This window comes from Mizuhopecten yessoensis, unplaced genomic scaffold, assembly GCF_002113885.1.
Source record: "Mizuhopecten yessoensis strain PY_sf001 unplaced genomic scaffold, ASM211388v2 scaffold11039, whole genome shotgun sequence".
NCBI classification, from domain to species: domain Eukaryota; kingdom Metazoa; phylum Mollusca; class Bivalvia; order Pectinida; family Pectinidae; genus Mizuhopecten; species Mizuhopecten yessoensis.
The window spans coordinates 239300-311388 of NW_018408848.1; the positions used below are offsets into that span (position 1 = coordinate 239300).

Genomic DNA, 72089 nt, shown 5'->3' on the forward strand with positions numbered 1-72089 from the left:
GTATATACTGTGTATACACAGATTGTTTTTTATAGGTTACATTTACCTTGTTTCCCGCAGATTTTGGCATGCAAAACCTATTGATTGTATAATGCACACATTAATGTATCATGTTTCTTTTCCATTCATTTTTCACTCCCATATTGTTAACATCACCAATAATTTTTTAAAAGATAATTTTTGTTGCAACTAAACTTCATACAATGTTTCTGGACCCATAAGTATTCGTTCGAGGCCATGTCAACACCATTGCCCAACAATAAACAATTATCACTTGGTCCATGCCAAGCATCTCAGACACCCAGATGTTTTCATAACATCCTGTCCCATTCTTTATGCACACGTACCGCTCCAAACATTCCTAAGACTAGGACGACGACATAAGCTTCTCATTAATTCGACTTTTCTCGTACAATTAGCATCAAGCGTAGGCAGAGCCGTAATGAGCTGAAAATTTATATACCGAACCAATCATCGGCCATTGTAAGCAAACAATCTCATTTTCCCATCGCGATAACTAATTATTTTTCGCGAATCATTCTGTGCCATCCAGCTCCGAGCTTTGGGGGTAATTGGCAATTATGGTAACGATAAGAGCTCCATGGAGACCTAAGAAATGAAAACTCTCATTATAACCTAGACAAAATTGGTTTCAAATAAATTATTTAGACTTCGTTTGAATAATAAATTTTGGACAATATATGAAATTTTAGTATGATAGGGAATGTAGCATGTTTTTAACAAAGACTGGATTCACGTGGAATAATACGCTGAAGACAAACAGCTTATTAATTAATCCGATACATGTAATTGATTTCCTTTACTCATTGACGTTCTTCGCCGACTAGCTCATTTTCTGTGTCGACTGGTTCGGTACCTGTCTGGTAGGAGCTGGTTCCTACATTCGTGCGATAAACTGCGTCATACGTAGAGCAGTAGTGGATTGATAGATTTAGATATATTTAATTGCTACACAGCATTTCATACAGCAAATAGCCATTTTTATATTTCATCTGGACTCAAAAAAATACAGTATGAACGGATTAGTGTTTCAAATGTTGTTTGCCGAGATTGCATATTTGTATGTGTGCGGTATGGTATGCTGTTAATAAGGGTACTTCTTGTCCTTTATTTTAGTTTTGCCATTTTTTGCTAAGTTGACATTTTTACGGTCATTTTGTATGCACGAGGTGAGGGGTTACTTCCGTTATCTGTGGAGTTAATATCAGTCCGGGCTGCTCCTCCTGGTACTAAGGTAAAAACTAGTAATATCATCTATAATGTACCACTGATCGTCACATAAAACGTAGGGTCATACCACGGACTTAGACAACCTAATCTAACTCCGTGGTTATACCGCATCAGGATAGTGTCACACGAAGTCATTAACATTTAAAACTTCAATTACTGACAAATTAGAAGTTAAAATCTTAATAGTTTATAGTAGAACTTATAGTTATCCCGACGGCCTGAGTACATACTGTCTGTATGATACATGTACTGTATGTTGTCCCAGATATACATGTTAATAATTTACCAACCCATTTACCAAACACTTAAGTTATATAATTCAGTTTTGGACCATTACAACATGATTAAATATTGAAAATCCCAAATGAGATTTAAAAATCTAATTTCCCTTCAACAGAATGCGTGTTTTCCTGACCTGAACTCGTACAGTGTGTGATACCTCTAGATATTGAAATGCTATAGTGCAGATTCTGTCATTGAGCATGTCCACCGGGATTGTCTGTTCTCGTCTATAAACTCACGACTGAAATCATTTGGTGTTAATTTCGTTCTCTCCCGCCTCTACGTATGCAAGATACACGTGTCTCATTTGGAACTCTCATGTGAACATTAATAGATTATCTTACCCTGGACAGGTACATTACCAATGTGCCCGATGCGAGATGTCAAGATAAGATAGAGTTATTATATACAAATGACAATCAAATATAAAAGCTCGACCTTGGATATTTAAACATTTACTAATTACCGACATATGGTGGTGAGCGTAATGTGCCGTTTTACTATGGTGACGTGTCTACATTAGTCAACAGCGGCTGAATAACTTTCACTTTTCCATTTACATACTCTGATATCTGATCCGCTTATTATAGTAGAATCTCTATTCAAAAATCAATGAAATGATATTAACATAATAATTACAATTTAGTATTTTTTAAAGTAACAATATAAATGTAAAATATGCATAGGGTATCGTGAATAAGTTCCAATTTGTATAAAAATCACACATAATATTTCGTCGTTGAATTACCCATGTCTAAAAACCTCATCGCCGATGTCAATTTATTTTATCACGACAAAATGTTTTTCTGCCAAAATGCAGGTAATTAGATTTATGTAAATTATTCTCTAAAATATTCATTCAATGTCTCATTAACATGTTTAAACCGGTATCTTTTCATGTACATTACCACCATTTTGAAATGTCCGTGTTTGATTAAAGTCCATACAATAACGCCGAGCATACAATTATTGGTTAAAAGCATTTAATATTATTATCTTGATCTAACGATATTAAATTTCGCATGGTTCATTTCCAATCGTTGGTCGGTTTTCATTAACGCATTAAATCTACAATCTCCCACTGAAAAGCTGTGCTCAAATTTATGGCAAGTGGGCGGAGCTAACGTTTTCTGCCCGAGTCACTTCATTTTGCAAGCGGCGTTCTGATTGGTCGAGAGGTAATAGTAGATGATCCATTCAAATGGCAGATGTGTCTCATTCACCGTAGATGCCAGATTTTGACGGTCTAATTTATTTAGCTGAGCGGTGTTAAAGTCGAAGACAGTGTTGTGTACATTATCACAATTTCTTCTCCGTCGTTCGTAACAAAGTGTTGTTTCCCGGACATATTCGCAGACGACAGTGAACGATCGCGCCATGTACATTGCAATGTCGAGGTGATTTGTGCTATGTTTATTTCGTGTGTATACAATCCCCAGTCAGCCACGTGAGAGACAACTGATCACAACAGTTATATATTGGCCTCGTGGACCGTGCTCGGTCTCCGAGTTGTACGCGTAACGAGGATTTCTCGTCTGAGCAATTGACAAATAAACTCAGACTTCCACTGTGGACATTTCCCATAAGGATCTAGCACAAGGTTTAGATGTCTAATGCTAAATCTCCACACATCGTGACCAAAATGACGAACGGTAAGTGAGCAGAGCTGTTGTAGGGATTTGGAGGGTTCGTATTATTGTGCCGAGAAGGTTTGAGAGATGGTATGGGGCTTTGGTGGGGAGGATCACGAATCAACCAGCAGATTATAAGGTATCGCGGGTCAGCTGGGAGTTGGGGGTCGTGGCTCGATATGAGAGTTCGAGGGAACGATGTGGGTGCGGGTTCTATGTGGTCCACACATCTACATTAAAGGGTTCGTGTGTGTGAGTCAGGAGATGTGGGATGGCCAGATCGTGGACCAGAGAAAGGAGTAGGCTAGCCCAGGGGTATTAGAACTATGGTAGGGGAGTCATGGTCTAAAGCCATGGTAGGGTCGATGATCCGCCGGGAACTGTAGTTAGGTGTTCGGAGGGAATCCCATCAGAGGCGGGAATTGATGAGTCGGGTACGTAGGGGGTATGATGTCATCGTTATAGAACGGTTCGCTAATGACCAATACTAATCCTCTGTCTCGGGTGTGTTTATCTTTCGGCGCTCTCTCCACACTAATGATTTAGGGTCACGTATTTTCGCCAACAACTGTGTGTGTGTACTATACTCACATGTACGTATGCTGTGTGTATCGTCAACTACGCGTGGGTACATGTGCTGCTTTGCCATTGTTTATACACTTATGTTCGTGAACACGTGTATTTACCCTCGCATATTTGTGCATAACCATTTGTTTGTCGTCGTCTGTACCCTGACGGGTCTTCAACCCTCGTGTACGCATTTCGACGTGTAACTCTCGCGGGGTCGCTCTATCTACCTGTACATTACGCATTGTGCGAGTTGTAGTAATTAGTAGGGACACTTGCCTCTCCGTAAAGTGCTTAAAATACAAGCGCAGCGACCAAGTGTTGTAACATGGCACATACATACATGTAAACAATAGTAAGGTTTGTTTTTGATACCTTTGTATTGACACCGTTGATCTGGATAAAAACGGACATTGTGACCGGGTGGGGACCATGGCTGGTTGGAGGGGGACTGCCGTCATTGACCAGAATTCCGTTGGATCCCCTGCAGTGTTGCATTTAATGAACCGTCCAGTAGGCGTCCATACATTTTAACTAACGTGCAGGCTGTAATAATCACATTAAAGTTTCATAAAGCGATATAAATTATCTAAATGTTATACCAGAAACGGTGTAAGCTGACCAAAGTCTCTCCAGTAATCTCGAGGCAATCTTTCCAATCTGACACACGAGACCCTGGGCTTCTTACCATCTGTTGCTCTCGGTACAAGCTGATCAATTAAACATGTCGGTCTGAGTCAATAACACCGTTCTATTGCCTACATTCAAGACAGATTTTATGTAATGCTCATGTTTTTCGTTTTCGCCGTTTTGTATAAAAAAGATAAATGTATAAAAAAAGCAAAAGCAATACACGGTGATCGATTTCTTGTGGATTTGTAACCTGTACCGGTTGAAATCAAACGTGCCCTACTAAATGGTCTGCACTTCACCGAGCACACACGTTACTCTCAGTCTAGGCTGAAATAGACGGAAGTTTATTAATAAATTTTAAGTTTGTCATATACTAAAGGTGCGATATTTCCTGGTTGAAGGTTTCGATACGACAAAATGTATACACGACGGTGTACATATGTATACGCTGGTCTGTCCTAACCACCTCGCGCGCTGAATGTGTTTTACTAAACATCGTTAACTATCCACATCACACTCCCATGTATATAAATATAAAATGTATAAATGTTTGCACATATACATAAAGTATATAACCTTAGTAAATAACATTGCATAGATCTGTTCAAAACGAAAAAAACTTGGGATATGGGCCGAACTTATTTCAGTTTATTCATTAACTCTATGATTAGGGTATTCTCGGAGTTCTTTCTAATTAACTTAGCTGTGCATGTTGTTGTAGTGTTAGTTGGGTAGAATTACGTCAAGTAGCCCAGGTGTATGGCATTCTGGCTCGATATTGTATTGACCTGTACGAGGTACGATTTAATTACTAACCAGCTTACCAAACTACCAGCTCGTCCCATCAGTTTACAATACCCCCACACCTTGTGGGGTTTTACCAGTACACAATCTCGTCCTGTTTTCACCAAAATGCAGACTCACCTGGTGCATGATTTTCTTTTTAAGTCTAGTCACAAATAGTCTTTTTGCAGTCTCATTGTACCAAATTTCCTCCTAAAAGAGAACTATTACCAAAGTACGTACTCGTCCCACCGGAGTACAAATCGACATAGCTTACCACATTAGAAACTCGTCTAGTGCGAACTATTACGCATTTACGAATTAAGTTCACTTTAGTATTTTCATTGACCTGAGATACATACGATATCGTTGTTTAACTGCTAATTTCTAGTTAGATAAACTAATCTAGTATATACCCCAGCTATATGTAGATCACGGTCGCACACATAATATATACCCACTGCAGTTGGTCCTAGATCAGATACTTCGTTCATTTGAATATCTGTTACCGTCATTTGAGAAAGTTAGTACCGCACCAAATGCTTAATGTGTTACTTATGTAAGTAGCTATACATATATATATACCTCTATATATACATATATATATATATATACAGGCCCATGTACTTGGGTGTTTGGCATGCCGATAGAACAGAAAATAACAATTGTAGAAATAGAAAGTCGTATAAATAGGTGTGATAAACGGACGGAATTCAGAGACTTGATGGGACACACATATTGATATCACTAACTGAGAATATGTTTGGACAATAAAAAGTTCTGAACATCGTCCAGAAACTGACAACACGGAGATTATGGCATCATGAGTAGAACCACGACTTGGTAAGGAAGGGACATCATTTATTTCAAGGTGAACTTGGGTCAAATGATGTAGGTCAGAGGTCAGTAAACGTTTCAGACATGTCATGGGTTGTGGCCGTAAATCAGGAGGTAAACCGTATGGCAGACCTTGTCAGCCTACCGTTAGTGCTAGATTCTAATCGTCCTCCCAACGGAAATGTCCAGGGAAGTATGGCACACACCAGATACTACATACCAACTAACGAGATTTTAAACCTTGTTACCGGGGATTTGTAAGATGGGGAGGCTGAGAAGAGCAGGGGGTGTAGGTTTTGAGAAAAGGAAAAAGGGGGTATCTAACGAGACTGACCCCACGGGGACTGAGGACACGGAGCGCGGCGGACGACTGGCCGGGGTGCTGTACCGTGTAACTGGTTCCAGCTGTTGGACAACGGTTGATGGATGGCGCTCTCGGGGGTCGTATGTCAAGTCTGGATTGTTTTCACTTGACTAAACAAACTGTCCTCTGTACTAAATTAACCCTTGAGACGGCCCCTGACGGGACGTTTCCTGTGACAACGGTTGTTACGGTTCTTTTCGGGTACAATAGGAATGTATCTATTTACATTGTGTTTATTAATTTGATTGCTTTTAGTGGCGAGAGCAGTTTTTGGAAAATTGAATTGCGATTGTACACACCAGGTGATCTTTAGGGAACATTTGTAGATTGCACGAACACTTTATTTATGATATAAAATCAGTCACTCGCCGAAACTGATCTCTAGCGTCATTTAATCATTTCTACAACGTGAGGCGCTTTAGTTTTAGAAGGACGCTGGCCGTACTCAATGTCACGTGACGTACAGGCAGATATTTTCCTAAGGTACGTCATGTTCCAATATGACCTGACGTCATACTCTAATTATACAATGGCGGCCATTTTACGTACAAATTAAATGCGTTGATAATGGGGAAGGTTTTGCGTCCGTCTGTACTACGTAATTGAGTGTTTTGTATGGCCGTTGAGAGATATTAAAGTGTTGGGTCCCACGGTCCGTCATATGCCACCTCGGATCAATAGACAACCTACACGTAAAGTAATTGCTGTGACAGAAACTCGCGGATGGCTTCATCATTGTGCATTAGGAATTAACACGTTTTCAAATGGAACTCCAATTATCCAAAAACGTCTCCACACATTTCTGTCCCTTTGATGTCTTGGTCAAACGCAAGATATTTCCGATTTGTGAATAATCATCAATTGTATCTAGAGGAATATAGGTGCTACATATACCAGTATAAAGATATGAGAAGATTTATTTTTATAACTGCATTGCTTTTAATTACCCGGTGTCACATTTAATAGTAATATTGGGATTCATATCAGCTTGTTAGATCCTTGAACAAATTGGATTAAACTTCCATACCTAAATCTCAGTTGTATGTACATGAAATTGTCTAGAAGCACTGGTTACATCTGGAAATTATCCATGTGATCGTAATGATTCCCCTTAATTTCTCACCACCGACAATTAAGTTAATCTCTTCCTACATCTTGCCATAACAAAATGTATTGTGTTTTTTGTTCCAGGTTCGGAGGAATGCTCGGCCGTCGTGAATGGAGTTACGATGCAGCAAACCGGAAATGACCAAACCGGAAATGGTGCCATGTTTGGTAATAATGTGAAGGCATGCGCAGGATGTGGCGGGCGGATACTTGACCGTTTCCTGCTTCACGCGATGGACAGATACTGGCACACGGGCTGTTTAAAATGCTCGTGTTGCCAGACAAAGCTAGAACACCTGGGCTCGTGTTTTTCTCGGTCGGGGATGATCCTGTGCAAGAACGATTATATTCGGTACGTAGTTACAAAACACAATTTTAAGTTTGAGATAAACTGTAACAGGTATGGTATGAATCTAATCTGAGCCTTTCTGCCCCTTCTTTTTTCCTTTATTTTTCACCGGGTTGTCTCCTATGCTGTTCCAGATAGCAGCACTACACCAAAAAAATCCAAATCACATAAATCTGCACTATTAGCTTTTCGTTTTATCCAAGGCAATCAGTTATATTAGAAAATGGCACTGCAATATTTTTAGTGGCGTTATATCATGCACAATGCTTTCATAGGTTTTAATAGATGTTTCAAATAAAAAAATAGTGTTTCATCAATTTTTCAAATCTCATTGGAAAGCTCAGCTACAGCACAGCGTAGTTTATATAAACAGATATCAAAGGCACAGGAAGTCATTTAAGGATGTAAATTTTAATCTTTAATTGAAAGTTCTCTTTTTTACTTGATAATGACGTAAACTGAAGTCATATAGCCTGGTAAGATGACAGACGGGTATGATAAACATCACACCTAGGTTTAGTCTACACAGGACATATGTCGGCTGGAGAAGGAGTGTTGTACCAATCAGATATCAGAGTCCAGTCAGTTGGAACAGTGAATTACACATAAATGTACCAGGAAGGCATCAAGCGTAAAATTAACATTATCTAAAATGACACCGATTTTCGTGGGAAAGATTTTGTCTTTAAGCTAAAACCAAAAGTAATATATTATTCATGTGTACTGTCTTTACAAACTCTTGTGATGCATGACATGCATATATACATAAAGTTCTCCTGTGATATATATAGTTCTCTTGTGGTATATATATATTTCTTTTGTGATATATATATATTTTATTACATTATTTCAACTGAGCATATTACATTGATAAACTACATTCCGAAATGAAGAGAGGAAATCGCCATGCGACACATAGCCTATGGCGTGGCGTTATCTTTGTTTATTATGCGGATGATTATAACCGAATGTCCATTAATCGGAAAACTGATTAATTTCTTGATCATCCAAACGTTCAATGTTATCTACCCTACCCGTATTTCAATCTACATTTCAAGAGTGGTTGACGATGACTCATTACAACTTTCTTCCACATTTTCAGTGCCGCATTCTTACTCTAGTTTTTCATTAATAAACCTCCGCGTGCACTTTGTTTGCTTCGTTCCGTGTCGCTGGATACTGTCTTGATTAATTTTGCAAAAGTAAAAGCTACGAAATCATGACCCAATCACAGTGATCCGGGTATTTGCGGCGCTTAACTTTACACAATGTACAATAATTCATCAATTAGCCTCTCCGACAACGGCCTGTGATAAAGATGGTTTGGCTGATAACTGTATGTTGGGGAACTATTTAATTAGTATAGCTATGAAATACAATTTTGTATAATCGTTTGACGAATACAATTAGTTAAATAATTAATTATCAGGATACGTTTTATATTGGTATGAAATCATTTATGACAAGATTGTACAGAGTACTTATCCAGGTAAGGAGTACTGTGTAGTATTGTAAGCGATTCGTTGATAAAGTCAATGGCTGATTAGCGTTATTTAATTTGAATTGCGTTTACTTTAAAATGTGAAGAATATTTTGCCATGGTATTGATTAGATATCAGTCAAGTTTTATGAAGTTGTTATTAGTTTATAATTTATATGATCTTTCAGACAAAAAAATCGGCTTTTAAGTACTGTACTTTTATTGTATCCGAGAGATTCTTGAATATGACAACTATTAGCAATAGCTTGAGACTTTGCACCTGGGCACATGTGTTTGTTCAAAGCATTGGTGGTGGAATAAATTACCACCTTTCTTTGAGATAACGTTAATTAAATGATCACATAGCTTTATGTATATTTAAGGGATATCCGTGTTCTTTTGGCGCTTGTATTTTCAATCCGCCAGCCCCCTTAAATTAATCAAAAGAAATATGTTCACTGGGTTTTCTATTACAAGTCGATGTGATTAGCCGCGTTATGTATACCCACTGATCGAGCCTCGTACGTCGTTAGTGGCTAGAGCTGGTTATTTTATTAATGTCCATCGGAATTAATTTTACATTACAATCCAAATCGTCACTGCAGACCAGACACCGGAGTTAATTCTGTGGATTGGCATGGGCTGGCGATATCAATAATACATATCCACCATTAATTGTGTCTTAATTAAAAGTTTTCGCCCTCATCCCCTCTGCTTGCCAATGCCAAGTCGGAGTAGATTACGCGCGGTCGGCGATCCCGGTAAGAACTAATCACGGGTATTGACAAGGAGGAGTTCTTGCTATCACGTGGAGAAGCTTTATATGAATTTGTACTATCTCCAAGTAAATGCCCTGGGTATCATCCGATTTCGTTCAGATTTTTTTCCGCGCACTCTTTTTCAACACGAGGAAGAAATTGTCTTGAACTTTCTACCGGCACTGATTTACTTATTTATCATCTTGTAAATTATGTATAGAACTATTTCCTTTATTCTTAACTAGAATATTTTACAGAAATTGATTTATATATCATCTTAAAATTATTACATCTATAGTTATGAATTTTTCTCTCTCATATTTTTACATTCACGATTGTGAAAAAGAGCATTCCCGTGTCACCTTTAGTATTTCACGTTTGATATAGATACAGTATTGATTCATATTTTCACATTAACAATTCGTTTAGAAATAAATTCACATATCTCCTTTTATTAGTGACATGCACTGAAAACAATTTCTGTAACGATTCTAAATGTTTATGGAATGCCTCTATTTAAAATCATTCTTGAAGGATGAAACGCAGACAGAAATAGTTAAAGATCATGTATCTTATTACTTATTTTGTTGTTATTTAAGAAATAATCGGGAATGGTTGTTGATGATTCGACGAAGTAACAAATTCGTCCCCATTAGTTAATTGCATTATGACACAGTTATCTCCTCTTTCCGTGTTATGTTATAGAGTTAATTTCTCTTTGTTAATTAATATTGGTACGTGGCATAACTGAGTTATTTTCGTAGTGTTAATTAATTACGTTACGTCACACACACAGAACGAAGAATCACAAGTAGACGTGAAATATCACTCTTATTAATTAATAAATCTCACATAATCAGGTCTGCTCGTTTTCATCCTATAGAGGACCGTCGCAAACATCTGCCAACTCGCCCCTCCAATTTGTTTGGTGAAAAACACAGAAGAGGGGAAGAAGCAGTTCTATTAGGTTAATAGTCAATAATTGCATACGCGGTAATTTTGTCGGCTTTATAGGCCCAATATCAATCTTAATTGTGACGTGGTAGTGCTGGGGAAAGGCAATGACTGTGTGCACAATTTCAGCTTAATTGAACATATGTTAGCCAATGTCAAATTTTAGCACGCGCTGATATTATTGTGGTACAAGTGCACCGCGCGAGCTGTACAACAAGGTATATACGACTTTATAAATCCTCACGGTCTTAATTAAACCACCAATTAATGAGAAAATTAAATCTTATGATCCTCTCTGCCCCTTTGCTAGTTCTTTATCAAGTAATACAATAAGCTATGGTTATTATATACACGTACAAATTGACTTGTGCGTTATCCACCGCTATTAATGTAAAACACCCTCCGACATGTTTAATATGTTTCAGAATTAACGGGAAAGGTTTTACCCATTTTTCTAATTATTTTTTAACAACGGGTTTAAAAACCTACGAGTCTCTGGCTATATTGTGTTCTATAGAACAACTATTACAGTATGCTAAATATAATTGCTTTCCATTTCAACACCTTTAAAAAGTACTAAACAAGAATGCTGCTATGAAAACATTCCTAATATAAACAGCTGAAAATGCTTAGTGGTGTAATTGACCAGTTACGTGTGTATTTTTACTTGCAACAAGAGGTCTTGTTATCCTGTTTATTATACTGTCAGACAACATATAATTTGTTTATGTATATGTCTGCATTGTAATGCATCACTGATTTGTAAGGCCTTTTAACAGAATAATTTGTTACTTGTAATGATGATAACTACTTTCGTTTTCCATTAACTTTGTGGAGTCTACAGCAACGAAACAAACTCGGTATAGGCTATATGGCGACTGCTTAGCGTTTATTGATATAAAATGTTTATTTTTATCGTACAACAGATAATAAAATTTCACGAAAGTATCTACCAGACGTGCTAAATTGAGAGATTCATGGCAGATAGCATAGGTTTACCTACGTTTTTGATAAATGATCCGACATACTCACAACACGAAATTTTCTTTTCAAATCGAATACGCTCTTAATATTTTCAACACACGTGCATCTCCCATTATTTGCTTAAAAAACACCAAATTTTAACGTATTTAAACTCTTTTTAGATTTATCTTTAAAAACCATATCTTCCCAACAGTTCCAGTATATTTATAATTATTTCAACTTCCTGTTTTTAATTTGTCCTATATTTACTACTTCCTGGTTAGTTGGCGCCATGCGGAAGGAATTATTTGATTGTGTACAAACCTAGGACCGTGCATCATTGTCATTATGAGCCAAATAATACGACACTGTCATCAAATTGGTTAACGTAAAATGAAAACATCAGTACAAAACACAGATGTAATGGTCACCGTTTAGAACAAAAAAATGGAATTAAAATGATTTTATTATCTGTGACATCAGTAGTTTGTATCAGTGACACGGTCGAACGGGAGGGATTGGTGTGCGAGATTTAATTCACCTCTGTAGACACAGGGTCCATATCAAATCAATTTATACAGCGGTAGGCCTGATTAATCGGACATTATCACAATCATCTCCTCATGTTAACACTAAATTGCTTTATTGGGGTTCAAGACAGGGAAATAACATCTAAATTGTTAAAACTTATCTAAATTTCTCTTTCATCCCAGTGCGATAATGAAATAAACTACGAAATGAAACTTGTGCTTGGTATAATTAAATTCTTGACAACTATCGAGTTCTAAATATTAAAACAAAAATCTGCGTTTGGATACAGCTGTGTCACTTATTGTTATTAAAACAAACAAGGCACATAGGGCGATGTTGGTGGTGGGGTTGAGATTCGGGATACAAATCCATACTTGGAAGAAATTTCTCGCAGACACTGGAATTAATTAGCCAATGGTCTGATCTAAATAATTGATGTTAGTAATCATGTACATGTAACGGTTTTATTCCTGGGAGTACGCTCCATTAATGGCGGCTCACAATTCATTATTGTACTTCCTCGATGTCAATATTTGTAGTACTGTCAGTTAGCCCAGACCCAAAAGGGCACGCCCCGTGTACCGGAGAGCTCTGTTGTCAGCACCGTGAAATTAATTATGTCAACCCAATTGACGGGTACTCGTGGACACGCGCTTCTCGTCCCTCCAGGGGCTGAGACATCTGTGTGCCGGTCGCTTGTGTCATTGTTAAATCGTGAACGATCTTGGTAATTATCAAAGTTATTCTTCTATATCTAGTGAATTAATCCTAGCATTAACACTAGCTGTATCTTGACCTACAGCTAGCCCGTGTCCGATGATACATGTATACTCCGTCGTAGCGTTGGTCAGTTGTCTATGTATTGGCGATGACCTTCAAACACAGTGATAATGTGCATCATTATAGTTGTGCCACATCTTGGCCTAAAACTCAAACTTATATACAGGTAATGCAGCCAGCCTTTGTAGAAACAATTTTTCACCAGAATTTGTAGGTTCGTTACTTGAAAGCTTTCGCTTGCCGTGCTGCGCAACGTTTGCCGTTCCACAAGGGAAGTAACTACGCCCGATTGTTATCGATTGAAAATGCCGGTCTCTGTTTGCGTGCCGGTCGGTGTACTTTTGCTTTTGTTTCAAATTAGGTTTTAAGATTAGCGCCAGCTCTAGATAAAAGAATTGAAATTTATGACATGTGTTGTGATATCCTGAAGCAAGACTTGCCTCCAGCATTTTATCTACAAATTCCGATATCACACATAAGGCCTATTGACAATCTTGCTTTGCAAATGTGCGGATGTTTTTCTTCCCTTAACGGCAGGCTTAATTGGTTTTGACAAGCGGGAACTTAATATTCGGTAGCTTGTCTGCCTGAAAATTAATTATACCCAGATCAATAGTCAGCATATAAACAGGCATTACTTATACCTTAATGATCATGACAATTATATCGAAGTGAGTAGGTTGGATACCAATTAAGACCGATTCAATTAAACGGCATGGAACGGAAATGACCACGAAAAGATCAATTTTGAATGTTTCAGAACAGTCGTTTGTCGTCTCCATTGTGGTATAGAAATTCCGGGTTGTTTTCGTGAGAACGGATACATCTGACGGTAAAGCTATTTTCAATATGGAGGTAACCTAAGGTTTATTAATGAACAGACGCCGCTATAGGGCTATTACATGTGACGTCACGGCTCGGCTCGCTTCGTTACTGACCTAAGATAACCTACCATTCAAGGACACTCCATTTATTAATATGGGATTATTAAAACATGTTATTAGCCTGCTTTATGTTGTCGTGATCACGGCTTTCTGTTGTAGTTGTACACAATTAAGTAGCTTTAATTAATTAAAATGCCCTTTAGTTTGTGTATTACAAAGCTGGTGTATGGGGATTGGTATTCTGTCACTCTGTGGGAGACGACGCTATACGGATTGTATAGGGTTCAATACCTATACGACCCGTGATTAAGAGCTCGGGTTTCGGGGACATGACGGGTTGTATGTTTGTTGACGGATATTAATGTAAACGAGGGAACTGTTTTCATGGTATCGTGACGGGGACGGATAGCTGTAATGCACGTGTAGTTTGTCAAGGTTGTCAGAGCGGTGACCACTTCCATGCACGTGGGAAGTACCCGGATGTCACAGCTGTAGCACTCAATGGCTATTCGGCTCAATGCGGATAGATGGCGAGCTACTAACAAGAAATATATAGTTCTTGGCATGCAAAAAAAGGTTGATGTCTCTTACTTTAATGTTCTTCGGTAACTTGGGAATAAGGAAAAAGTACAATAGATAATAGCCAGTAAATCAGGGCACTGGTCTAGTATCTAGTAATGAGTGTATGTGTTAGGGGTGGGGGTTGGGGGAGGGTCTTTGATCAGAAGATTGATGGAAGTACAATACTTTGGTTAAGATGGACGTCACAAGTGTAAAATTTTGGGGTGAATATCCCCATCGCGGACTTGCCTAGTCCCACAAACCGACACACAGTCGTTATTTATACTCAATATATGTACACCTTTCAATCCGAAAGTGTTAAATTATCTTTCTGTAATATCGCTTTTCATCTTGTTCAATTTGTGCTGGAACTCCGTTGATGTGGTGTAATCTGACACAACCCAGCAAGACCCACAAAGACGGTGGCCATTGTCAGTTCCTCATCATTATTCTTATCAAATCATTTATGGGTACGCCTACCTTTTCAACACGTTAACAATCATTTAAATGATTTACCCCGCTCAGTGGGCTACCGACTGTAGTCTTCACTATTATCAAAATCAGCAATCCGTAAAATTGAATGACCCTGTACATCATCCCAAAAGATTAACGACACACGTCGTTGTCATTTACTTATCTCCTTCTGAGACAAGGCGGAACGTGTAATTACGAAGGGGTTATTTAGGATGCTTAGAGATTATTTTTTAAAACTAATGGTCAACAACCTCACCATGCATACTCCTGACCTAGATTTTAGGAAGCTAACGTTTTGACGATAAAGAAAACGAACGCATTAATGGCGACGGTTTCTTTTATCGCCACTATGTGGTAAGGCTGTGGTATAAGGCGACAAGTTAGTGGAAGATCAGGCCGTTTCCGATCCTAATGGATACGAAAGCCAGGCAGCTAAGGTATATTTCCGCAGCAGACGTCTGTAATTCTATTGAAGGCGAGAATCCAGTCCTCGGATTATTTACATTTCACCACTGCATTACATTTACACTGCGCTACAGCTGTGTAGACTTAAGTAATTTTTCGGAGCGAAATCTATCCAGTTCAGCACCATACAAACCCCTAAACGGTAAATAACAGCGCCTACACATCATACATCCCGTGATTGATTCTCATGTCCCTGTGTCTCGAAGGACACGTGAGCTTATGTTGATCGTGGATGACACAGGACGGGTTTGGTTTGGTTTAGTGTTGTTTGACGTCCTATCAACAGCTATGGTCATTTAAGGACGGCCTCCCATGTGTACAAGATACATGCGTGTAGTGTACGCGTGTGTGTTTTAGGCGGCTGCGCTATGTTCGTGTTTTTCTTCTTGTGATAGCGCGGAACTGATGCCGACTTCATAGTGCTCCCTCACTGAAAAATACTGCCGAAGACTCCCACCAGGACCGGATCCTAATTGTGGAAGTAAAACACTAAAAGGCTATCGTAGGGTTTGAGGCTTAATATAATGAGGGTACATGTTTAAAGCACTTTTGATTACCTTTTTGTTGCCTGTTCTCAGTTTGCATTATTTTGACATACATGTACCATATTCGACCAAGTAAAGACAATACAAGTTATTCAGACTTTAGGGCCGCTCTTGTTGCGTTCATTCCCAAGTGAATATAAGAGAAAACAACAGGTACACGGCGGATTACCGGAGATTTAGTCTGCATATGTCATCAACAAGATGGCGTATATCGAGTTAGTCGTGCAACATCTGCTGCGGCGAATCTTCATTTTGGAGGAAATAAAGAGAATAAAAACAGAGGGGATATACACGACTTATTTGTTGGCAGCGATACCTCTTACTGATACTTAATCTAACCCGGCGCAAAGCACTGCACATATTGGCCAATGAGAACAAAGTGTCAACTAGCTTTGTTTTTTGACCATCACAATATCGGAAAACTGAAATCGGAAAAACAATAATAGCAGTTACTGGTGACGGCAGTAGACCTGAATTCTGTTACTTTCATACTAGTTATCCGTTATCGCCAGGAAGGTTATTTTCTTCTTCCTGATGGCCGATCACGTTGGTGTCTAGACCACATCCACTAGATATAGATATTTCTCTGTATCCTTTCCTTTAACTGTTAAACTGCAGCTATAGCTGTATCTAGTAATACCTCTGAAATGCGACCATTAATTTAAGATTATGTGCCGTGTATGTATATCAGTGTAGAAGCGGTAAGAATGGCTGAAAGTCAGTTTGTCAAGTTTTATATATATGTTAAGTTGTATATAGGTCTTATAAGTAATAACTACAGTATGATCCAGTATTGGCACTGGATCCGAACAAACAAATGTGTGGGCTTCATGGTGAATTGTGACCTGTGCTTTGATCGGGTTTATCCGGTACATGTGGTAACCTAGGATTATGAGATTGTTGCCTTATAATCTCCGTACTGGGGAAATGTGGTTCATCTAGGTCTCTTAATTACCATTATGTATATCATCATGGGGGTCATGGAAATAGATTTAATAAATCACTCCATAAGAGAAAGCCATACCTTTCATGAAAAACCGAATAAAAACAAACCACAACGATATGAGAGTAAAACTACAGGAAGCTAGGCCTGGATTCGAACCTTGCACCCCCATTACAATCGACCGCTTTAACCAAATGATCCACATAATCAGTGGTGGCCTAACTCCACTGCAGTTAATTTGCATGTCGAAACAAAATTAAGGGTAGGTTACCGTATGTATGGAAAACTAATGTGTTTTACACACAATGGGACAGGGATCCTTAATTTAGTTTAATTAAGACTGTCCGGTATTTCGCCTTCCATGGGGCAGGGATTTCAGGTATTTCGCCTGCTATGGGGCAGGGATTTCAGGTATTTCACCTGCTATGGGGCAGGGATTTCAGGTATTTCGCCTGCTATGGGGCAGGGATCCTTAAGTGCTAACAATGCTGATGAAATTTTTGGAAAGGAGACATCAATATCACAGTAAAGTAGCATATCGGTTATGTTCTTAAGACTTGTACGCACTAGCTTTTTGGTGTCTTCGTGAAATGACATTTCTGTGATGTTTAAATGCACTTACTCAGATTGAAGTTCGGAACCGAGCCGGCGGCACCGGATACGCTGTACCCCATAGAGACAGCCTGATATAAGCCAGGTCCGTGTCACTTAGCGTCCGAAACCTTATGTTGGGCACGTCAATGGACTTTTATAACGTACAGCCTTCTTCTCCACAGGACTCCATTAGTCCGCCCCTTGATAAAATTTGCCATAATTTCATGCTTTTCTACGCATACATATTATATTTCTAAATGCCTTTTGACAGTTACAGGTCTTGTTTTCCGTTCTGACATTATGCAGGAATTGGAAAAATCTCTTTAATTTTATATAAAAACACAGCAAAAAGTGGTTGTATTGTATCCTAGTTATATAGCACTCTAACGACCCTGCTTGTGGTTGAAATAAACGTGAAGCTTGCGTTCCCGTGTCTGGGATAGCAAAAACATACACTGCAATGCTGAATAATATATACATTTTGCAATTGATACTATTTTGAAATTTCCTGTGTTTCACAGACATATGAATAAAGAATTGTGACCTGGCTTAATAGATACATTTAGGGTAAAAGACAATTAGACAACCCATCTGCAAAATCGGACATCGCCATATTTGTTCACTGGATAATGAGAATACATGTACCATGACCAGTAATGCCACGCCCTGCGTGTTTTTTGCTTTGCGACAATTTGTATATTTGGTAACTTGGTCAGTTGTGTTTTAGTCCGTAGCCACATGTGAACATGTATATGTAGTTACAATTGCATTGCTGTTTGTGGTGCCATTTACTGTTTTAACAAACCACTTTAACGAACCCGAAGCACTTAACTCTATACCGAGCCCTACGGTTATTATGCTTTTAAACAATTCATGAAAAAAATAGAATATGTTTTAGTATTCATTTCCATTCTAAATTGTTTTCGAACACGCGTATGCAAAATTAAGAATATTTAATTAGGAAACTGTATGAGACAAAATAAAAGTCTGTTATTATACCGTAACTAAAATCGTTATAAACACAATTACCACTACTTGCAAAAGTTTGAACAGTTCTAAAAGGTTCTTATCCATTACGCGATGTCAATTTAAAATCCTATACCCAACCTGGAAAAATATATCAAAATGGTTGATCAATATTTTATACATTCTCATTATTAAATATTGATTTTCGTTAAAAGGGCGATGTTTTAAAACCATAATCGTAACATTTCCAGAATGGCTATGATGAGCATAGAACCGGAAAAAGACAGAAGTACCAAAAACACCTTATGAATATTCATAACATCACTTTGTTGTCGATTCCCTAGGTGTATAGATACTTACGCTGCAGAATAAATCGTTTGAAATTTCCGTAGAAATCAAGGGTCTCCGTTATTAGTTATTCTATTAGTGTAATGTAATATTTACTAACACAGCCTTTTTATAGATCACACCACTAGGTCCTATGTAATATATATAAGTTTAGACCATAAAAGTACCGCCCCCATTAGTTGTGTTCGCTGGGGAACAAATCGCACGATCTCGAAAGATAACTCAGCCACGACACGCCTAGGGAATAAGCGAAATTATGAATTTGAAAACTATCAAGAAATGTCAACATATATATAATTCATAAATCCATTCATTAAGTTCAAGAAAAGTGAAAAGTCACGAATAAACTGGCACATATATTTCCCTTCCCTTAACTTATTTAGATAGAGAGTTATTTCCCTTCCCTTAACTTATTTAGGTAGAGAGTTATTTCCCTTACCTTACAATATTTAGGTATTTTCCTTATCTTAACTTATTAAGGTAGAGAGTTATTTCCCTTACCTTACATTATTTAGGTATTTTCCTTACCTTACATTATTTAGGTTGAGAGTTATTTCCCTTACCTTACATTATTTAGATATTTTCCTTATCTTAACTTATTTAGATAGAGCGTTTTTACGGTGTCGATGCATATCAGAAAAAAATCGAACCTCTTGCTATTTTATTCAGATTCCAAAGACTTCGACTTCGATAGGGTCCGTGTTACTATTTACATATTTATGATAATGTTATTGATACGGAATGCTAAATTTGATGATATTTTCATTTTGAATTTCATTTTCTAATTTTTGCAGGTTATTCGGTTCCAGCGGATCGTGTTCGGCGTGTGGCCAAAGTATTCCGGCTAGTGAGTTTGTTATGAAGGCCCAAGGAAATGTGTACCATGTCAAGTGCTTCAAATGTGTCACGTGTCACAACCAGCTTTCCACCGGCGACCGGTTCAGTATTTTCAATGGCGGACTATTGTGTGAACAGGACTATCCCAAAGTTATGAAAGGTCACGTGATGGGATCCGCTAGGGGGAGCCACAAGGTACAGGGTAGTAGCACGCTAGAACTCCTCATAAGATCAACGCAATCCATTTAATTTCTTAGGAAACATTTTCATATCTCATTATATATTGAACTCGTTTCTGCATAATATTCTTTCTTTATTAGGAGGATGTGTAATGTCTTTCTCGTTATCCGTTCTTATTGGTTTACTTACCATCACTGTATTTTGTTTAAGTTAGAATACAAAATTAAATCTTGGTCTCGTGTAACCGGAAGTGTAAGCATAATTTACTTCCGGTTTATTGAGCATTGTATTTTCATCCTATTGGCTGTATAACACGTACATAATTGTATTGTTAGTTAAAATGTTGTTATTTATTACTTATTGATTCATAGAACATGGTCTAATTTCAAGTTTGTAAAACTAAAGATGCGATTTGGATAAAAAATATAATCAAAAGATTCGCGGAATGACACTGGTGGCCTGTTTACTCATTAATTGGAGACTGACGCCACATACGCGCTCAGTATCGGCGCATGTCACGTAATGCAGACTTAATTCGATAATTGGAAATAGAAAAAACGGTTTAGTTGTAAAACTAAAGGCACAATTGCCTCTTTTTAATCGATTTAAATCTGAATAATCTAGTCTTTTGTAAAGCAGGCTGTTACCTCCGAGAGCAGTGCTTTACGGTAATGGGAAATGATTATGTGAGGGCTAAAATTACGAATTGATTCATGATCAATTCATTAGTATTTTATAGAATATTCCATATACTATATTTTCTATGAAAAAGCGTTCAGTAATGTATAGTTCACATTTTCTGATATATTTGGAAATGAAAAGATATCGCAGTCCTTGTTTTGCACTGTTTTGGCAGTTTTTGTTTCCGCCCTGTTTTTGACAAGTGTCTTCATTATTTTGGTGGTAGGGTTGAGTCTCGACAAAATGGCGTACACTTTTTTTTCTGTTTGATAAACGATTATTTATTTGTAATGGAGAAATAATTTTGTTAAATGTTGATTGACCTGTTACCGATGGATTATTGAACACATGATTATACATGATCACGTGACACTGCGATACATACACTTACAATGTTACTCTATGGATTATGATATAAAATGCTCACCAATAAACTGTCCATGTATTTTGAACGCTGCCTCGGTTTTATCCTTCTGTGACTTAATTTCTTGGTCAGGAATCTGACAACCAATCGGAAGTGCATGTTGTGGAAACTAAGGTACCGGCTGTTTGTACGGTGGAAACCATACTTGCTTACATTGGTGATTGATTAAGTGATGATGAAACTGTGCCCTACCAGATTTCTTAATCACTGGTATGGACTAACGAAGCACCACAAGAAGAGGATTCTTCATATTTGTTTCGTATGTTGTGTTCTATTGCGTGTCGGAATGCAACATAGATCGAACGAATTCACGGCATAGACACGATGCAATGGCGTTCAGACGAGAAGGACATCTAATTCAATGCATAGACCATTACTCGCTCAAAAGGTTTACCGTTTGTGACTAAAGGTTAGAAAGTCTATATAACCTTGATTGCAGGCCATAAATTGGACCATTCCTCTCGTTTGTACATACGTCAATTAAATTAACTCATGCTTGCCGCTAAGGAAATAGTGTAAACATGTCGAACGCTGTACTGACGAGAACCAAATGCTACAGTAGAGAGCGAGCCATATGGCCCACAATAAAAGCTGAAAGTGCTATTAATTGGTGTTTATCTTGTGAGGGTTAAAGTCCACGTCTGCTCCCTCTGCCCGACCCAGGACATGTGTAAAGGGAGGTAGAAATTTAATGGGTTATTGGATCTAGAAACCATTAAATGCGCCCTGGCTCATCAAGGAAACCTCAGAACTCTTCATCGGTCCGGGGGTTACCTGGTTCATTTCAAAATATGTATAGTCAAACAGTTGCGGATATCGCTGAAGTAATCATAATATTGGAAGGACACTGGGCATAAAATGGCGGAAATGACGTCACAGTCCTAATAGGTTTTCATCAAACTCAATTATAATAATAGTCTTATGTTTTTTATCGATTCATTTAGCATTAAGTGGTTCAACCAATAATAGTTACTTCCCTTTAACAGAGCTCTTTGATACTGTAATGGACCATGGCATGATTCCATTTACATTTACAACGAATGGCGAAATTAGAAACCGAAAAATTAATGGAACGAATAAGACACAAATTGTAATAATGCGTACTATCTGTTGGAGTAGTGTCGCTATCGGTACGGGAACGGGCCTGCGTAATGGACAAGTAAATGTCTTGTGATGGACGAACGGACAGTATGGTGAACATTATTTCGTGTACCAAGTAATAATAACCGTATCTAGCCCAGACCCATAGTAACACAGGGGTCGAATTAATGGCGATATACATATATTTACTGCAGAAAATACGTGATGTTTCGAGTATAATAATAACAGTATCGATTTGGTTACCGGTGGTTAAATAATTAAATAAGTCATTTCATCTTCACAGAGCTTTGCATACTATTAACGGAGTAGCTTAATTATCATACCATGCTAAGCTTGTGGATACGGTACCCCACGGGGAGTCTCCCTCCTCAAACTGGTCAATTAATTACACTTAATCAAAGACCAATTCTTAATGAGGAAAGATGAAGAAATTAATGACAGAGTAACCCTATAGCAATCCAATACAGAGACTGGTAAATTCTCAAAATAATCACGAACCAGCAATATTTTATAAGGCTGGATGTCGCTACGTGGGTTACATGGTATAACGTATAATTATAAAACTTTGAATCAAAGTTTGTAACGATCGCTATAGGATAGTACACAACCACGCGCTTCACCAGCTAACGATAAACTAATGCTTCAAATGTATCGTTTGTTTAGATGTTATAATTCACGTTCCATGAAATGAGAATGGTATTTTTTTGTTAAATTGCAAAGATTCCTCCAGCTAGTGTAATTTAGTTGAGCGATCTTGTATATAACACAGGTACTGCCTGACAGCCAGCTCGTGTGTAGGTTCCTCCTCAGAAATGCCATCTTTATGTAGTGGTCTTCTCTCAAATACATCTTTATTATTTTTCTTCGTGGTTGTAATTTATGAGATCAGTAATTAGGAACTGAAGGTACACTTGTGGTTCGTGACACTAAGGTTGGGTATTAATTGTCTAGATCTCGCACTTTCTCGCTTTATTGTTATTCGTGAAGATGACGTTAGTTTATTATTCACGACACCAAAACTCTTAAACTACTTTTACAAAAATACGTTATCCTTTTAAACTCGCGCAAGGGTAATAGGTAATATAATTTGTTTCTTTCTTTCAAAGTTATAGATATACCTTTAAAATACCTACTTCAAGGTAAGTACGGTTGAACATGCTTTTTACACTATTTGTTTTTAAAACATAAAAGATTAAATATTAAACAGAAAGGGAAACGTTTTAGCTTTCACGGACAAAACAATTAACCCAGCCGCTTGTCTATATTAGACGGCTTGGCGTTGGCGTACATTAGTGACGCTACATTTGTACCATGTATTTGTCGGGCAGTAGGACGGTATACCGCTAGGCTGATTAGAGTACTGTAGACGTATCTAATAGACATTCTTATTCTGCAATGAAGAAATTACTTTCAGGGAAACCAAATACAAAAATTATGGAATAATGAAATAAAACGTCGAACACAGCCTGGAGTATTTTAGTGTGTTTAGATATCAACGTCCGAGCTATTCCTGTACAAAGTGCTTTCAACATGTCTGTTTTCACACCACGCGGGTCGGGCCCAGGACGAGTAAAACACACGCATTAGGCCTCTACTCGCGTGAACCCCCATTTACACGACCCTCCACTTACAACTCGCTCGTAATTACACACACATCTAATGAAGGCTGATCGCTGTTACTTAACGTAACACTTCGGAGATAAGGAAATAAAAGACCGTATACATCTACCATGAACGACGACTTACCAACCTCCGTAATTATCTCTTTGTAGACAGATCCGTTCATGTTGGAATAAGCCATTTTGAAAATTACCATTAAGAGTGTTATCTGCTATACAAACAGGAGAGTGAAGTTGACAAGCGACGTGGATTAAAATGGATAATTATGCAATTTCCTTCTCCATTTGATGTGGTGGTTTATTTACAAAACTAATGGAGTTCTTAATAGCTTGAACATGTGTCAGTCCTTGCTAACAGTTTCTCGTCGGGCACAGATTGTCTTCAAGGCATCGTCTCTCACTGTGGCTAAATACTGCCATAGGTTTACCGTACGGTACGTGGTTATTATAACCCCGCGATAGTGTGATCGCTGAAATGGCTGTCACATCGAAGGTTCGTAACACGTAAATGCCGAAGACTCGCACAATGACATTTTACCTGAAACAAATGCACCTGTTTAAAATGAAGATTTCAAAATAGCAAAAGGTTGAACATTTTTTGTTGTATATTAAACTTAAATATTGAATGATTTATCGTATGCATAATAGGTTCATATATTTAATTTTAGCTCCTCAAATTTAATATATTTCAAACAAGTTAATCTCCGAGGTCGTTTGATTGGCAGATCCTGCGATAACAGTAACAAATTGTGGTCGATTTAGATTAAACTTTGACATTGATTTGCTAATCTGTTTCATTGAGTTAATTTGTCTCTGCCAGTTGATACTTAATCAGTCGACACTGTGACGTCAGCTGATATCTAGTGGTTATGTGGTATTTAATGAGAAATAACCCGTAATTAATTAACTGTCTCGATTGAATTAAACATGAGGTTATCACTTATATATTCCACTTATTTCATACGCACATGACATTACATGCTGATCCATCGAATACCAGTAATATGTTTAAATTTCTTTGGAAACAATAGTTCAATTAAATTACTAAAAATAGACATAACTAATAAGATGGGACGGGAGGTTAGTATTGGGAGTAATTTACCTGTCAGTTATCGTATATGTTTAATTTTGGTGTCGGTGTTTAGCGCAAGATCCCTGGGGTCACACACAAACAGGATGTGACTAACGTTAAGTATTGTTAAGGTTCTAACTTAATACGTTATGTCAATATGTATGTCCTAAACCAATACCATTATAATCGGTTACCACGATATATTCTACAAACAACTATTTAGAACGTTTGACACGAGTGTATCGGGCTAAAACCCTCCAAGCCACTTTGGGCTCGAGGCTAACTCTTTAGTTGTAATCCATCAACGCCTGCCAATGTCGTCAGTTACTAGCGTGCCGATCTATGATAAGACTATTGACCCACATTTCACCAATCAATCAGTACATGGTGTAAATCAATAGATCGATAACTATCGATCATCTCTTCATCTAAGTACAACACATCTGACAGTGTTGACAGTCCTGATAAATCTTAATCATTTACCCAATATTTCATCAATATGCTCGTCACTAATAAAGAAAACCCTTGACCAGTGGTCACTTTTATGGTTCAAGGTTATTCATTTAAAAATGAGTCTTTTCTCCTCCTTATGACGTATGAAATATTTCCCCTATTTATTGCCTCTCTCTTCCTTAATTCCTCCATCATGCCGACACTGACCTGTTCTCCCTTCATTTCTCGTACTGACGATATGCTGTTGTCCTCACTTCCACCTGCCAACAAAGCAATTTGCTTCCCTCATATCGATGACGTAGCCTGACTCCCTCGTGCCAGTGATAGTGATGTCCATTTCTGGCCTTGTTCTTTTGAGGTCTATTTTTGCCCACGTGTCAGTGATGTCCATTTTTGCTCTCGTGCATTTGATGCCCATTTCTGCCATCGTGCCAGGGATGTATGTGTTAACAATGCACTTAATCTACGTCTAGATAAATTATGCATCTTGTCGTCTTCTTCAAAATAGGTATCGTCCCTCCTTCGCAACAATGGTGTTCATTCGTGCTAATGATGTAGCTTGCCTACCTCGTGCTAATGATGTAGTTTGCCTACCTCGTGCTAATGATGTAGCTTGCCTACCTCGTGCTAATGATGTAGCTTGCCTACCTCGTGCTAATTACAAACCTTGCCTCTCTCGTTGTAATTATATAACATGCCATCCTCGTGTTTATGATGTATCTTGCCTTCATCGTGCTTTTACATTACTTTCCCCACATGTGCTTATTANTTACATCTTGTATTCGTTCCCCTATGTCGTCGTGCCGTACAAGGTTACATCATGTGTCTGTTCCCCTATGCCGTCGTACCGTACAAGGTTACACCATGTGTCTGTTCCCCTGTGTCGTCGTACCGTACAAGGTTACATCATGTATTCGTTCCCCTATGCTGTCGTATCGTTCTAGGTTACACCATGTGAACCAGGTTACATCTTGTATTCGTTCCCCTGTGTCGTCGTACCGTACAAGGTTATATCATGTATTCGTTCCCCTGTGTCGTCGTACCGTTCTAGGTTACATCATGTGTCTGTTCCCCTATGTCGTCGTACCGTACAAGGTTACATCATGTATTCGTTACCCTACGCCATCGTACCGTAAAAGGTTACATCGTGTATTCGTTCCCCTACGCCGTCGTACCGTACAAGGTTACATCATGTATTCGTTCCCCTATATCGTCGTACCGTACAAGGTTACATCATGTATTCGTTCCCCAAATCGTCGTACCGTACAAGGTTACATCATGTATTCGTTCCCCTGTGTCGTCGTACCGTACAAGGTTACATCATGTATTCGTTCCCCTTGGCCGTCGTACCGTACAAAGTTACATCATGTATTCGTTCCCCTATATCGTCGTATCGTACAAGGTTACATCATGTATTCGTTCCCCTTGGCCGTCGTACCGTACAAAGTTACATCATGTATTCGTTCCCCTATATCGTCGTATCGTACAAGGTTACATCATGTATTCGTTCCCCTTGGCCGTCGTACCGTACAAAGTTACATCATGTATTCGTTCCCCTATGTCGTCGTACTGTACAAGGTTACATCATGTATTCGTTCCCTTACGCCGTCGTATCGTACAAGGTTACATCATGTATTCGTTCCCCTATGCCGTGGTACTGTACAAGGTTATATCATATATTCGTTCCCCTACGCCGTCGTACCCTACAAGGTTACATCATGTATTCGTTCCCCTATGCTGTCGTACCGTACAAGGTTACATCATGTATTCGTTCCCCTATGCCGTGGTACTGTACAAGGTTATATCATATATTCGTTCCCCTACGCCGTCGTACCCTACAAGGTTACATCATGTATTCGTTCCCCTATGCTGTCGTACCGTACAAGGTTACATCATGTATTCGTTCCCCTATGCCGTCGTACCGTACAAGGTTACATCATATGTCTGTTCCCCTATGCCGTCGTATCGTACAAGGTTACATCATGTATTCGTTCCCCTAGGCCGTCGTACCGTACAAGGTTACATCATGTATTTGTTCCCCTATGTCGTCGTACCGTTCAAGGTTATATCATGTGTCTTTTCCCCTATGTCGTCGTACCGTACAAGGGTACATCATGTATTCGTTCCCCTAGGCCGTCGTACCGTACAGGGTTACATCATGTATTCGTTCCCCTATGCCGTGGTACTGTACAAGGTTATATCATATATTCGTTCCCCTAGGCCGTCGTACCGTACAGGGTTACATCATGTATTCGTTCCCCTATGCCGTCGTACCGTACAAGGTTAAACATCATGTGTCTGTTCCCCTATGTCGTCGTACCGCACAAGGTTATATCATGTGTCTGTTCCCCTATGTCGTCGTACCGTACAAGGTTACATCATGTATTCGTTTCCCTATGCCGTCGTACCGTACAAGTATAACATCATGTGTCTGTTCCCCTATGTCGTCGTACCGTACAAGGTTACATCATGTATTCGTTCCCCTATGTCGTCGTACCGTACAAGGTTAAACATCATGTGTCTGTTCCCCTATGCCGTCGTACCGTACAAGGTTAAACATCATGTGTCTGTTCCCCTATGCCGTCGTACCGTACAAGGTTAAACATCGTGTGTCTGTTCCCCTATGTTCGTTCCCCTATGCAGGTTAAACATCATGTGTCTGTTCCCCTATGCCGTCGTACCGTACAAGGTTAAACATCGTGTGTCTGTTCCCCTATGTCGTCGTACCGTACAAGGTTACATCATGTATTCGTTCCCCTATGCCGTACTAGGTTATAATATCACTACAGAAGCATTGTCTCAATATCAAAGCAATATAACAAAGCACTCAATAATAATGGACGTGTGATGGCAGTCATGTCTATCGGTACGGTGAGACGTCGTATCGGGTTTGGTGTGAGTCTGACATTCAACTGGCCGCTGTTTTATGGGTATGACATATCACTGACTGAACAGACGATCGAACAGTGATACAGCAACGACACGCTTTGATGTGAACGTCAATGGACCGAACTACATCGGAGTCATATGGCCATAATACAATCCCAGTGTCACCGAATTTGTCTGTTCATTCATAAATAAATAAACCCGAAATTCGATAGCAAACAACAGTAATATACTAATTTGTTCCCATACATGTGATTTGTGCACGATCTTGATTATTCTACAGTCGACCATCTGCGTGTAATGTTATCTCGTTTTGGTGATGACACCTTTATGAAAACGTTGGAAACGAATACTTATATTATAATTACGTGAAGACAAAAGCCCAACGAGAACGATCTATAAATATATTATAGAAAGTCCTTTATTCAAAAGAATGAAATGACAACATATCCTGTCCTCATTGTGTCGATGATGAATAATTCTATCTATAATTCCATTCAACCGGAAATTGAACAATGGATTTGACCGTACACCGGAAGTAGTAATCAAATACGACAGTTCCAAAGTTTCAGGCCATGACATGCATGACCATATATGGGGGATAACCAGGACGGGGTTCATGTGTACTTTTGACCGGTGAATTGTTTCTTTGACATCTATGTGAAGAACTATTTAAAGTTACAATTACATATTTAGTCATTATCAGAAGAGTCACCATTCTACAGATGTGTTGAATATTAGTTTTGTTGGACAACCATTTTCGGACACGATCTGCAATATTTAACACGGTATTAGTAAATGGTGTGTAGAAATGGATAAGTGCTAGGCGGAGTTGAGAGATTAATTAAACTGATAACACATCCACTATTTGTATGTACCCAATACATTATTCAGTATGAAATGGGCCTAAGTCTCCTCTCCACAGTTAAATAGTTCCAATTAAAGCTGACACTCGTATTGCCTAATGGGCAACAACTAAAATAAATAACATTCTTTGTTGACCAAATTTGATTTGGAGTTGTAATAATGTCATTAAATTGTTAATTACGTTTAAATCTGTTTGCCTTATTTAGCGTATTTCCATTTTAATTACCAATTACGGTTGTGTATATATACACTAACGTATATGAAGGCGAGGCGACACTGTGACACCCAATCACAAACACCGTCAAGTGGCTCATTAAAAGCAGCAACAATACCCGGCGAGCGAGGCCTGTTGTGACGGGGCACGGATCGGGATAAAGTGAGCGGATTTTACAAGATCTCTGACACCTGTCGATAAAATTGGATGCCAATCTACATAGCTGCGAGGAAGATAGATTGTACAACTCTTTTCAACAACGTAATTTACTCCTGTTAATTGCCCAGATGTATAAAACATATCCCCACATATTTATTGTACATACAGGTTCTGCAATATAAGAATAATGAACTCTATAACTATGTAAAACTTCGTCAATACCCGTTAAACCTGAGTTGTTGAAATGCTGACTATATTATGGCAGAGACTATCTCTTTGAAGTGTAGATGTTTGAGGGTATTAATTTATCTTTACACTTAGAAACAATGTGATAGTCGACAGCCGTTCTCAGAAAGTGCTTGAACAACTAAGGCAACAGAATCAGATTCAATTGCCGTATGTTTGGACCAGAAGTAGATTGCTAACGAAACAGCCATTAACAGCGCACATCCTCGTTCCCAACCACACGTTTCACTCTCTACTGCTGTACTTAAACCTTTGAAACGGAGGACTCTTTAAGTATGTCTATCGATAACCAGCAGCTAGTCAAGGGCAAACAACTCTTCATATAGGATGTGAACATTACGTAGAATGGTAAATAAAAATATGATGTACACGTTATATGTTAATATACAGATTGTAAAGTTTGTTTGCTGTACGTCATTGATTTCATGGGAACATGTCTTATGTTCAAGACGGTCAGAATTATTTCTGTTGTCTTGTATGACCATCCCAAAGTTAAGACATATTCCTATTGTCTTGTCTGACCGTCATGAAGTTCGGACATAATCCAGCTGTCATGTCTGTCCGTCTTTAAGTTTTGGACTATTTCCGTTGTTCAGTTTGACGGTCTTGAAGTTTGGACCTATTTCCGTTGTCGTCAAGTCTGACCGTCTTGAACTTCAAAGCCTTTCTTGGAGTTCAAGTTCTTTCCTTTCAACTATTTTGAAAGTATGGCACCCTCAAAGGATAAGCCTCACAGGATAACCATATGTTGATTATATCTATTCTACCTCGTCAAAATGTATTGAAATTTAGAATCGCCCTATAATACAAGTATGCCATTAAAGCTGTTGTTTTACGCGTGACACTCACAGCTGATGTCATATTTCTTTGACGCTGCAGCTTATGCTCATGTTTTGTCTGTTTAACATAGATGTACGTATAAACGATTATAATTGTTATATGCACTGAGCAAAATGCCCGTACAAGACCAGCTATACGTCATCTGTTTACATTTGCAATACATGTAGGCTTTTTGAAGTCCGTTGCACGCGCTTGGTCTATCGGGAGCAAAGAACATGGCGACATTGACCATTGCCCAATACTACGTTATTAATAACAAATGAAAAGGGTTGTTACATCCCCGACGTGGTAGAATTAGGAATAGCATTGCCATGTTAATTGTCCGTCAACACACTCGACCACTGTTTGTCACGTATCCCTGTAACCACACTAGCGCAATTAAATATAAAATCTTCGCCTCATTCTGATGAGATCCCCGCATACTTATAATCTTAAATAATATAACAATAATCTCTATTACGATGTAGCTCTTCTTTGTTATATTGCGATGTGAGGGAATGGTTCCAGTGGTGTTTGAGGAACGTTTTTCCACAAAGAGGTGTACTTTATTTATATTCATCTCCATTCTTCCAGCTGTACTTTCGGCTATCATTTATCTGCGTCCAGCTCGATTGTGTCGTGAATGGCGTAGCTCTCATACTCCCGCTACACGTGCTGTTCATTCACCAGTTTTAACTCAATTTAACTACATAAAAAAACCTGAAATAGTAATTGACTGAAAAAAATGTGGCGCTTATTTTTCTTCTCGTCATTACTTGTTAATTGGCACATTAGTGGCGCTTTCTATTAAAGTAACTAGGAGTCACTAATTAGCGCGTGATGTATGAAAGCCGCCATTACGACGTCATTGACCTTGAGAGGGGTAATGACGCGAGAGCTTGTTAGCGCGAGATGTCAATAGATCACGTGACGGTGATGTGGTCCCCAGGGAGAGGAGGAGGGGGCCTGCTCCTGATGACAAACATCATAGCTTCAGATAATTGAATCCCGTCTGAAGAATTTAAGTAGACTAATTAGGGAAGGTGTGAATGTTATTAGCCCCGTTTAGATGATAGCCCCTCACTCTTGGAATGGAGGCAGTATGTAATTATTTGTTCAATTAAAGTTTAAAAGCCAATTAACGCGTAGATTCGACAAGGCTATTTTCATAACTCTCCCCAATAATTATTTCTATTTAGGAGTCCATTAGCTGTAGTGTTGTTAAGGCCTTAGCGTTTGTTTAACTAAGACCCTGTGTACATTTTCCTCCTATTATGCTCGCACGGATCGTTTCCAAGATCTATTTACACGGTACAGATTCATTTTCAAGCTACTTTTTCTGCTATGTAGACTAAACAGTGACACCGGGGTGTTTTACAGGGCTAACACAGGGTTACATTGAGCACATTAGCACTGACGGTGCGCATACGGCCGACCACAAATCCATTGTATACTCATTTCCTCTCATACCAAGCACCGATTGAATTTCGGTAAATATATCTCTGAACAAATATATACAGTCGATTAAAATCTTAATTATAAAACGTGAAATCTCATTTGGTAGATTCAATATTGCTTTTAGAACGGGTATGGTTTTACCGGGGATGGATTGTAAATTTCATAATGGACTCATTTTTATGTTGAAAGGGACATCTTTACTCAGGAGAGGTGATATGAATATGATATTATTGCGATATTATCGCGCACTTCCTGTCTGACAGCCACTATTGTATTCTTTGTACAGGCCCACACGGACATGTTTTGTACGTGCGCAGTGGGTACTTTAGGGATACATAGTATAGAAGTTTACAGACAGACCATATTTACAGACGGACGGACAGACACGTGACAGGTGCCACTATAGTACAGGTGTGTTGTGATTAATCAAGTGAAAGAAGTTTGATGTTTTCGGACGAGTTCGATTTGGAAGTAACCATTATTTGTCCCGTCAATTACTTGATGTTCACCACATCTCGTCCATGCTTTGTGATGTATATATACAAGCAGTTTTGTAATATCAATAGTGATTTTTTTTTTATAATAATGATAAAATGTAATTCAATAACTTTGATAATTTAAAACAATAGTATTGGCAAAAGTAAATTCAGTATCTTGTTTTCCACTTAAAGTGTATGTTATTTACATATACACACACACATAATTGAAAAAGAAATACAGAAATAAAAGTTTAGTAAATCTGCTCAAATTCAGTAGTCTCGAGGTGTTTGAAGTTTCGAGACGTGTTTCGTGGTCCTTTTCACAGTCCCGGGTGCCAAATCAGTATTGGTTGTGTAGTTTCGAGACGTGTTTCGTGGTCCTTTTCACAGTCCCGGGTGTGCTAAGCTGCACAAACTCATTAGTTTAACGTTTTATACCGGGAGAATATAAATTTAATCATATAACATTTCCTTGTGTGATCTTTTACAGCTGTCTTTTAAATGCCGTCCGCCGACAAAAAGTCATGGATAATATGTCTCAGAAATCGGGATCTACGTGATTTTCAATTTCAGACAGAACGTATTTTAGACTAATTTGATGTTTTCTTGAAAACAAATATCCTACTTGAAGCTGGGTTGAGTGATAATTGCTGTAGTAAAAACGAAAATTAATTTGGTGTTGTGGGTAGATTTAATTTAATTTTTGCTCTTGAATCATAAAACGACCGACTGCATGTCTCAAATGTTGGCATGTTTTCCTCGAATGACTTTATAATTACGTGTACTTGTCCATGTGATCCTTGGATGCAAACTGCCTTGCTGGTCGTGTTGGAAATGACCTGATGGGTTTTCGAATAAAGTCGGTTATTGGAAGTTTTTCTTTTCCATTTATGGATAAACACGCATAAACTGGGCAGCAACACGTGGTACCCTGAATATGAAACTTCAGTGATGGAGTTAATTTTTTGAAAGTCTTCGATCACGTGTGTTTCGGATAATATTTATTATCACATGTCTTCAAGTCAATGTTTATGACCACCTTAAGACAATACCTTAACAGGCAGTATCTGTGATGATAATTAGGATTGTACAAGGTGATGATTGATCACAAATGGTGTCAAAGATCATCAGCTTCTTACCTGTCTTGTTTTAGATTTCCGACCTTGTATAGAATTACTACATTAGTGCCGGGATTACCAGTGTCAAATATTACTTATTTACCAAGTTTACCATTGTTGAGATTGAAATTACCCGTGGTTGTAGTCACGTATCTACCTAACAGTGTGTCGTTATCCCCTCTATCCAGTAGATCTCTCCGGGTTGCAAACCTGCATATAAACATTTAGGCATGTTGAACAATTTTCAAATGGGTCAAATTGGGTACACGTATGTAAAAACCATACGTCTGGGGTGTGGAATTATGTTTACTGTACGTAGCTTAGGCACCAGGGTCTGTCTCATTACCGACGGCGCACAGATAAAAATGATAAGATTTTCAAATCAAAATAGAATTTTCCTCATTAAGACCTAATTGGACTAACTAGAGGAGGCAGGCAACTCGTAGGAAGCAATTTGTCGGGGTGCCTTCATTATTTGTGGCAACCCCTCATGAAAGAGAGGAGTTAAGCAACTGATATTTTCTTTCTTATTTTTCACAGGATTTTCATCCAAATTGGATGTTTAATGAATGCCCGTTATGTACCGGCATTGTGTTGACTACTATATCGGTAACATCCCTTACAGATAAAGTTTGGGATGTGAAGGACTGCTCAGTCCCCCGAGATATTCGTTATATGGCGGCTTGGATCCTTGTCATTAGGTTGTAATTGGTCATTAGTCCCCCCCATTCCTCGCTCCCACTCCTCTTCGCCAGTGCTGAGATAACGATCACATGGAACCTCAAACCACACCGTCCTGATATAAAAAAAATAGCCACTCATTTTCAAAAGACGCACCATTTTATGTTGATGGTGCGAGAATTCTTTGTGAACGAATGCTTTAATTATCCTGATGTGTAATTCTTTACTGTGCCCGCTAGTATTTTGCTTTCATTTTAAATAACCCACTAGTTAACGCCGATTTAGAATTTCGGGTGAAATAAGTTTCAAATAATCCCAGATGGCGCGAGTGACAGCCATGAAGGGCCTTAATTAAACTTCCTGGCTGGAGAGTTCCAATGAAGCACAAATTGGGTCCTAATCATTGCCATTAGGAGAAAGAGCCTTTTCAGATGCCTTAAATTTGTTTAGCAGTGTATTTAGTTTGCTAGCCTTAGTCCTATTAGAAACTTCCTTTCTAACTGACTTTGAATGATGAATACACAGAGAGAGAGAGACTGGAAACGTTTACATTAGTCGTCTAGCGCAAGCTCCGCGAGGTAATTCAGCGTGTTCGAGGTGTCAAATTAACCCTTTAAAGTTAAATATGTAAACCAATACCCAAATCACTCTAACTAACATCAGCTGTCAAAATAAGCTGCACATGTTCAAAAGAAGTTGGCGGTAATTGTTGGTTTATCAGCCGCGTTATCTTGGCAACAACCATATTTAACATAATACACAATTTTTTTTGCTAATTATATCGGATAATTTGTCGTTCTACGTGAATGCCATGTACTATTGAATGTCAACGTTATCGTCGGACAGTTCGACATTTACGATATCACACACCAACTTATACTTCACGTATTGATTATAGACTTGCTAAAGTTTCTAATAATTGGAAACTTATCGTAAATTGATTAAATAATTACTCATGTTTATATATGAAAAGGTAGTTTACTTTTAAAAGTACTCAAATGAGACTTATTAAGGCATACTATATTACAAACGTCCTGAAGTTTCTCTCCATTTAAGAAGATTGTGTAATTAGTTGGCCGACAGAAATACAAAATATACAAATACCGCTTCAGAAAGCTGATGATAGACGTTTTGATATATATTTCTTCCGATCAGCTTATAAATTACCGAAACTTACGAAAAATGAAAATAGCACAGAAGATCTTGATAGACTCCATCTTCCCCTTGTAATAGAGAAAAGTTCGCCCAATTTTAAGGAAATCAAGGGATAATTGTTTGTAGACTCTCTGAAGTGATCCTTTGTAAACATCAGAATTAAAAACAACTTCATGATAGTCTGTTGAAATTCTCTTCCGATAAGAAAATACTGATTACACAACATTAGGAAATAACAAACAGATGTGACTTGCTCAGGTTTCTCTTCATTTATAAAACAATTTATTCAATTTTTAGAAAAAATAGGAAACTGTGTATGGAAATTAAAAGTAACTTGTTGATGGATGCGCTCAAATTTCTCTTTTTATTGGCAAAACTTCGCAGGTACAAAAAGAAAATTTCACAGAAATAAAGATAAGAAAACATTAGAACAAATTAATCGTAGGCTTGCTTAAATTTCTCAAAGTTTCTTTTGCAACAGAATTAAAATATCGATTGAAGAAACAACACTGATTATAGAAATGATAAATTAACGGTATATATGTCTGTGATATCCAAAGTAACGGACGGGCCCACACAATAACAGAGGATTAACTTATGTAGCGGATTACAAACGGACGAATAAGACGTTGGGTTGACGTTGAGACGCCTTTTTGTTATAGTATACACAGTTATAAAAATGGGACGTTTGAGCGAATGGTTACAACTTGTACTTGTTTAAAATGAACTTCTGTTTGTATGCGTTCAAATCACCCGTCCAATCGCAAGACGTTGTCGACACACGTACAAAGCACAGGGACATGTGCATTTGTTACAGCTATATTTCGACCTAAACTAAAGTGTTCAGAGTAATTGTACACGTTTTAGGAGTTGATCTAAAGCCCTAAAACGTGTAAAATTACTCTGAACACCTTAATTTAGTTCCAAATGTAGCTGTAACAAATTATCAGGTCCCTGTGGTACAAAGGCCATCCACAGACTGACATATAACGAAATGAAGCCATGTTCTTATGATGATAAATATAAGAATACCTGTCCATATTGAAATCAGGATATATCTTTGTTATGAACGAGCTGTATGAATCTTCTCTACTCTAAAGGTAGTTTGCCGTGTACTTGTTAATTATTATGTTAGAATTATAATGTGATATGAAATGAACTTGATGTAATTTTCGTAGAATTTTCATAAAACTTATAAATGAACTAAAATTAGTCCATTTAACTGTTACAGGTATGCTGAATCTGTGAGGCAAGACATGATGACGTCACGGCGATGAACTAATAAACTTAAGTTCGCCCAACATTGTGAAGAACCCATATTCTTTATACTGTACAGAGACTGGTGTTTCACTGTGCTAATCGTTCCCTCAATGTGTTAAGTACATAGTGCTTGGATCATCGGAAATGCTCATGACACATATGGAGAGAATACAGACATCCGGTATGGGACCAATATTACCTGTTTTGGACATCACTAGCTGATGACGACTGTCTAATATGACGTCACATACAACGTGGGCATTATAAATGTACATGAATTGGCGGAGGTATACAGTCACGCTATATCTGACGTATTGACGGAGGTATACAGTCACGCTATATCTGACGTATTGCCCGAGGTATACAGTCACGCTATATCTGACGTATTGACGGAGGTATACAGTCACGCTATATCTGACGTATTGACAGAGGTATACAGTCACGCTATATCTGACGTATTGACGGAGGTATACAGTCAGGCTATATCTGACGTTGTACTATATACCCATTGCATTTCGTGACCGTTTCACTTCTGATCTTGCAACGGATTGATGATCCCGTGGAAAGATGTTACGCACATCTTCAGGTTAATTGTGTAGCTCAATCGAGGCTTACTTCAATCACGTGATACACCTGGTGACAAGTTACTTAAATCACGTGATACACCCCGTGACAAGTCACGTGTAGATGTATGTAAGTGTACATGGCTCTCCTTGCAGTTAATGCCTGCTGACTGCCCTCACTCTGGTATTATTGAAATTGATGTGCAATTAAACACAGACTTTTGTATCGAATGGTAACCCGTGCAATTGAATATGAATTATATACTGGTCAAGTAATACATTATCATGTCCATTGTAATATTATACTTTTTTCATTTGTGAGATTGTTAGCGTTGTTTACAGAATTATGTATAGTGCGGTTTTCAGTTTTCAGAAACGTTTTCATGATAAATTTGGGATCCAACAGTTGAGTAGAACCACTAAACAAAAATTTAGCATGAAAGTATAGTTTTGTCACTGTAAGAAAATAGTTTGGTATAAGATAGTATCGCCTGCTTGAAACAAATCATATCACGAGTTTTAAATATGAATCTCAATGGAACAAGGTAACGGACTAGTAACGGTATGGTAACGGACTAGTAACGGTATGGCAACAGACTATTAACGGTATGGTTACGGAATAGTAGCGGTATGGTGACGGACTTGTAACGGACTAGGAATGGTATGGTAACGGACTAGTAACAGAATGATGACGGACTAGTAACGGTATGGTAACGGACTAGTGACGGTATGGTAACGGTATGGTAACGCACTAGTGACGGTATGGTAACGGACTAGTAACGGTATGGTAACGTACTGGTAACGGTATGGTAACGCACTAGTGACGGTATGGTAACGGACTAGTAACGGTATGGTAACGGACAAGTAACGGTTTGGCAACCGACTAGTAACGGTATGGTAACGGACTGGTAACGGACTGGTAACGGTATGGTAACGGACAAGTAACGGTATGGTAACGGACTGGTAACGGTATGGTAACGGACGGGTAACGGTATGGTAACGGACTGGTAACGGTATGGTAACGGACAAGTAACGGTATGGTAACGGACTAGTAGCGGTATGGTAACGGACTGGTAACGGTATGGTAACGGACTAGTAACGGTATGGTAACGTACTGGTGACGATATAGTATCGCAGTAGTTTGCTTCCTTTTATCACAAACGTATCATCTAGACTTACTATGCTCAGAGACGTATTATTACAATATATTGTAATATATACGTCTCTGCTATGATAGACATAGATGAGAAAATGTACCTCTGACTGATTAGCGATAAGATAATGTGATCTGTACATAGAAAGAGGTTGACCAAGTTTCATTTATGATAAACGTAATATTTAGACGCTATAATTGAAAATTCTAACATTCATCGTTTGAGGTTCAAACACTGAAAATGTTTAATAAACATTTTAGATGGATCGGGATATTCCTTTACTTGAAGGAAAGTACAGTTTCATCCTGTATATTATGTCGCCTGTTTGTGTCTGCTTTTTGATACTCCACGGGGAATCAGTCACAGGGACCTGGAAATCAGGATTAATATTTGGATCTCTATATATATCATTTGGGGGCTTTTACCGACTGTTGATCTAAAGACATAGAACAAATTATATTACTCCCAAAGTACCGATGTTCATACTAAAACTAATTTCTCGGTCTCCATGACCTACATGCCATCAATGACCTACATGCAATCAATGACCTACATGCCGTCAACATGACCAATTTAGTGATTACTTACCTCTTTGTCGTTTAATGTAACGGTATAAGAATAAGAACTATCTGACACTTATCGTTGTACGCTTTATGAAATCATTCAAATTCGACGACTCATGCATGCTCATACAGCTGGTGCAGAGGACCTGAACTCGAGGACAGAAGTAAAATATTAAAAACAAATCAATGAAATGTGAGAACTTTGATTTGAATTCGTAAAGAAAAAAATCTAGACGATTCGTTGCAGTTATAAACCTGAAAATATTGTGTATGCTCCGATTTAAAAACTTCCTGTGTGAAGATCACGTGACTTTTTAAGGTTCAAATAGAAAAAGGGAATTGTTTTGTAATTATGTTTACTGTTGGGTAGTGCCTTCCGTAGATGTCGGCTAATACTTGCGTGCTTTAACTTCAAAGCGCACTGGTGCACGCTTGTGTTTAATCATTTTTCGTGATGGACGCGCGATTGTAAGTGGTTTTGTATAATACAATGGTAAATAACTTGGAAGAGTTGATGAAGTATTTTGTTACGTGCTCTGAAGCACACCTTCACGTGAGTTATGTGTGTGTGTAAAACACACGTGTATAACGGCTTCGCATGTGTTCTTATTACATGATCAATGAATATGTATATGAAACATTGTGATGTGAATTATGTTACGTAAGGAAAATGTGCTGTGAATTTTTCTTGAAATCCGTTCAGAATAAAGCTGTTATGACAAACGAACTAAACGTAGTTTGTGTTTAACATTAACTGATCACTACGCTTGTTTAGTTAACACCAGCTTTTGGTTCTCCTTTCCATAAGAGTTCCCCCTTAAGGACACTTAGGAATCGTAGATTGGATGAATAATTGTAATTGATAAAACTGCTTGAAAAACACACAAGAACAAACCTTTTGGTAACACTTGAACTGACCTTGACGTCTATGATAATGCTGATGTCGGGAAGTTACTAAGGGGGACAACTCGAACAGAAATAATTTATATATTTGCAAGGTAGCACGCACCTTTAAGCCGTTATATGCCTTGCCTTCACTATGTTCTTCATGTATTGAATATATACTACTCTGACTACTCACATATCATGTGAAGGCACATCGATATGTCTAAGGTATTTTAACCGTACGTGTTTTGAAGTTTAAGAAAACCTCATAACGGGACGAAACTAGAATCTAGGTATCGGGCCACACATTATAACCAAGGTTAACGAGACCGTCGATAAGTCCAGAAGAGTATGTGTCAGTACATTCACAAGAACTCTCACGCATAATGAAGATGTTGAGAATGATTTTCAAAACCAGGTGGACAAAGATAATTTCGTATTCTTATAGAAGGGGTCTGTTACTTCTATGGAAAACACAAATCGCTATGTAATCAGAAGGCTCAAAGCACGGTTACATACGTACCTGTTTTAAGTTGACAGAAAAAAATACACTCAACTTCATTTTGAAATGTATTCAAGGTATACCGACTGATGTTACATTTGCAGACTTCGTCTCTACCATTTGATCGAATGCCAACGTGATTTTTTGAAAATTTATTTATTTATTTCAAATTCAACAGACCCAAGGGTCCACTAACAGAATGGATACCAACATTACAACACAAGTATAAAATATCACAGTCAGTTATGCATGTAACACACACTAAAAGATACTCATATGTAAAACAAAAGGAATTAGTGATAGCAAATATTCTTTAACCGTACTTTGAACTCGGCGAGAGAGGAACGAAACATATCACAGTCTGGTGCAAAATCAAGATCTGACAAGACATATATAGAGACCTTAAAACAGGTATTTGTGTAAAACTTTTACATGTACGTTATATAAAACCGAGCATTCGCATTGATTTGGAAACAGTACGTCTAATGTGGGTACTAAAACTCATTGAAGAGGTCAGCCAAACACCAAGATCTTTCACACACATTTCATTCTTCAGGTTTTTACCGTTCATAGTGTAATTAAAATACATGCATTTCTTCTTGTGTGTACAAATGACCTGGCAGCACTTCTTCACATTCACTTTCATTTTCCACACAGTGCACCAATCATACACTCTATCTATATCGCTCTGTAGCTGCTCACAGTTCTTACACACTTAAAAAGTTTGCTGTCGTCGGCAAACAAAAGGGTTTTAGAAAATTTCACAACATATAGCAGTTTATTAATAAAAACAAGGAAAAGTTTAGGTCCAAGTATCGAACCTTGAGGCACACCGGAAGTTACATCACACCAACCGGATGTTGCCCCATTGACAGTAACACGCTAGAATCTGTCTTTCAATTAAGTAGTAAACCAATCTAAAATGCTATACAATTTTAACTTATGCAATAATAATCTGTGGTTCACTTTGTCAAATGCCTTTGAAAAATCAGTTTATACAGCATGTAATTCTACTTTTTTATCAAAGGCTTTGGAAATCTGATCGTCAACCAGTTTTTCGAAAACTTTAGATATAATTGGTAGTAAAGATACTGGTCTGTAATTAGAAACTTCATTACGTTTACCATATATAAAAATGGGAATGACAAGATACCATCTTTCAATGAACGGTTGAAAATGTTACACATTGGTACACATGATTCATCAGCAAACTCTTTAAACACTACGCCAGATATGTTGTCGTAGCCACAAGCTTTTTTTTTACATCTTTTTGTGTAAGTGCCTTCTGAACATCGGTACAATTAAAAATAATAGTGCTTAGCGGGCAGTCAAATTCATTTTTACGTCTATTTGAGGAAGATCAACATCGTCGTCCATACAGAACACACTTTTGAAGAAAGCGTTAAACACATCTGCAGATTCAACATTGTTGGAAGACGACGATGAACAGTATGAAACAGAGTCCGGGACAGTCCCCTCCTTCCTCTTTCCTTTCACAAATCCCCAAAAACGTTTAAGATTGTCTTTTACAGAATGTTCAACATTGGTGATATACTCATAGTATTTAGATGTTTGGAGTGATTTGAACTCCTGCTGTAGAGATTTTTTTTAGCATACTCAGGAGAATCACGTCGTTTACCGGCCTTGACATAGACTTTGTACGCACGTTCTTTCCGAGAAGGTATGATTAGAGGCAAAGGCGTCGCGTCCTAGTATAGAAGACATGTTATATTCTCTCTTAGAAACCTGACAACACTTATGTTGACTTTCTTTTCGCGGCAACTCAGCTGTTCTAGAACAAAGACGAAGATCTTGTTCTTACAAGACTGTTACACAGTAGAGCATTTACATACAAACATCACGTATCGAAATATTCCGTGCCAGGATGTTATGGTAGCGTTTATTATGTAGTTAGTAGATTCGATAGTGGTTGTTGGTTGGTTGTTCTTGTCTATCTACATGTATTAATGAAAGAGTTACAACCTTTTCGGGAAGATTTAACTTTATATTTACTCCTATATGGCGATCCAAAACTCAGCAAAGAAGAAAACACCTTTACCGCAAAATCGGTTCCAAATTATGTATGCAAATGCAATCGGTTTGACTGAATGTGATCATCTTTCTCTCTCTATCTCTCTTTTTCTGTGACTCTTCCTGTCCTACTATGTCTTACTTTTCCACTCTCTCCGTCTCTTCTTCCTCCCACCTTTCTATTTCAATATACACATATAATGTATAACTGTTGCGTAAATTGCCTTATCGAGTAATTGTTTATATCCATGTTTTTGAAGAAAAGGACTGTGATAAGTTGTGAGAACCTGTGTCCAATTCTTTTGTAAATATCTATTTGCAATAAAATTATGTTTTAACATTCAAGGCGTGTGGATTTTATAACTGAGAAATGTCCATAATTAGTTACATAGTTTGATAAGGTCTGGGAACTGAATACTTCTCTTTTGGTATAGTATCTGGGTGTAATGTTTAGACTAGTATCTGGGTGTAATGTTTAGACCAGTATCTGGGTGTAATGTTTAGACCAGTATCTGGGTGTAATGTTTAGACCAGTATCTGGGTGTAAAGTTTAGAATAGTATCTGGGTGTAATGTTTAGAATAGTATCTGGGTGTAATGTTTAGACCAGTATCTGGTTGTAAAGTTTAGAATAGTATCTTGGTGTAATGTTTAGAATAGTATCTGGGTGTAATGTTTAGAATAGTATCTGGGTGTAATGTTTAGACCAGTATCTGGTTGTAAAGTTTAGACTAGTATCTGGTTGTAAAGTTTAGAATAGTATCTTGGTGTAATGTTTAGAATAGTATCTTGGTGTAAAGTTTAGAATAGTATCGAGGTGTAAAGTTTAGCATAATATCAGGGTGTAAAGTTTAGAATAGTATCTGGGTGTAAAGTTTAGAATAGTATCTGGGTGTAATGTTTAGACCAGTATCTGGTTGTAATGTTTAGACTAGTATCTGGTTGTAAAGTTTAGACTAGTATCTGGGTGTAATGTTTAGACCAGTATCTGGTTGTAAAGTTTAGAATAGTAGCTGGGTGTAATGTTTAGAATAGTATCTGGTTGTAAAGTTTAGAATAGTATCTTGGTGTAATGTTTAGAATAGTATCTTGGTGTAAAGTTTAGAATAGTATCGAGGTGGAAAGTTTAGCATAGTATCAGGGTGTAAAGTTTAGAAAAGTATCTGGGTGTAAAGTTTAGAATAGTATCTGGGTGTAATGTTTAGAATAGCATCTGGGTGTAAAGTTTAGCATAGTATCAGGGTGTAAAGTTTAGAATAGTATCTGGGTGTAAAGTTTAGAATAGTATCGAGGTGTAAAGTTTAGCATAGTATCAGGGTGTAAAGTTTAGAATAGTATCTGGGTGTAATGTTTAGAATAGTATCTGGTTGTAAAGTTTAGAATAGTATCTGGTTGTAAAGTTTAGAATAGTATCTGGTTGTAAAGTTTAGACTAGTATCTGGTTGTAAAGTTTAGACTAGTATCTGGGTGTAAAGTTTAGACTAGTATCTGGTTGTAAAGTTTAGACTAGTATCTGGGTGTAAAGTTTAGAATAGTACCTGGTTGTTAAGTTTAGAATAGTATCTGGTTGTAAAGTTTAGAATAGTATCTGGTTGTAAAGTTAAGAATAGTAGTTGGTTGGAAAGTTTAGAATAGTATCTGGTTGTAAAGTTTAGAATAGTGTCGGGGGGTAAAGTTTAGAATAGTATCTGGTTGTAAAGTTTAGAATAGTATCTCGGTGTACAGTTTAGAATAGTATCTCGGTGTACAGTTTAGAATAGTATCTGGTTGTAAAGTTTGACCTACTTTGCAGTGTGCTTTGGTCGCTACAATTAAATAATGTTAGTTGTAATCCCAATTTCATGAAGGTCACAGAACTGTTTTGATATTAAACAATGTTCATACATTCTTTAGTTGGTCCCTTATTGAACTTGAAAACAGCGCGTCCAACTATGTCTATTTCGAGTTTATTTCAGCGTACTTTTGTCGATCATCCGTAAATGTTTTCTGATGTTTAATACTTAGAAGCTATTATGTGACTTTTTTGATATCATACCTTTTATCAGCCTGAAACCTTGATATCAGCCTGAGGGCTGATATCTCGTCAAGGGTTGATAAAGGTTATGATGTCAAAATTGTCATATCAAAACCTTTTTATCATACATTTTAAAAAACAAAACAAAAATGAATTAATTTAACATATATTGTTGTTGTTGCTATCGATTGTACCGGAAACCGAAGAGTCTAAACGTTAAAATGAAATCTGGAGTGAAGAACCCGGATGAAGTGATATGAGGCCGTGCTGATAACTAGTTGGTGTGAAAACTGATTTTAGCCCGGGCACTGAAATAACAACGCAAACAACACGTGTATCACATGGGCAAAACGTACATTATCAGAGAGAAAAGTGGGATAAATCTTCAGTTTTCATGTATGATAATTTTATATTTAGTCGGATGTAGTTATGAAAGATATATTTTAATACCTCTTGATATGAAAATATAAATTTTCTGTAAAACAGTTCGTGAGATTTGAGATTCCCTTACATATCGTTTAACTGATATATTTTACCTTCATCATCATAGCCAATCTTTGGTCCATAAACAACATGTAATATTTGTATGTTCATTGCGGGTACGATTAGGGTTTCGTTTCGTTTCTTTCCTTCGTACATACAACGCCACCTGGAGGCCGAGCACCGATTATAATCTTCCAGCACCAACTGCGTTAAATTAACATTTCACGTGATTTATGAAAACTTCAGTTTAGTGTGAATCTTTGAAAATATAAATGAGAAATAAATCAGCAGGATATTTTACATGTTAATGCGATATCTTTCATGGTTTGGTAAGGTAAGAATACCGTACGACCAGAAATTTAACGGAAGTCAATCGTACACGTGAGGACAGGTGTCGAGTGGACGTTTGTTTTGGTCGCGACTTCTGGGAACGATCATGTCAAGAACGCTTCCCTTTGGACAGAGCTCAGGCAACTGCCGTAACGATCTTCAATGTGTGATGTAGGAAATGTCCACTAAGTTGTTGGGATATTAACTATCACATAAGCTTTATGTTTCTCTCCAAAGCACTTTGGAAAGTGTCCAAAACAGTACATATTAGGAAATCGATTGCATCGATACACAGATTTAGAATTTGAATACTTTTGATTATTATAAAACATATGCAATTATATACAAATTGATTGAATAAGTTGTTGCATTTGTTTTTCATTGCCATGGGGTCGTATGCATTTAATATGTAGTATATATCCCCAAAACGTACCCAGTACCAACAACCTTCTTGGTGACCGAGACAACACAGCCAGTCTTAGTGTAGCCAATCAAAACTTAGTGTAGCCAATCAAAACTTAGTGTAGCCAATCAAAATCAAAACGTAGTGTAGCCAATCAAAATCAAAACGTAGTGTAGCCAATCAAAACTTGGTGTAGCCATTCAAACCAGTTGTTGTTCATGAACTGCTTTTAGTGTTCTGTGTTGGTAGTGAAATCAGCTAAAGGTTTGAACCAATGTTAGAATAAAACAAAATAAGTTAGTATATTGTAAAATATTTCCCATTTACGAAAATCGAGTGAAAAACGTAAGAAACAAGCACACGAATCAAGGGTCCTTAATACACTGAGAACGGTTAGAAATGTACAAACATGAGAACTGTTATTTAAAAATATTTACTAGTCGAATATATATATACAATTGTATAAGGAAATGAATGCTATGGATTTCCCCCTCCCCTTCCCCTCCCCCACCCCTCCCTTCTTCATACGTAACGAACATTCAGGGAATAATACTTGCGTCAAAACAATGACAATTTCTGACTACTCGTTATATATACACTTTAAAAGAAGCCTGCGCTCCCTACGATCAATTTTCCTAAATGAGATTTATAACTAACTCGTCTTGACACACTACGTAAGTAAGCTGCATACGTTCTCGGAGACTAGTTGTTGTAATAAACTGATGAGACGGCCCAGCGACAGCTGTTACCAACACAAGTATACGAGGCAGCACATCAAAGGCAGTGTCAATTGAAATATATCGCCATATCTTGCGCATGCGGAGTGTAGGTGTTTTATCATGATTTGATGACATAGTGTTAATTTGATAGGGACATTCTTTAGGCACTGAAGAATTTTTATTTATATCTGCTTGAGCAAATTATTCAATCTGCTCATCAATTGGTAGTGTTACATATATTGATCAAACGAGATGATATGCATCAGAATATCAGAATAAAATCTGATAGCGGTGGTACATTCCCTACGGGACGGTAGAACCACAGGGGCCTGAAAATTAATCACAGTTTGTATGTCTGATGGGTGTGTTATTTATCGTATTAAGGCTTCAGATCAGCACTCGGTAAAATGCCATCAGTAGTATATATTGGCCTCCTCCGATGTGTTTGCCGTTTGATAAGCATGGACAAAATCTTACCCTCCCCGGCTAATCTTACCATATATGAGGGTAACATTTGATGTCAAGGGGTATAAATGTACATTCTTTCTTGCTAAAGATACAGATCTTAATGCTGATATGACATTAGCTTTTTCGGTGTACTGATGCCGGGAAATACTGCTTGAATATTGAAAACAAAATACAAGTATATGTACAATTAAGGTATTTTACATCTACCAGTTGCAATGGAACATATACGGGTCGGAGAGCCACCCTATATATATACTTACAGTGATGACCTATTCCACCATAGACAGTACCAGTATTTATAATGAGATTTTTCCACTTCCAGAACAACAGTACTCGAGCGACCTGTCTATGGCTGTACGCCCTTTCCGCAGAAAAAGGTCCTGAAATTTACTGGAGCAGTCATCGTTATGTAGACCCAGTAAATGAGTTTTGTAGGCCAATGAAGTCATATCAAATACTTTTGTTTATTGTTTCCCCTTCCTGTCGTAATCAATATGGTCTCTACTTTCCGGATGTGATCATCTTTGACGTCACTTCCGACTGATAAAAGGGGCCGCTTTGGCTTAGTGGCGTCTAAGCGTTAACGATTACTACCCCTCCACCACTGGGTTAGGGGTAAGTGGGACATGCGCCAGATATTGACCACAAGTTGATGGCTTTTCTTAGGCTACTCCTGCTTTCCTCTTCTATCAAAACCTGGTACGTACTTAATTGGCCATAGCTGTAATAGGGCGAAAAGCACAAGTAAACAAATCTGTTAGAATATTCCCCTGATCTTCTGACCGTCCCGGTCATAAATCCTATAATCGGCTTATCCATTGCGCTAATCCACTCACTGTAGTGAATATTTTATCAACCAATCTCTCGTTACTTGTTTTGACGCTTTCGTATAGCAACGCATTTCTTCGGCCTGTACCTTACTCAGCGGAAAGACATTTCTTTGACTTTAGTAACCTATGAAAAAGACATTCCGATAGTTCTACTGTAAGTCTTGCTACAGTTCGCCATCATATTCGTTTGCATGTTTATGATTCTATCACGCACTGAGCCTTTCGAGGACTGCAGCTTTCGTATTGTTCTGCATACAGACACTGTCGCAATGGCGTATGCTTTCTCTTGCTAGAAGATGTTTATCCTTACTGGTACGGATATTACGATGTTGTCTCCCCGTTAAAGGCCCTGTCGCACCCACACGTTCCCACATGGCATTCGTATCACAACAAAGAAACATGAACAAAAAGCGTCGGATGTGGTGAAACGGCCAAGACGTACCAACAAATCGGAGGCACACAACGCAACGTAACACCTACACGAATTAACGTGGATGAGCATCACGATGGCACGCCTCTGTCTCACACAGTGTATGTGTCGAACTCTGATCGTGGCTATTGCGTTCCCCCTAAGTCTGTACCGCTATTGCAACGTTCTGACCTGAGTCCTTATCACATATGTCGCCTTCACATCCACAATACATGCCAGCACGCCGGTGGAGTCCGAACTACACAAAACGTGTTCCTTACTAGATCATGCTAGATTACCACCAAGTCCTGGGCAGTATGACATGGATGTAATGATCATACAAATCGGGGTACACATAACCTTAATAGCTTCTCTGCCTCATGCTTTCACTGATTCTTATGAGATTAACAATGGCTGTTAATGAGATATTAAGAACAGTATTAAGCACAAATATATTAAACAGAACCGGTCCTCCTCCTAGCCATGTTCATCAGATTGTGAAGAAGGGGCAAACAAAGAAAGGAGAAACAGAGAAAATGGTTTTCTAGAAACTTTAAAGACTGAATGACAATATACAACGTCATTATTCCGGCTTTTACATCACAGTGGGGTTTCTTAGTCGTAGCGATAAGGACTTCAAGAATGCTGCAGGTAAGAAATAGACGCCGTGAGGACACCGAATATGCCGTGTAAACTTGTAGATTACCACGGATGTATGGAGAACGTGGTCAGGACAGAAAGTTTGAGAAAGATGATGGTTCAGTACTTCACAGCACTGTCCAATTACATAGACGATATACACACCGTGTACATACAGACAGTACATATACATATATACACAGATAGTACACAAATATATATACACAGCACTGTCCAATTACATAGACGATATACACAGGTAGTACACACATATATATATACAAAGTGTGCATGTATATACAGACAGTGTACATTTATATATATACACACAGTGTACATACAGACAGAACATATACATATATACACAGGTAGTACACACATATATATACAGACAGTGTGCATATATATACAGACAGTGTGCATATATATATATACACACAGTGTACATACAGACAGTACATATACATATATACACAGATGGTACACACATATATATAGAGACAGTGTGCATATATATATAGACAGTATATATATAGTTCTATCAGTTTTATCTTCTTGTAATATGATGGATGTACTTGCAACTGCTCTGTTTCGCTGTGTCTTGATAAAGGAGCGGATGGCTTCGAAAATTTGACAACCTTAACTTGTCCACACTGTTGGAATTACCTCTTTGCCCCATATATATATAGAGAGAGAGAGAGTCCACACACACATATATACAGACAGTGTGCATATATATACAGATATCAAACACACACATATATATATACAGACAGTATACATACATATATATTACATACATATAATACACATATATATATATACAGACAGTGTGCATGTTTATACAGATCGAATACATACATACTACAGACAGTGTACATATCTACACAAACCGTGTACATATATATATACAGAACGTGTACATACACAAAAAGACAGTGTGAATGTATGTCTACACAAAAAGTGTACACACAACAATAATGTACATATCCACATAAAGTAAACATACACACACCGACAGTGAACATATACACACAGACAGTGTACATATGCACAACGATAGTGTACATCTACACAACGACAGTGTACATATACACAACGACAGTGCACATATACACAACGATAGTGTACATATACACACACAGTTAACATATACACACCGACAGTGTACATATACACAACAATAGTGTGCATATACACAACGATAGTGAACATATACACACAGACAGTGTACATATACACAACGATAGTGTACATATACACACATAGTTAACATATACACAACGATAGTGAACATATACACACAGACAGTGTACATATACACACAGACAGTGTACATATACACAACGACAGTAAACATATACACAACGACAGTGTACATATACACAACGACAGTGTACATACACACACAGACAGTGTACATATACACACCGATAATGTACATATACCCACAGACAGTGTACATATACACAACGGTAGTGTACATATACACAACGACAGTGTTCATATACACAACGGTAGTGTACATATACACACACAGTTAACATATACACACCAACAATGTACATATACACAACAATAGTGTAAATATACACACAGACAGTGTACATATCCACACATAGTAAACATATACACACCGATAGTGTGAACATATACACAAAGACAGTGTACATATACACAACGACAGTGTACATATACACAACGATAGTGTACATATACACAACGATAGTGTACATATACACAACGACAGTGTACATGTACACTACGATAGTGTATATATACACACACAGTTAACATATACACACCGACAGTGTACATATACTCACAGACAGTGTACATATACACAATGATAGTGTTCGTATACACACAGGCAGTGTACATATACACAACGACAGTGTACATATACACACAGACAGTGTACATATACACACACAGTAAACATATACAAAACGACAGTGTACATATACACACACAGTAAACATATACACATCGACAGTGTACATATACACAACGACAGTGTACATATACACAACGATAGTGTACATATACACACACAGTTAACATATACACACCGACAATGTACATATACTCACAGACAGTGTACATATACACCACGATAGTGTACATATACACACACAATTAACATATACAAACCGATAGTGTACATATACTCACAGACTGTGTACATATACACAACGATAGTGTACATATACACACAAACAGTGTACATATACACACAGACAGTGTACATACACACTACGATATTGTACATATACACACACACAGTGTACATATACACACAGACAGTGTACATATACACAACGATAGTGTACATATACACACACAGTTAACATATACACACAGACAGTTTACATATACTCACAGACAGTGTACATATACACAGCGATAGTGTACGTATACACACCGACAGTGTACATATACACACAAACAGTGTACATATACACAATGTTAGTGTACATATACACACAGACAATGTACATATACACAATGCTAGTGTACATATACACACAGACAATGTACATATACACACAGACAGTGTACATATAACCACCGACAGTGTACATATACACACAGACAGTGTACATTTTCTCACAAACTGTGTACATATTCTCACAAACTGTGTACATATACACACACAGTGTATATATACAAACACAGTGTTTACACACACACATTGTATATATACGCACACATACAGTGTACATAAACACACAGACAGTGCACACATATATAACGTCTGTACAAGTTGGTATTTTAAATATACCTTGTATAAAAAGACTTAGGTCGTAATATGTAACTTTGTAAGAGTGCATATTGTAATATTTGTGTTACATCACACAGAAAATGAACTTTATATCACAAACTTTATCACCGTTATAGATTATCACATAGGATGACTCTCCAAACGCAAAAGCATTGTATGACAAAATTGTGTATTCGCGCAGAACGCAGGCAGACATTCCCCAGGAGGAATGTAGACAGATATCTTCTTAATTGTAGCATAATTATATTGAATTGAAATCTAATTGATGTTAATTTTTATGTTGTGTTACAGATTTCACCAGCTTATCTTACCCTGTTTTGGCCTCCAAAATTGTATAATATATCAGATTCGCGTTTTATGATATAAACGAGATATATATCGCTGATAACAGTTGCGCGTTGAATTTGCTTGTATCAATTTTCATCCGCTTGTGAAAACAGGGAGCACAAAAGAAAAACTTAGTTACCAAAACCTCTATCGGGCTTTGCTTTCAAATCAACAACAGAACATTGTAACTTGAGTTCACATTTTATCATGGTAGCGAGAACTTTAAAATAAAATTCCAATTTACGTTTAATTTAGAATCGCTATCGTTCTGTTGATATCTAAACACTGATAGCCTTTTTTCACTCAATTGCACCGGTGGTTTTCAGAGACTCAAAGCTCTGGAATTTTCAATTAAACAAGAAAATAAATTGGGAAGAGAAAATTCCACTCTGATCATAGATGACATCAGTGCGTTTATGGCTGCATGTCACAGGAGCTCTCACTAATTTCATCTCAGACCGGAAATGAGCTATTTTGCTGAAACCTACATCAGGCTGCCGGGTCACTTTTATAGTGTATTCGGGTGGCGCTGCTGTGCTGAATGTATGCACGTGGAATTCATAAAGATAAAGAGTGTATGTACCACTGGTTCGCATTTAAACGAAATTATCAATCTTTGATAAACGACAAATTACAAAGACTTCCGCTATCGTGATAATCTCGTTTCTTTGAGCAAAGACTCATAAGCATTTCCACGTACAATGTGTACTTCAAATTTCTATTGACGTACGCACAACCATTTTTGTATTTCCATTCCAAAAGCAAAATAACATGACGTCAGAGACCGGGTCAAAGGTGAATGACCGACTACCTACATGTATAGTCACGTGACCCGAGTTGTAGGGCAGGCCAAGTCAAGACATTATTTGAAATAGGGCAGGCCAAAACATTATTTGATATGGGACATGCCAAGACATTATTAGAAATAGAGAAGGCCAAGACATTATTTGATATAGGGCAGGCCAATACATTATTTGATATGAGACAGGCCAATGCATTATTTGATATGAGACAGGCCAATGCATTATTTGATATGGGACAGGCCAATACATTATTTGATACGAGACAGGCCAATATATTATTTGATATAGGGCAGGCCAATACATTATTTGATATGGGAAAGGCCAAAATATTATCTGATATGGGAGAGGCCAATACATTATTTGATATGGGACAGGCCAACATATTATATGATATCGGACAGTCCAATATATTATTTGATATGGGAAAGTCCAATATATTATTTGATATAGGGCAGGCCAATACATTATTTGATATGGGAAAGGCCAAAATATTATCTGATATGGGACAGGCCAATCTATCATTTGATATGGGACAGGCCAACATATTATTTGATATCGGACAGTCCAATACATTATTTGATATGGGACATGCCAAGACATTATTAGAAATAGAGAAGGCCAAGACATTATTTGATATAGGGCAGGCCAACATATTATTTGATATGAGACAGGCCAATGCATTTTTTGGTATGAGAAAGGCCAATGCATTACTTGATATAGTGCAGGCCAATATATATTATTTGATATAGGGCAGGCCAATACATTATTTGATATGGGAAAGGCCAGAATATTATCTGATATGGAACAGGCCAAGACCTTATTTGATTTGGGGTAGGCCAAGACACATGGTTTGATTCAGCGTATGCCAAGACATTTATTGAAATAAGGGTAGGCCAAGAATTTATTTGATACAGGGCAGGCCAATACATTATTTGATAAAGGGCAGACCAATGCATTATTTGATAAAGGGCAGACCAATGCATTATTTGATATAAGTCATTATTTCATATAGGGCAGGCAAATAAATTATTTGATATAGAGCAGGCAAATCCATTATTAGATATAGGGCAGGCCAATACATTATTTGATATAGGGCAGGACAATACATTATTTGATATAGGGCAGGACAATACATTATTTGATATGGGAAAGGCCAAACTATTATTTGATATGGGAGAGGCCAAGACATTATTTGATATAGGGCAGGCCAATACATTATTTGATATGGGAGAGGCCAATACATCATTTGATATGGGACAGGCAAATACAGTATTTGATATAGGGCAGGCTAAGACATTAATTGACATGGGACAGACCGATACATTGTATGGTGTACAGCATAGAAAATGTAATCTCGGATGTTTAGAAACCTCAATTATACATGTACATTTATACGTTCCTTTTGTTGTTGTAGTGAGCGTTAAATTAGTGACCGTTAATGGTTTCTCATGTTAAGTGCATTAAAACAAAGTCGATTATTTTTACCTTAATTATTCTAATAGTGTCCATCATCATTTAAAGTGTAAAAGCGAAAAATATTGTTTGTTTAATTTGAGTGATTAATAGTTATAATGATAAAAAAACAGTCATTTGTTCATTTATTGTATTTTTACTGAATTGTTTTTGTGAATATATCGTTTTCTTGCTGATGGTTATATTTTCTTTCTTGTCGCCATTTCTGTAATGTTACATACACTGTACCTACTCGTCCTTTCTAATTTATGATCTGGTAATTTGTTTTTTTGTCGTCTCCCCTAAATCTTCAGTATCTGTCACAATCCTCGTCTTTTGTATGTCATCCTTAACATATCATCAAGTGTTTTTTACTCTCCCCTCTCTGGAAAATACTTTCTCTATCTCAGGAAATCCGGGTTGAAAATTCATTAAATATGGAGCGGTAAGGATTTATCTTAATGGGTTATTTGCGTGTGTTGGGTAACGGGATAAGAGAATTAAATTATACACAATGGGAAAGTATAATATGACATCCTCCGGTATCCTTGTCACCAGCAACTGACAGACCCGATCTATCGCTCGCAGATTATACCATCAAACGTATCTCTCACTAGTGCTAATTCTCTTTGATTTTTTGTCATGAAAATTATCAATAAATTAAATCTGAGTGAAATCTGCTAACAGTCGTTCAAGTTATGAATTATGAAAATAGTTGTCCTTTTGTTTTCTTTACTCTCCTGTAGCATCAAAAGCCACGGACAAATAATCAACTACGGGGCTTATATTGGATTTTTAAATTGACTGTATTTAATTATAAATGACTTGACAAATTGAAAATGAACACTGGAAAATGTGTTGCACTGTGAGTGGGAGCCGGCGAGCTTATCAGCAAGGAAGATATGTTCTACTCAAAGAGCTCTCACCGTGACAGAGGCGTGCCGACGCTCGACCTCGGTCCGATATTAATGTTTGCCATTGTCCATTTGTAACTTATTTATAATTTCAGAAATTAATACAGGCAATATCGTTTTACTAAATCATGGTATATGTAAACAAAATAACGGAACGAAAAAGCAATTTAAGTTGTGAGTAAGCGTGACTACCGGGCCTTTATTAACAACACATCATGTACGCAAACGCTCTGTCGACAATTCAATTAAGTCGAGATATTTATTACACTAATGAGATTGAATACAAAATTAATAAGCCTGCCTCACAACAATACAAGGCACTGTTTGGATGGAAATGATTTCGTAACGATAGACAAGCTAATTTCCAAATAGCACAGACTTCCATCGTACTAGATACCAGCTACAGCCAGCTAGACGGGAATTGTATGGAGGCCCGTTATACATAGTCAGCAACATACACGGGTATTGTATGGAGGCCCGTCATACATAGTCAGCAACATACACGGGTATTGTATGGAGACCTGCTATACATAGTCAGCAACATACACGGGCATTGTATAGAGGCCTGTTATACATAGTCAGCAACATACACGGGCATTGTATGGAGGCCCGTTATACATAGTCAGCAGCATACACGGGTAATGTATAGAGGCCCGTCATACATAGTCAGCAACATACACGGGTATTGTATGGAGGCCCGCTATACATAGTCAGCAACATACACGGATATTGTATGGAGGCCCGTTATACATAGTCAGTAACATACACGGGTATTGTATGGAGGCCTGTCATACATAGTCAGCAATGTACACGGGCATCGTATGGAGGCCCGCTATAAATAGTCAGCAACATTCATGGGCATTGTATGGAGGCCCGATATACATAGTCAGCAACATACTAGGGTAATGTATGGAGGCAGACAGCAGCATACACGGGTATTGTATGGAGGCCCGTTATACATATTCAGCAGCATACACATGTATTGTATGGATGCCCGTTATACATAGTCAGCAACGACACGGGTATTGTATGGAGGCCTGTTATACATAGTCAGCAACATACAGGGGTATTGTATGGAGGCCCGATATACATATTCAGCAACATACACGGGCATTGTATGGAGGCCCGATATACATAGTCAGCAACATACACGGGGCATTGTATGGAGGCAGTCAGCAACGTACACGGTTATTGTATAAAGGCCTGCAACAAACATGGGCATTGTTTGGAGGCCTGCAATACATAGCCAGCAACAACCATGGGCATTTTTTGGAGGCCTGCAATACATAGCCAGCAACAAACATGGGCATTGTTTGGAGGTCTGCAATACATAGCCAGCAACAAACATGGGCATTGTTTGGAGGTCCTGCAATACATCGCTAGCAACATACACAGGCATTGTTTGGAGGTCTGCAATACATGGCTAGCAACATACACAGGCATTGTTTGGAGGTCTGCAATACATAGCCAGCAACAAACATGGGCATTGTTTGGAGGTCTGCAATACATAGCCAGCAACAAACATGGGCATTGTTTGGAGGTCTGCAATACATCGCTAGCAACATACACAGGCATTGTTTGGAGGCCTGCAATACAAAGCCAGCGACAGGTAGAACTTATTACAAGGGCATTCTATAGAGGCCCGTAATAAAAAGTCAGCCACAAGCGGAATTTATCACAAGGGCATTCTTTGGAGGCCCGTAAGTCATAGCCTGCAACAGGGGTACTTTATAACAAGGGCATTGTATGGAGGCCCGTTATATATAGCCAGTTGCAGGGGTAACGTGTCACAAGGGCATTCTATGGAGGCCTTCAATAGAGTTAGCAACAGGGGTACTTTATTACAAGGGCATTGCATGGAGGCCCGTTATATATAGCCAGTTGCAGGGGTAACGTGTCACAAGGGCATTGTATGGAGGCCTTCAATAGAGTTACCAACAGGGGGAATTTATTACAAAGGCCAGAATACTTAGTACATACTGTAGCCAGATACAGAGGCATTATACGGAGGCCCAGCTAAACGGGTTATCTATGTGGACTCGTAATGCATAGCCCGCTTCATATTCAAAATTGTACACGGATAATCTTTGGAGGCTCAGAACACATAACCAGCTACACAATAAAATAAATATGGAGGCCCGGAATACTTAACCAGCTTCAAAGGACATCTAAGGAGCCTTTTTATATAGCAAGCTAAACAGGTAATTTATCAAAGTCCTTTAAACTTCTACTGTTCTGCTGTATGTGTCTAGTTTGCTTCCGGGAGATCCTGAATGAGATGACAGCAACCATTGTTTTTGGACGGGAGACATTTGGAAGCCCATTTTACAACGTAAATGTACGCTTACTTGGATATCTGCGTTGTTGTTATTTTTGGAATTTTATGAATGGCAACAATCACCGATTCTTACAATCATAAACAGTCCACTGGTCCTGGAGCAGAAAGCCAATCAATACAACGCCAGGGACAAACCCTAGAACAAAAGTCTACCATTCGACGCAAGTGACTAAACTTGGAATAGAAAGCCAACAGTAACAACGTCAGGGACTAACCCCATAACAGAAAGCCAACCATTACAATGCCACAGCCTACCTGTAACTCTGGTACAGAAAGCCAACCATTACAATGCCACAGCCTACCTGAAACTCTGGTACAGAAAGCCAACCATTACAAGGTCAGGGACTAACCCCATAACGATCAGAAAGCCAACAAATTCAACGCCAAGGCATAACCCCGTAACAGAAAGCCAACCATTACAACGTCAGACGCAAGTGACTAAACTTGGAATAGAAAGCCAACAGTAACAACGTCAGGGACTAACCCCCATACAGAAAGCCAACCATTACAACGTCAGACGCAAGTGACTAAACTTGGAATAGACAGCCAACAGTAACAACGTCAGGGTCTAACCCCATAAGAGAAAGCCAACCATAACAACGTTAGGGACTAACCCCATAACAGAGAGCCAACCATAACATCGTCAGGGACTAACCCCATAACAGAAAACCAACAATAACAACGTCAGGGACTAACCTCATAACAGAGAGCCAACCATTACATCGTCAGGGACTAACCCCATAATAGAGAGCCAACCATAACAACGTAAGGGCCTAACCCATAACAGAAAGCCAACCATTACAAGGTCAGGGACTAACCCCATAACAATCAGAAAGCCAACAAATTCAACGCCAAGGAATAACTCCGTAACAGAAAGCCAACCATTACAATGCCACAGCCTACCTGAAACTCTGGTACAGAAAGCCAACCATTACAATGCCACAGCCTAGAAAGCCAACCATAACAACGTCAGGGTCTAACCCCATAAGAGAAAGCCAACCATTACAACGTCAGACGCAAGTGACTAAACTTGGAATAGACAGCCAACAGTAACAACGTCAGGGACTAACCTCATAACAGAAAACCAACAAATACAACGCCAATGACTAACCCCATAACAGAAAACCAACAATAACAACGTCAGGGACTAACGCCATAACAGAAAGCCAACCATTTCAATGCCACAGCCTACCTGTAACTCTGGTCCAGAACGCCACCCATTACAATGCCACAGCCTACCTGAAACTCTGGTACAGAAAGCCAACCATTTCAACGTCAGGGACTAACCCCATAAGAGAAAGACAACCATAACAACGTCAGGGAATAACCCCCATAACAGAAAGCAACCCATTACAACGTCAGGGACTAACCCCCATAACAGAAAGCCAACTATAACAACGTCAGGGACTAACGCCATAACAGAAAGCCAACCATGACAACGACAATGACTAACCCCATAACAGAAAACAAACAAATACAACGCCAAGGACTAACCTCATAACAGAAAACCAACAAATACCACGCCAAGGACTAACCCCATAACAGAAAGACAACCATAACAACTTCAGGGACTAACCCCATAACAATCAGAAAGCCAACAAATTCAACGCCAAGGAATAACCCCATAACAGAAAGCCAGCCATAACAACGTCAGGGACTAACCCCCATAAGAGAAAGCCAACCATTACAACGTCAGGGACTAACCCCCATAAGAGAAAGCCAACCATTAAAAAGTCAGGGCCTAACCCCATAACAGAAAGCCAACCATGACAACGACAATGACTAACCCCATAACAGAAAGACAACCATAACAACTTCAGGGACTAACCCCATAACAGAGAGCCAACCATTACATCGTCAGGGACTCACCCCATAACAGAAAACAAACAAATACAACGCCAAGGACTAACCCATAACAGAAAGCCAACCATGACAACGACAATGACTAACCCCATAACAGAAAACCAACAATAACAACGTCAGGGACTAACCCCCATAAGAGAAAGCCAACCATTACGACGTCAGGGACTAACCCCATAACGATCAGAAAGCCAACAAATTCAACGCCAAGGAATAACCCCATAACAGAAAGCCAGCCATAACAACGTCAGGGACTAACGCCATAACAGAAAGCCAACCATTTCAATGCCACAGCCTACCTGTAACTCTGGTACCAGGGACTAACCCCATAACAGAAAACCAACAAATACAACGCCAAGGACTAACCCCATAACAGAAAGCCAACCATTACAATGCCACAGCCTACCTGTAACTCTGGTACAGAAAGCCAACCATTACAATGCCACAGCCTACCTGAACAGATAGCAAACTATTACAACACATGTGACTAACCATGGAACAGATAGCAAACTATTACAACACATGGGATGGGACTAACCATGGAACAGATAGCACACTATTACAACACATGGGACTAACCCTGGAATAGATAGCAAACTATTACAACACATGGGACTAACCCTGGAATAGATAGCAAACTATTACAACACATGGGATGGGACTAACCATGGAACAGATAGCAAACTATTACAACACATGGGACTAACCCTGGAATAGATAGCAAACTATTACAACACATGGGACTAACCCTGGAATAGATAGCAAACTATTACAACACATGGGATGGGACTAACCATGGAACAGATAGCAAACTATTACAACACATGGGACTAACCCTGGAATAGATAGCAAACTATTACAACACATGGGACTAACCCTGGAATAGATAGCAAACTATTACAACACATGGGATGGGACTAACCATGGAACAGATAGCAAACTATTACAACACATGGGACTAACCCTGGAACAGATAGCAAACTATTACAACACATGGGATGGGACTAACCATGGAACAGATAGCAAACTATTACAACACATGGGACTAACCATGGAACAGATAGCAAACTATTACAACACATGGGACTAACCATGGAACAGATAGCAAACTATTACAACACATGGGACTAACCATGGAACAGATAGCAAACTATTACAACACATGGGACTAACCATGGAACAGATAGCAAACTATTACAACACATGGGACTAACCATGGAACAGATAGCAAACTATTACAACACATGGGACTAACCATGGAACAGATAGCAAACTATTACAACACATGGGACTAACCATGGAACAGATAGCAAACTATTACAACACATGGGACTAACCATGGAACAGATAGCAAACTATTACAACACATGGGACTAACCATGGAACAGATAGCAAACTATTACAACACATGGGACTAACCATGGAACAGATAGCAAACTATTACAACACATGGGACTAACCATGGAACAGATAGCAAACTATTACAACACATGGGACTAACCATGGAACAGATAGCAAACTATTACAACACATGGGACTAACCATGGAACAGATAGCAAACTATTACAACACATGGGATTAACCATGGAACAGATAGCAAACTATTACAACACATGGGATGGGACTAACCATGGAACAGATAGCAAACTATTACAACACATGGGACTAACCATGGAACAGATAGCAAACTATTACAACACATGGGACTAACCATGGAACAGATAGCAAACTATTACAACACATGGGACTAACCATGGAACAGATAGCAAACTATTACAACACATGGGACTAACCATGGAACAGATAGCAAACTATTACAACACATGGGACTAACCATGGAACAGATAGCAAACTATTACAACACATGGGATTAACCATGGAACAGATAGCAAACTATTACAACACATGGGACTAACCATGGAACAGATAGCAAACTATTACAACACATGGGACTAACCATGGAACAGATAGCAAACTATTACAACACATGGGACTAACCATGGAACAGATAGCAAACTATTACAACACATGGGATGGGACTAACCATGGAACAGATAGCAAACTATTACAACACATAGGACTAACCATGGAACAGAATATCAACCCTGCCAACAAACCAATACAGCACGATCTTCGAACTCTAATAATTTTCAACACATATAAGGACTAACTATGGCACAGAAATCCAAACAATGCATATATAGATATCACGTTCAATCCAAATATGTCGCGTGTTCTACAGATATCCAATCACAGGAGATCGTTCATCTATCCAATCAATGAGTATTTTACATCTGATAATAGATTGGGGTAATCAAAGTTTGCGTTCTTAGCACACTTCCGGTGGCCTAATTGTTATTACACGTGCTTGTTGCTATACAAACCATGACACTTTCATTAGGTGAGTGCTTATATAAATAGATCCAGCGGAGCTCAGTTTTTAATGAGTGGTTGTATTAAAGACAAAAAGAAATCCTGTCTCTCCGTATTAGACTGGGTTTCCCTTTCTCAAATCGTATGGCTGGGATCATAGCCTGTTGACATGTGTACCTAGTATTTGTAATTTAAACAAAATTGATCTGTTTTTAAATTCAAGGGGTTAAACGATTTAAAATTCCCAATTTGTTTTCTTGTCTGATAGCCAGGTACGGTGTAAAAAGCTGAAACGGATCCGTCTCCAGTCCCGTATTACAAGCGTGACGCAAACCGTTGACATGGAAAGAGATTTTAATGGGTTTTCTTCCTAATTCTTTCTGAATTCAATTTGGAAACAATTTTCAAAATTCGCTAGTGATTTTAGTTTCAATATGTCACAGGGCAAAATTTCTTCACAGGACTTAAATGAATCGACTGATAAAAGGAAAGAATAATAAAAGTCTATTTCTTTTCCAATAAGAGTGTTTGACATGTTGCCCTTGTGAGTTCGATTTCACATTTAAATTCGGTTCGTGTATAACATGACAAGAGGTATGAGACAAGGGCGACCCTCCCCGCCAGCTCGGCTAACATCAATCAAACTGGAGGGAAATTCTCAAGATGGTTATTATTTTTAAATTTTAAACTGCTATAATGAAAAACTGATGGGAAATTCTTCTTCGATATTTTTTTAAAGCGCGTTTTAATCCAAAATTGAAATCATATTTGAGATTATTGCCATCATGATAAGGGGTAATTGTAAAGAGTTAAAGAAACCTCTTTACACTATATGTTCGAGTGTTCTGTGTCATTCTCTTCAATGTTAACTTTCTTTTATAATAAAAACAAAACCGCAATGTATCCCAGTTAGTATAACATATCCAATAAAAGCGGGAAGTTGTGGTGGTGACAAGAGTGTAAATAGTCCTATAGAAATATAAACTTCCGGCGACATGAACCTGTCTGGGATGTGTTGTACAACAGGACAGGAACATATGATGCAATAAAGACATGAGAGTTTAAGCTCTTATCATAGACCTGCAAACTAACCAAGCTTAGCGTGCTCTTTAAGGTAGTGCTCTTTGCAACAACCAGTGATTGTTTTCATTTGCTGTATTCACAGTAATAATTGTTTTTACAATTTGAATTTTTTGTTTTGTATCAAAGCGTAATTTGGAAGCAATTACATATCCGACCTATCTATTTTGTAGCATTGTTATAATAATTTTGAAACTAATTAAATAAAAGAAACCAATTTTTGTTTCGGTAGATGTCTACTTTCACAAACATGGATGGATGAGACATAATGACACACACTCGGGTACGAGCAAGAATCTAGAGATTGTAATGGTTAGCACCAATACCATCACTTGTAACATGTGGTTTTTAAAATTGTTTTACGAAATACCATCGCAAGGCGTGACGTCACAATGTCATTTGCATTTCGGGTCACGAGGGGAACAACATATCCGAATCGTCATGTGATCTTAGCTGTTGTCATTTGACTTCCGCTGTTGTGTGCTCTCTTCATCAGTGGACACTGTTGTTACTTGACTTCCGCTGTTGTGTGCCCTCTTCATCAGTGGACACTGTTGCCACTTGATCTTAGCTGTTGTCATTTGACTTCCGCTGTTGTGTGCCCTCTTCATCAGTGGACACTGTTGTCACTTGATCTTAGCTGTTGTCATTTGACTTCCGCTGTTGTGTGCCCTCTTCATCAGTGGACACTATTGTCACTTGATCTTAGCTGTTGTATGACTTCATTATCAAAGGCCAGTCCTACATTTGAGCTATTTGTTGACATCTGACCTTACCTGCATTAAATAAAAGCGGTTAACGTTATTGAATGTGTTTGTAAGTGTTGGTAGTTGACTATAACCGTTGACATTTGACCTTAACTGCTGTTATCTAACATTAGCTACGTGACCCTAGCTGTTGACGTTTTACGTTAGAAGTGTTTATGTTAACATTTGACCTCAGCTGGTTAGGCCGGATTATTAGTGTACAGTGTTGATGATGGCATTTGACCTGAGGTGTTGACATTTTACCTTTATTGTTGACATTTAACCTCAGCTGTTGACATTTCCTCTTAGCTGTTGGTAAGTGGTAAGTATTGACATTTGACCTCAACTGTTGACATTTAATCTTTATTGTTGACATTTTACCTTTATTGTTGACATTTAATCTTAGATATTGACATTTGATAATGGCTGTTGAACTTGACCTAAAGTGCTGATATTTGACCTTCGATCCTAGCTGGTGACACTTGGCCTGCATTGACTTTTGACCTGAGATTCTGTCATTGGCCCTAGCTGTTGTCATTTTCCTTTAGCCTTGTATCACCATTGTACTGTTGTGAGGTCGTTCACTCTTAACAAAGAAGTCTTTTTAAGGTAAATCACAAAATACCCATAAAGCGACAATGTATCCACTATATACATCGTTTCTGCAAGTTGCGAAGACAACTAATATATTTGTAAAGATGATACGGTGTAAGCAGAAACCTGTCGAAACTGAACCAATATAACTGTATAAAAATGACTATAGTAGACATACACCCTATTAATATAATATTAGCTATGTGTTAAACTCCCAACTAGTCAGGGACCCATTCGAAGGTTTCACTTACACATTTGTCCGGTTTATACAGTGTGCGGTTTACACACTGTGACACTTTACAGAACGGTTAGTACACCAATTGACATACTCGTTCCGGTCCCCACCTGTGCGATGATAAATGTAGCCCTTCAACTCTTTTAGAGTACACGTTCATATTAGCGAAACTATTTTAACTGACAACATATTGACTGAACAGAGACACATGGCATGCAGAAATTATGTTACCTGACGCAAATCCTAATGTATCGGGTTATATTGTTTAACTATCGATTCATACACCAAGCAATTTCTAATTATTTACAAAATCAATAATGTAATTTCAGGTAAGGATTGGGATGATAGGAGATATATATATATGAGTGGTGTAGTTTTAAAGGCAATAAATGCTAAATGTTGAACAGATGTGTTCTATTATATTGTTTTTATTTACGCGTACAGTTTCGGTGGAAACCAAATGATAATAAGTTATGCATGCTTAACCAAGTTCATTTTTGTGCAAAATTAATGAGATTGTGACAGAGATGTTATCTTTTTGAAGGGACATTCATCAAACTGTCCAACCAGTCAAAGTGAGGCTACGTGGTCAGAACGAGGCTAGTTAACCTCAGTCTGCAGCAGCAATAACTCAATCGACTCTGTCATAATATTGTCATAAAATAGCCGGGAACAGAGTATAAGGTCAGGGAAATTATTTCATCAAAATCCGATTATTCAAATCTTGACAAAAGGTCGATTCTGAAATCTGTTTTTCATGCCCGTTTTTATGAACTACTCTGTAACGTCTTCATCAGATATACGAACATCGTAAGTGACGTTATCAGTATTTATGACGTCATTTCTCGTTATTAGAGTTGTAAATCTTAACCGTTGAGGTCCATTCATTAGCTTCCGCTTTTTCACTCTTTGACAGGATCAAGATCAACCTCTGATCTGTGTTTTCTGTTTTTCTTTCCTTTTCCAACTTAAAAAACAGCTGTACAATTCAAACTTAAAACCCTCTGGACAGCGAACTGGTCATCTAACCGATGCCCGAGCCTCTGCGATCCTGGTGGTCCTAGATACAGTGGGAATAACAGAACTACCTGATCTCAAGTAAATATCTTTTACAAGAGCAGACAATTAGCCGCCTCCTGGCCATGGTTGAAATAAAATATTAATTTATCTAACCGATCTCTTTCAAATTAGGACTTGATTTAATGATTGTTTTTATGGGTCCCGGTCATTACTCCTTTTACTGTCTGTGAGGATTTCCTATTAAATTATTGATACGAAAAAAGTAAATCACTTCACACTAATAAATAAATAGAAAAGAGAAAATACTGCAACATTTAAAATTAAACATGAAGGATTTCTTCAAAGACGTAAATGTTCTCTGGTCCTTGTAGAATTAAAATATTGGGCGGGTAATTTCAATGACGTAACAAACACCCCTAGCTCTGATGCCGTGATGGAACTAATCAGATCGGCCAATTCTATACGTGTTACCAAGGAGATAAAACTCTGCACATTAAACTGAAGCAGGGGAAGTGACACCTCGTATTCGACCAGAAGCGAGGAACTTTAAACCTGCAATATTTGGATCCTTAAAAGAAACCCTAAAATCAGTTATGGATACGTTTTAAAAAAAGAAAGAACTTTAAGAATTACTTAATGAAAGCAGAAGTGATCGAACTGGTGATATATGCACTGTTCGCTGCTCTATGGAGAAGTCAATTAGAAAAAGTAAAATTTATACGTGGCAAAAACCAATCAACGATCCAGTACTTAGAGGCTAATTAACTTCAGAGTTATCCCCCACATCAAAGTCACGATGATTGAGACAGAGATGCCATATAAAAACTGAATCAATTATCAAAGAAGCGCCAAGGGACGGTGTAGCAAATTATTGATAAACCAAATAATCTAATATTTGGAATATTGGCAAAATAATTGATGTATTCATTGAAGTTTTCCTTTTGAAAAAAACTCTATTGGTAGTTTTAATAGTTTTTTTTTCTTACGACTAGGTGCCTGAATGTTGAAGAAACTCAATTGAGGATGTAATTTTTGAAATATTGACAAAATGATTTAAATTAACTATTTATTTATGTTTTCTTTAAAAAATAATTGGATCGATATTTGCATGTTCCTACGACCCTTTTACAACTAGGTGGCTAAATGTTCGAAGAAAACTAATTCAAATCTTGTGCAATTCAATTAGGTATTTTTTCCCTTTCAATTAACATTAATGCTTGAATCTGTTTCTCTTTGAACGGTTTCCGTTATAACAATTACCGGCCGTGATTGATGTATGTTATTACATGTACCCACACGAGCTGTGTATAGGGATCAATCAAGGGCCCAATTTAAAAATAAATGTTCAACAAGTGATGGTAATATAATTATAAATGTTAAAAGCTTTACTGCTGGTGTATAATGTGTAAAATTGGAAAGAAACTTACCATGAGAAACTTGATTAATTGTCTCTCAAATCATTTGTTTAAATTGCACCATTAAACATAAAATATTTCTTTTCTAAAACATCGGCTAATTCATTTTGAGGATTGTGTTCCGCAGACAACACTTATAGATGGTTTTAAAGTTAACATTGTTCGAGAGACAAGTCAGTAAAATTGTTGGCATGTCAACAAATTGACATTTGTCAAGTCAACAATTTCATGGTGACTGTGTCAGTAAGCCAATAGTTACCAGATCAACAAGTCCATGGTGACCTAGACAATGAACCAATAGTTACCAGACCAACAAGTCCATGGTGACCTAGACAATGAACCAATAGTTACCAGACCAACAAGTATATGGTAACCGTTTCAGTAAGCCAATTGTTGCGGTATCTGTGCTGTAGCATTCAAGTGGGGTGGTACTGTAAATGATACCGTTGGAAGCACGGTCCCACTACAAACTGAACACAATACATCTCCAGCACACATACAAGCATACACACATAGGGAGATATTAGCCATGTGGCATAGGACTAGCAGTTAGCGCCTGATCAGGCAGCTCAATATATATGCTAATTGTATTGACTGTATAAACTTGTATATCTATGTACCGTAAAGCGCTTTAGAGTGGCTTATGTTATCTAGATAGGGCGCTATATCAAATGTTGTATATTATTATTATTATTATGGTGACCATGTCAGTAAGCCAATAGGAACCAGATCAACAAGTCCATGGTGACATAGATAATAAGCCAATAGTTACCATACCAACAAGTCTTTGGTGACCGTGTCAGTATGGTGACCGTGTCAGTAAGCCAATAGTTACCAGATCAACAAGTCCATAGTGACCTTGTCAGTAAGCCAATAGTTACCAGATCAACAAGACCATAGTGACCGTGTCAGTAAGCCACTAGTTACCAGATTAACAAGGACATAATGACCGTGTCAGTAAGCCAATAGTTACCAGAACAACAAGTCCATAGTGACCGTGTCAGTAAGCCACTAGTTACCAGATTAACAAGTACATAATGACCGTGTCAGCAAGCCAATAGTTACCAGATCAACAAGTCCATAGTGCCCGTGTCAGTAAGCCAATAGTTACCAGATCAACAAGTACATAGTGACCGTGTCAGTAAGCCACTAGTTACCAGATTAACAAGTACATAATGACCGTGTCAGTAAGCCAATAGTTACCAGATCAACAAGTCCATAGTGACCGTGTCAGTAAGCCACTAGTTACCAGATCATTAATACAATGTACTTTAATCGTCAAGGCAACAAGTCAAAACTTTCCATCTCAAAAAACAGTTTTAAATATGTTTGTATGGTACTTTTACCTGTACGCTACATTTATATGGTGCTTTTACCTGTACGCTACATTTATATGGTGCTTTTACCTCTACGCTATATTTATATGGTGCTTTTACCTCTACGCTATATTTATTTGTACTTTTATATGTACGATACATTTTTCTTGTTTCATCTTACCTCTTTATTACATGTGTATGGTACTTTTACCTGTACATTACATTTGTCTTGTTTTATCTTACCTTTTTATTACATTTGTAAGGTACTTTTACCTGTACGATACATTTATAAGATGCTTTTATATGTACGATACATTTGTCTCATTTCATCTTACCTCTATATTACATTTATATGGAACTTTTACGCTACATTAACATGGTACTTTTACCGTACATTACATTTGTATAGTAATTTTACTTCTACATTACATTGATGGTACTTTTACCTGTACGTTACATTTGTCTATGTTTTATTCAACCTCTTACGCTACATTTGTATGGTACTTTTACCTCTGCGTTATATTGCTTTGGTACTTTTGCCTGTCCGCTACATTTATATGGTACTTTTACCTGTTCATTACATTTGTCTTGTTTCATCTTAGGTAGCAGAATACAGTAGAAATGGCCCGACTCTGATAAACAAGGCACATGTCGAGGAAATGTAAACACAGCGGATTTACCCTACACAACACATGTATACATGTATATATATTTGTAAACTGCATTACATTTACAATACATATAAAGCACTGAGAAGTGTATTAACCTCTTTTTTCTATGTATGTTACTTGTGTGAAAACCATGGTTACCACATCAAAAATTACCAAAAAATGCCAAAAAATGCTATTTTTAACCCAAAACTTGACCCCCGCAAGTAGTGATTTTTTTCCTAAGCTCTGTCTGAAATTAAAGATTACCTACCTGGTTGCAGAATTATCTGGGTCGCAGTAAAATTGTAGAACTTGATTTATTGCAATTTTGCGTCGTGTGCTGTTGTCAAAATTTTACCTCCTGTAAAGCTAGCTTTTCATGTGTACGCACCCTTTCGTATTATGGCCAAAATTTTATTCTCGAACCAAAGAAATCTTCTTTCTTTTTTACAAATGTGAAGCTCACATAGCCCACTTCATCATGCTTATACCAATTTTAGTACAGTTTTATTTTTATATTTTTTTTACATATCATTATACAGGGGTTAGCCATTTAACAAAAATATCACCCATGGCCACAACCCTCTACTGTACTCTGCTACCTTACCTCTTTATTACATTTATACGGTGCTTTTACAGGTTCGCTACATTTATATGGTACTTTTACCTGTACGCTTCTTTTATATGGTACTTTTACCTGTACGTTTCATTTATATGGTACTTTTACCTGTTCGTTACATTTGTATGATACTTTACCTGTACATTTACATATGTATGTTTTATTTACCTGTAGGCTACATTTGTATGGTACCTTTACCTGTACATAACGTTTGTATGGTACTTTTAGCCGAACACTACATTTGTCTTGTTTCATTTAACCTCTATATTACATTTGAATGGTACATTTACCTCTTCGCTACATTTGTATGGTACCGTTACCTGTAGGCTACACTCGTATGGTAAATCAATTTAACTAATATATACGAAATCTGTATCCAAAAATTTGTCTATTTTTTATTTTTTTGTAGGAAGAGCAACATAGACCGTAAGGAAGGTATTGACGGACGATAATGATTTTGATTGCGATGTTAGTGGTAATGTTGGCGGGTAAAACGGTATTTACGATGAGACGATGAGGAAAATGGTATTGCTAGCGAGGAAAGTATCATTGACGGCAATGAATGTAGTATTGATGATGATACGATGGGAAAAGTGGTATTGACAGACGAGAATGGTATTGATGGCGAGAAAAATGGTATTGACGGCAAGTTAAGTGGAATTGACGACGAGATAAGTATTATTAACGCTGAACGAGAGTGATATTAATTGGTTTTAATGTTAGTTAAGCGTATTTATTTAGATATAATGGTATTTTCTGGTTAAAAGAGCGGTATTGTTGGTGATAAGAATGGTAGTTTGTCAAAGGGAGCGATGTTTTGGTGAGGAAAGCGGTAATAATAAGGATTTGAGGGATTTCTCTAAATTACTTTCTTTTGTGTTAAAAAATTCCACAATTATTTTAAAATCGATAGTTGCCGCCCTTTCTTCAAGTGTCTGTGCGAGCTTCACACATTAAGGTGAAACATGCAGTAAATAACTTATATCCAATGCTTGTAATAACTCACATGTTTGTTTTCGTCCTCCCTGTTACCAGTTAGTGTCAGTAAGTATACAGCAGCATGGTAACCACCTATTGGATATAGTGTACTGTAGATAGGAATGACGAGCTAGTTAGTTTAATGTAGTGGACTTGATCACGAGATCTCTTGATTAATTATATTTGACTCATTTTAAAGTAGTTCCATGGGAATCCAATTATCGCATATATATTAACGGCCAATTATAGGACAGAGCAATTGATATTGGTGCAACTCTATTACAAAGACCAAAGTACATCGAGAATGATGAATAATGTAAACTATTATTAGCACAGAGGAATAGGTCATGAACATGAAGTCTGGGGGAGCTGGTTTATGTATCAGTGTAAAAGGCAGTCCAAAACAATCTAACATCACATACAACAATGCCACACTACATACAAAAACGCACCAAACGACATAATAACACAACATATTACAAAATTTCACAGCACGATAGTACAACACATTACACTTAAGGACAAGACACAATAATATAATACAGTTCACAATAGCAGAACAAAGTACCCTATAAATAACACAGTACACTATAACACGACACAGTACACTATAACATAACAAAGTATACTACAACATAACACAGACCACAATAACACGACACAGTACACTATAACATAACACAGTACAATACAACATACCACAGTACACTATAACATAACACAGTACACTACAACATAACACAATATACTAAAACATAACACAGTACAATATAACATAACACAATATACCATAACATAACACAGTACACTATAACATAACACAATACACTATATCATAACACAGTACACTTTAACATTACACAGTACAATACAACATAACAAAGTACACTATAACATAACACAGTACAATATAACATAAAACAGTACACTATAACATAACACAATACACTATATCATAACACAGTACACTTTAACATTACACAGTACAATACAACATAACACAGTACACAATACCACGACACAGTACACTATAACATAACAAAGTATACTACAACATAACACAGACCACAATAACACGACCCAGTACCCTATAACATAACACAGTACAATACAACACAACACAGTACAATATAACATAACACAGTACACTATAACATAACACAATACACTATAGCATAACACAGTACACTTTAACATTACACAGTACAATACAACATACACAATACACTATAACATACCACAATACACTATAACATAACACAGTACAATATAACATAACACAATATACTATAACATAACACAGTACACTTTATCATAACACAGTACACTACAACATAACACAGTACACTATAACATAACACAGTACAATATAACATAACACAGTACACTATAACATAACACAATACACTATACCATAACACAGTACACTTTAACATTACACAGTACAATACAACATACACAATACACTACAACATAACACAGTACACTATAACATAACACAGTACACTATAACATAACACAGTACACAATAACACGACACAGTACACTATCACATAACACAGTACAATATAACATAACACAATAGACTATAACATAACACAGTACACAATAACACGACACATTACACTATAACATAACACAGTACAATACAACATAACACAATACACTATAACATTACACAGTACAATACAACATAACACAGTACAATATAACATAACACAGTACACTATAACATAACACAGTACACTACAACATAACACAATACATTACAACATAACACAATACACTATAACATAACACAGTACAATATAACATAACACAATATACTATAAC

The 72089-nt window shown here is 37.7% G+C and overlaps 1 protein-coding gene across 2 annotated transcripts; it reads left to right on the forward strand.

The window, feature by feature from the left end:
• Positions 1-2730: 2730 nt before the first annotated feature.
• LOC110464863 (LIM domain transcription factor LMO4.1-like) lies at positions 2731-38914 on the forward strand. Of its 2 annotated transcripts, XM_021520310.1 has the most exons (4): positions 2731-3185; positions 7540-7807; positions 19845-20082; positions 36731-38914. In XM_021520310.1, exons 1-4 carry the CDS (start codon positions 3140-3142, stop codon positions 36737-36739), a joined length of 561 nt encoding a protein of 186 aa, XP_021375985.1. In that variant the 5' UTR covers positions 2731-3139; the 3' UTR covers positions 36740-38914. The 2 variants fall into 2 exon arrangements, with proteins under 2 accessions (XP_021375985.1, XP_021375983.1); XM_021520308.1 differs by lacking the exon at positions 36731-38914 and having other exon boundaries at positions 2732-3185; positions 19845-21204.
• The last annotated feature ends 33175 nt before the right edge of the window (positions 38915-72089 follow it).

Bases quoted from the DNA above. Each gene is read 5' to 3' on its own strand.
- LOC110464863 (XM_021520308.1), top strand. From the start codon at position 3,140: ATGTCTAATGCTAAATCTCCACACATCGTGACCAAAATGACGAACG. The intron at 3,186-7,539 runs GTAAGTGAGCAG...TTTTTGTTCCAG, and splicing joins CGTGACCAAAATGACGAACG to GTTCGGAGGAATGCTCGGCC. The intron at 7,808-19,844 runs GTACGTAGTTAC...TAATTTTTGCAG, and splicing joins TGCAAGAACGATTATATTCG to GTTATTCGGTTCCAGCGGAT.